The sequence below is a fragment of the Apis laboriosa genome, unplaced genomic scaffold (assembly GCF_014066325.1).
Source record: "Apis laboriosa isolate Shangri-la unplaced genomic scaffold, ASM1406632v1 scaffold71_cov137, whole genome shotgun sequence".
NCBI lineage: Eukaryota > Metazoa > Arthropoda > Insecta > Hymenoptera > Apidae > Apis > Apis laboriosa.
The window spans coordinates 95,549-161,979 of NW_025224229.1; the positions used below are offsets into that span (position 1 = coordinate 95,549).

Below are 66,431 nucleotides of genomic sequence, written 5' to 3' on the forward strand. Positions count from 1 at the left end.
CAATAAATTAATAAATTATTTACAACATTAAAGTATGAGTATGATATTAATTTATTTGATAAATGTGAATAAACAATTTAAAATAACTTCAAAATTTTAAGATATTTTGAGATTAAATTTTATTTTTTTTAATTTTTCTTATAAAATTCCTATTATTTAAATTTTTTTGTCAAATTTTTACGAAGAAATTAATTCCAATATTATTTTGAAATGTACATTTTGATTTCATCATATATATCTTACTAAAATTTCAAATGAACAAAATATACATATTTTTTATCTTTCATTATAATCATTTTAATCATTCTTTTGTTTTATATATTCATATAAAAAAATTTTATTTTTAGACGTTTTAATTTTTTGTTAAAAATTTGAAAATATTTTCTGACATAAATAATAAACATTAATAAACTAATTTACACACTTCTAATAGTTAAAATATAACAAACTTACTTGTCTGTAGGTAAATATAAAGGATATATAAAAAATTTCAAATACTATATATTATATTTTATAAATTCCATATAATTGCATATTGCATTTCTTGATTTGAAAAATTTTGCTACGATTTTTTTATTTGACTTTTGGCAAACTATCAAAAAATTAATTCGCGGATATGATCATTTGCAAAAGCTTTCGAAAGTTAAGACTGATTTGTATACATCATGAATTGTCAATCACACATGATCCAACAAGAATGCGTGAACGATACAAGGGAAACATATGCTCGACGCTTTCGAATGATCCTCGTCGTTTGGCATAGTGCCAACGTAGGAGCGAAACTCTTCCGAATACGACCTAAATCTGTCGCTTTCCGTTTGCACGTTTCTTCCTCTTATCAATGTCAATACGGATTTTCTTTGAATAAGTTTTATGACCTTATTAAGTATGATTAGAGTTTAAATTCTATTTTTATGTTCTCTCCTCTTTTTTTCTTTTGAATTTTCTTATTACGTAAAATAAATGTTACTTGTTTTTCTGTTTTAAATTTTTAATATTAAATTTGTTTTTCATAATTGAATTGTAATTATAAAACTATTTTTATTAAAATAAAGCATACATAAAGTATTTATTTTTATACATAATTCAGAATAAATAAGTTGATTGATTGTTTTATTATTATTAGTCTTATTGTCTTATTATAAAATTGTAATTTATATGTTTATATAATTTATCATATATAATAATATAATATATTATTATGTAATATTATAATGTAATATATAATTTGTCATATAATTTTCATTTTTCATATATTCATATATATTTATATATAATTTTGTCACTTCTTATTACTAATATTAGTTAATTGTTATGTAAAAAGATTTACAATCAGAAATGATTTTCATGTGTTTATTAATAAATTGTTATCAATAACTAATATTGCAACTATACTATTAATCATTTATCTAGAATAAATATTTGTTTTGATAATAAAAATAAAAAACATGATTTATTCTAACATCGTTTAGATTTTATTATAATTTCGAAAATTAAATATCGTATTTATATCAAATATTCGAAAATTAAATAAAATTTGTTTGATCATTTTATTATGTTATAAAAATAACTTATATTGATTATATGTCGATTACAAAATGTCGAAAATAAAAATATTAAATATATATTCTGTATTTGTTATTTTCTCTCATTTGTTAAAAAACTAAATATTCAAACTTAATCTAACTTAATTTAATCTATTCATTGATTAAAATGAACAAAAATATTAAATATTCTTTATTTATTATTTTCTATCTTTTAAAAACCGGAATATGTTTGATATGCGCAATAATTAACTCTCATTATCAAGGTATTCCTGAAATTATTTTTCCCATACAAGATAGTTAAAACCGTTAGAACTTGTTTCTTTTTAGAGTAAGATTTTAAGATTTTCACTTTATCTCTTCTCACTAAGTTCTCAACAAACAGAATCTTTCTGTTTGAAAGTTAATTTTTTACTACAGTTATCTTATAAAGAGATTACACACAAACAAGATTATGTATTGAGATAAGTTAGAATAAAATTTATAATAAAATTTCTCTCTTCTAAAAATCGAAATATTAAAAAACACTCTATTAACAATTATTAAGGAATCATATTGAGAAATGGTATTAAAAAAACTCTGTTAACAATTATTAAAATTTCTATTAATCAGAAAACTAAATTCACTATTGTATCATGATTTCATTCAATCTATATATTTTCATTTTCATTTAATTCTACAATCAATTATTAATAATCAATAATCTTTTGTTATACTTTTCCATATGTTAAGCTTGTTAATGTACATATTGGAAAATTTTATCTTTTGATCTAATATTTTCATCATAATTATTTAATTTTATGATATTAAAAGTCAACAAAAAATTAAATATTATTTACTATTTTAAACTTTTTCTGATTAACTAATAGTGTAACTATATTATTTAAAGGCAATAACAATAATTTTATATCGTCTATATTATTTTTAGTTCCTGTTAAAATAGGATTTTTAACACATTGCTTCAAAGAAAAATTCTTAATAAACTTCGATATTATTTCAATTTGAAATAATCAGAAGAAAATTGCAATGTCATTATCGATTGGTTAGTCTCGATTAGCGTCGATATTTATTCTGGCACAAGTATCTCTCACATGAGCGCACTAACACTTTGCTGAATGCATATTATACAGATTACATGCAACCACGTATTACATCTTTTCACTGTAGGCCGACTCTCGTAATACCCACAGCACACTTACCTACATTATCCCTGCTATACTGAATATCTCTTATATATCTTTACTATTACTGTGTGTGAACCACCTACTCTTCAATGAAGAAAAGATCTATCTCACGACCGAGCACATATTGTTTTTTGATAACCAAAATTAGATGACAATGTAATTTTAATGACTCAATTATCTATATCTTGTTAGTAAGAGTATCGTTATAAATGTTATAATAATTTTTTTTTTTTAACAAATATATCTTAGGTATAAGTGATTTAATAATAATTCTGCATTATGTATAAATGATGAATTTTAAGATTAAAATAAAAGTTTTGTTTGTTAATTTTTTATATTTTCTTATATAAAAAGCATATTTATATCGAATTTAATATTTAAACTTTATTTCTATATAATATCGAAAATAAATAAATAAAAAGTATTTATAATAAAATATTTATAATATATATGTAATATATAATTATATTTATAATAAAATATTTCAAATAAAGAATATATTAATGTATTTTTAATTAAATGATTTATTATTTTTTATTTTATAGTCTAAATTATTTGTTATTTGTTTTTATTTTTGATAAAAATAATTGTATTTATAAATGTTTTTCTTATTATTGTTTCTTATTATTACAATTATTACTACAAATTTATTGTTCAATATTTATTTTGAATGTAATATTTCAGGAATAATTTTCAATTAAAAAATAAATATTGTTTCTTTAGTTTATCATATTTCTAAATATTCATATCTCAAATTTCTTTAATTGACTAAATAAACTGTATCTAATATCAATTACATACATTGCTATATATATGTACAATTGAAATAATATCAAAGTTTATTAAGAATTTTTCTTTGAAGCAATGTGCTAAAAATCCTGTTTTAACAGGAACTAAAAATAATATAGACGATATAAAATTATTGTTATTGCCTATCAAACAACAATTAATATAATATAAAATTTCAATTATTTTCAAAATATTATTCGAAAAAAACTAATAAATAAATTTCATTCTCGATTCGAATTCGATTAAATAACAAATTTATTATCAAATTATTTATTTTAATTTTTAAAAATCATTTAAAATTCATTTAAAAATTATTTTAATCATTTAAAAATCATATTATCTTATCTCTTCTTTTCTAAAATATTTACAAAGACAACGAATGACAAAAAATTGCACATTTTGTTACTTTCGCTTGAGCAACCATTTCTTGTCTGGAGCTAAAAATATAAAGCACACTGACTTTGATGTTAGTAGGTTTAAAAGTGATATGAAGAGACTATGTCTTTTTTTTTTTTTTCGTTTCCGTTTGTTCACTTTCTTATGCAGTTCCGGTTCTCGCGATAAATATGGTGATCCACGAATACTCTCGTTCTTTCTCACACGTTCGCATATTTCACGATAAACGTAAAATAGTACGTGGAACTCCACAGGAACACCATTGACTTTGTAACTCGTGAGAAACTCATAGTTGCCCGTTCAAATCTTCTATATACTTGATTTTATATCATGCTTGCTCCCCTTTCTCTTCTAACCTTTTGTTTTGATAATTTATTCAAATATTAATTTATACAGTGATGAAGAAGAAGACTAATAAATAATTAGTTTTTACAAAGTTTGAACTATTGTTATGTCTATATAATCAAGATATAAAAAAATATTTATATCCTATGTTACAAGAAAATTTTATATCTGTGTAAAACATAATGAATTATACATGGAGCAATTTTTTTCACTGATAAATCCTTTTGAGAGAATGAACTTAACCTCCAAAAGTTTCAATATTTTTTTAATTTTGGAAACAATCTTATCTAAGGATATTTTTTTACAATAAAATGATAAAACATTAAATATTTATAATTTAAAATTCTGAATTCTGAAAGAAGTAGTACTGAAATGCTGATTTCATTTTCTTACTTAAAATGATGTTCTATTTAAAAAAAATTGTTACATATGTAACATTCATTATATTTTAAACACAAAATTTTATTAAAAGTAAAAAAATTTTTTAAAAATAAAGAATTAAAAAGAGTTTTAAATTTTTGTAATATAGAATGCGAATAGTTTTTTGTGACTAAATGTATTTGCATATAATTACAAAAATAATTTTCATTCATTTTTAGCATCTTTTAAAGTATCTTGTTAAATCGAAAATACATAATTGGTTAAATATGAAATGTGGAAATAAAATTTATATAATTAGTATAGAAATATAGAAGTATTTTAATTTAAGAGAAATTATGTAGTAGCTCTGGCATAATTCGAAACGGTACTGAAAGTTCCTCAGGAAATGACCTACTTCAATTTACCCTATGTGTTTATTTTCCATAGTTATTGGCTACTGTGAGAAGTATACAAAGTTTTCTTAGAATATAAATTCATGAATTTTCTCTGTTAGAAATTTGATATTTATTAATTATTATTGAATTTATGATACATTATTTCTCGTGATATACGTGATATCAAATCGTTTCAATAAATCTATAATTATTTATAAATCTATGTTTGAAAATTTTATTCTTTATTTTACACTTTTTCTTTATTTTACACTTTATTTTACACTTTATGTTATATTTTATATAAGTTATACACTTTCGTTTTAAAGATGATGTGGAATATCTAAATACGAAGTAAATTTAAAATTTAATCTAATCGTCAATATATATGCTTTTATAGGTCTCGTTAACACTATTGCTATTCATCTTTATATGTGATACATCGTCATGTTTGAAGACTGATCGAAGCGAATCGTTCTTTAATGGTCCAAATATTAGTCGGCGCAGTCGAAGGATCGGATTAAATGAATATTTAGTTCCACCTCCGATATCAAAATCTCATTCTCTGAGAACAGGAAGAGTGACAAATTCTTTGCCGACGGAATCACCAGGATATCTCTCACAATTGATGAACTGGTTAAATCCCTTTAATTACGGTTCTTCCACTTCTGCACCACTAAAAGCACCATCACACATTGAAGTATCTTATCCTCCACCCCCTCAATCTTATGCCCCATCGACATTTAATTTGCATTCTGCTCTGCAACTTGGTCCACCTCCACCTCCACCACCTTATCCTCCATTTGAACCTCAAACTGGTTCGCTTCTTCATCCTTCAATTGGATCTCAAACTGGTCCATCTCTACATTTCCCTATTACTTCATCCGCTCCTGCTCAATATCCTGGTCTCTTGCACACAGCTTCTTCCGTCTCCCATCTTGGTCCACCACGTAGCCCTCCCCCTGGTCCAAGTTTACAATTTTACAATGTCCCTTTAGACAATTTTCTCGATGTGCAACGTGCTCAGAAAAACCATCGTGCAATTCATGTATCAACGAACAAAGGGAAACAATGCAATCCTTGTAATAAAGTTCCTTGGATTCCAATGCAAAGTGGAGGCCATTCTGACAATTATCCTCCTCTTCCTTCTCCCCCTGCCCAACTTTCGAACAGTTATCTCCCTCTTAGCAATCAAGCAAATCACGACGTCCAATTCGCTGCTTCGCATGAGATCAGAATACCAGAAATTTCTCAGACACCCGTTGATCAAAATCCATTCAACGATCCATTACCAAATCCACAATTATATTCTGCATCAGTGTCTCCACTGTACGAAATAAAACCTTTCGATAGACCGTCTCAAAATCCATCAGAGATAGAAAATTTCGAATCACCGCCTGTTTCTGTAATACCGTTGAGTGGCCAAGAATACAAAAACCCCGAAATTAACGACGAACGCTATAATATTCATAACAACAATGATGTAAGATCCATTGGAACGGAAGTTAATGAAGGAATACTTCAAAACCAAAATGAAATAAACAAAGGGCTTACAGATCATAAAGAATCATACGACAGTTCTATTCTCAATACTCAATCTTCTATATCAGGACCATTTTTTGATCAAGGATATAGCAATAATCCTTCGATCTTGAACCAAGAAAATGGCGGAGTTATAAATCAGCCTGTATCACACGTTCAGAATACTGTTAATAGTTTTGGTTCGAATCTTAAAAATCACGAATTCCCCAATCAAAATGATTATCAAGAATCGTTTAAATCGAACCCAATCCCGAATATCGATTTGAATTATTTACCGCCAGATTTAAATCCATCGGCAAGCTTCGGTACTTCAACTTTTCACCAAAGTGTGGAAAATTTGAATTATTCTGATTTATCTCCTAGCGGAAGTGTCGTGAAAAATTCTCATGTAACGACTCAGACACCTGAAACGAGTTTTGCCTCGAAAGAGGAATCGATACATTATGAAGAATCGCCACTGTTGGATCTGACGAAAAATGGCGAAAGTCGAACAGATGCACAATGGCCGACTTCCACTAATGGATACAACGATATCGATGATGCTTCCGATAATACGATGAAGACAACTACGGATTATAGTTTAGAAACCAACAATATATACTTCGAGGATTCATCGAGCTTTGTCAAACCGACTGATTCTTATACTTCGTCGGATATTCAAAGTGTTAACAATATTTTTGGAACTTCGACAACCACTAATGAGGTTTTTTTAAATCATAATAATAATAAAAATCAGGATGTCGAAATGTCAACAATTACTACACAATATACGAATCAACAAGATGTTTCATATATTCCGCCATCCGAACAACCGGGATATTTGTGGCCAAATTTGTCCATGAATACGTCGAACGATTCTTCGAGAAATCAAGCGTTTTTGAATCATCTTGCTAAATCAAACAATTCTGTTCTAGAAACTAAGAATTTTTGGAAGCAAGATAGTTTAGATTTAAGAAATGTCAAAGATACGTTTCAGAAGCAACAAAATATGAAGCGAAATAAACAAGTAGGTAAAATAAAAGAATTCATATATGATAGTATATTACGATAGAATTTTTATAGAAAAATTATAGTTAATTTAAAATATAATAATTATTAAAATAAAATAATTGTAAATTTGTTGCGTAAATTTCTTTTTCAACGAGATTTAATTTTAATAATAATTGAAACATTGATATAATTAATATAATAAATTAAATTTTATAACATGTAAAAGATCGATATATTATTATTTATAATAATAATTATTAGATATTTTAGTTTATTTATAAAATTGAATTATTCGAAATATATATTAATAAAATGATGAAGCAATATAGTATATACGATCTCCTTAAATTTAATTAAAAATTTTATCTTATAAAGAGAAGATTAAAACGATATGAAATTTTACTTAATAACACTTATAATTTTTTTTTTCTCTATCTTCAATATTATCTGATTGATATATTACACAAAATACACACAAAATGTGAATTTATAAATGTAATATTTCTATAATTATAATGTCACAAATATTTCATATGTCTGAATTATATAAATTTATTAAAATAATAATATTTTAGGTACAAGTCATCATACCGTATACGTCAGAATATACGCCAATTCCGTTTCAACAATCTTACGGAGATTGGAGTGTTAAAACTAATTTCAATCGAACACAGTCAAGAAAGATTCCTCCTCGAAGTGAATTGAACGATGATAATTACCTGCAACAAGAATATAGAAATGAAATTCGGGTTGTTAATCAATTTCAATCGCAATTCAATTTCAACAATTCGAACAAATTGAACGTCCAATCACTAAGACCCGAGAATTCACGAAGCACTACAGCAAAAGCAAACAATTCCATTGACGTACGCAGATTACAGAAAAATATCGATAACTGGACGATACAAGTAAGCTTATAATATTATAATTATAAAAAAAAATACACATATATCTTATTATTATATATATAATTATAAAGTTATATAATATAATAAGGAGAAAAATTATTTAAAATTAATTAATAATAATAATAAATTTCTTATGAATAAAATTGTATAATTTTAAAAACAATAAAATGAAAAACAAATGCAAAATTATAATTTTAATAAATAGAAATCGTATATGCTTTTGATAAATCATTAAAATGATGACGATATTTGGATGCTAGAAAGTTTTAAACTACTTTATAAATAGATCACGATTTTACCCAGATTTTATTTGATTTTAGTTAATTTTTCTATACTTGTTACATAATTTTCATATTTCTTTTTTTTTAAGAAAAATTTTATTTATTTTATTATCTTTTTTGAAAATTAGAAATCATTTAACATGATGATTTTTTTTATTAAATTTTTTTCTAATTTTAAATTGTTCAAATTAATTAATATACAGCTCTATGATACAACTCTAATTCTTAACAATTCTTTTTTAATTTTCCAAAAAATATAAAAAATATAAAAAATATTGAATATAATAGTAAAAAAATATTAATATGATTAATATTAATATGATTAATATTTTTTTTCAATGGATGATTCTCTATATCGCAGAACAAAATTATTGTAATAAAGAGAATAAAAAATAACTAATAAAACATTTTTCTTTAGGAATATTCAAAACCTACAACATTTAGCACGATTTTACCTAGTTCCTTGCACCCTTATCTTTCACCGTCAAAGAAAATTCCAACTGAATACTTGACAACGACGGAACCAGGCGACCACGGGAACCAGTTGAAAGATCACAATGAAAGTGTGAAAACGTATTCTTTGGCTGGCTTTAGTTTCAATGAAGTAGAACACGAAGGATCCGCAAGTAATCATATTGAAGAAATGCAGCCGGTAATTTATTATGTGCTACCTTTATAAACTCTAATTTTCACCTTTCATTATATTTATTTCCAAATTGTTATTTTTCATCTTGTAAATTGTGAATTAATGATTTACAGTGTATTTATAATAATGATGCTTTACTATTATTAATATTTTTGATATTATTTTTCTACAGTAATCTCTAAATCATTATTACCATATAAAATGCAAAAAATACATCTGAAATTTTTTTATATTATAAATATTCATAAAAAAATATATTTCTGATATTAATATATTTTTTGAACTATATATTTAATTTATTTGTCTTATTAAAAAAAAAAGATATATATATATTATAGTATTTACTAATCTGTTTATGAATTATCTTTAAATTGAATTTTTTAATCAGGATATTTTTGTTTAAAAAATTTTTAAAATTTTTAAATTAAATTAAATTAAATTTGTCGTTAAGTGAAAGAAGAAATACTAAAGCAAGAATTCGAAATAGAACTTTATGATAAAAAGATTCACGCTTTAAGAAAACTGAATAATAAATAGATTTTTCTATTTTTAAGATTCATTTTAATTTAAATAATCCATATCTTAAATATTTAGCTATTTTTGAAGAAAAATCTACTTATCTAATGAATATTTTTTGAATATTTTTTGAAATATAATTTTCTTATTAATATGATATAAAATTATACGTATTTATCGTCAACATATAATTTTTTTTACATATTTAATATTTCTATAGATATTGTAACATAAAATTAAAAATATTAAAATCCACCAAAAAACAAAACTTATTCAAAAATTCATTTTCAACATTTTAATTTTTATAACAATTTAAAATTTTTTAAAAAAATTTTTGCTACTTTTATTAATTTATCTTTTTTTAAATATGCTTTAATAATATTTGTATAATTATAATATTTGTATAATATAGTAATTATTCGTATAATTTTTCAATCAATTTTTCTCATAAATATCTTAATTGTTGATTTTCAGTCCGTGAAAATTGCACACATAAATAATCTAAAAAGCAGTAGCGTGCATAGCGTAAATAAATCCGCAATAGAAGAAAAATCGACATGGGAATCGCATTCTGTGTCGATATCGCCTGTAAATAAAGAACGAGTTTACGTGGTAACGCCATTACCAACACCGGAAGTACCTTCGAAAAACGGTTTAACAAAACAACAAAAGAAAGAGGAACAAAAAAATTTGCAACGATCAAGTGAACCGATTGTCAATGATACAAGCAACAATAAAAATAATTTAAACGAATTCGAGGCTATCGAAAAAGCTTATCAAGTACTTCCACAAGCTGTAAATAATCTTGCTGTAGCATCCACGGGAAAGGAGAACATCCCTTTGTGGGGAATCATGGAACACGAAGAATTTGCTTCGTTGAATCCGGACGAAAATGATGAGGAAACTGACGATATTGCGGATGGACCAGTACTTTATTCTGGACATTCAAAGGTGATCATCAAACATTGAAAATGTTAAATTAAATGATATTCTTGCGTTTTTTTTTTTTTTGGTATCTTTTCAATAATTTTAAAAACAGAAAATTATTCGAATAAAGACATTGTTGATTGCTAATTATTAAATTTATATGAATTTATATGAATTTAATGACATTATTTATAGGTATCACGAGCTAAACGATGACGCAAATATTATGAAAAAAAATATGAAGGCTGAAGGACACAATTTTTAATTGTAAATATTTGACTGTATCACCCTTTCAATTTTAAGAACTTTTTTATTATTTGATCTTCGTGTATCAAAATATAAATGAGACAAGTGTGTTTCCAATAGACGATTTCAATCTTATTACGGCCAGCGAATACTAATAGCACTAAGTCAATATAAGTCAATAGGTTAGTTATTTGTAAAATAAATAAATATATAATCAGTCACAGAAATATTCGTATATTTATATTACAAGAAAATCATATTATTTGAAAATTTTAATTTTAAAGTTTAATTTTATTGAAGTTTATGTAGAGCTTAATGAGTTATACATGGAATAATTTTCTTATCGACAGAAAATTTCTTTGAGGGAGTGAAATCAATCTCCAAAAGTTATATCACTTTTTCAATTTTGAAAACAATTTCATCTGCAAATATTTTTCATAACAAAATAAAAAAATATTAAAAACTAAACATTTTATAATTTAATATTTTGTCTAATTTAAACTCGTATTACAAAACTATATTAAAATTTTGACTATTAATTTCATTTCGTTAAAGTGATATTTCGCTAAAAAAAATTACTACATATGTAATTTATTAGATTCTAATAAAGTTTTATTAAAAACTTAGGAAAAAATTAAAAAGAAAAATTAAAAAGATTAAATTTTTGTAATTTTTGTAAGAATATAAATATTTCTGTGATTGTATATTTTTGTAAAAATGTTCGTTTTATTGAGATTTGTTTTCTATTTTTATTTTTATCTTTTATACTAAGAATTATTATAAAAATATTTTTCCATTCATATAAAAATTAATTTAATTGTGCATTTTGTAAATACATAAAATTAAATATATTGTAAAATTAATAATAGAATTAAACTAATTTTAAGGATCTGTACACAGGTAAGCGTACACATAAGTTTCTTAATTACAATTGTATTTCTTAATTATATAGTAGAAATTTCAATTTGTTATACTATTAAATATTATTAAATAAATTAAGATAAATTAAGATAATTAATAATATAAATTATTAATGTAACATTATTAATAGTTTTTTCTAATTATGAATTTATTATTATAAATATTACTTTACTAAATGAAAAAGTGAAACGCATGATAATGAATAACATAAATCTGAAATGTATAAAACAATAAATTCTTCAACGAACTACAGTTATATTATGAAAACATTTATCACTTTTTGAAATTGATTTTTTAATGCTATTAAATTTAAATTTTGTTTAAACGAATTAAAAGTTTATGTTTAGACATTTCGTGAACTTTTTTTTATGAATACACATACAATATATATAGTTATATTATTAATAATATACATATTTTCTTTTGTGTTCACCACTTTCGATTTTGCATAATTGGAAAGCATCCAAAGGAAGTACTTATTTGTATTCAGATGCTATAGTAATGCACATTTATACGTATTCCACATACATGTTTGACAATGTTTTAAACTTTCCCAATTATATGGTGAAAGGAAATCGTATTCCGATTCATGTTGTTTCATCAATTGAAAAAAGCGATCATTTTACCATAATTCCGTGACTAAAATTTAAAATCCCATGAAATAGCGTAGAGAAATATTTAAAGAACGTTTATATTTTTAACATTTAAATTGTATTACAAAAGTATATATTAATAACTGAATTAATATAAGATTAAAAAATATTAGAAAGTTTCAACTGAAAAAAAAGATAATATTTTTATATATATAGAATTTAGAGATAAGTTTAAAAGAACAATTTGTTATCTCGAATTAAAAACTTTTACGATATATAAATTGCAATATTTTCATTTATTTTCATTTTAATTTATTTAGAATTTATAATTTATTATTTATTTACACATAGAGAGTTATATGTTTTATTTGAAATAATTAATGACCAATAAAAATTAAATTCAAAGGTAATCAATGAAAAATTAATTTCTTTGTATATATGATTATCTAAATAGTTAATAATAATTTGAGAAATCATAAACAATTTATCTATTGTATTACAACATTGCAGAAACTTAAATTTTTGTATATAATTCTAATTTTATGACTAGAGATTTGTTATATTTTAAAAAAATACTGTAAGTATTTTATAAGATAGATATATAGTGAATATATAAATTGAATCTTATGACTATATAATGACTATAATTGAATTTTAAATAGATACAAATAGAAATTATTTGTGAATAATTCTTATTTTTTCTAAGCTTCCTTTTATAATATTTAATATTATTTAATTTAAATTATATTTAAAATCTGAATTTAATCAAAACAAATTTTTTGAATTACAGCAAAGCATTTAAAAATTATTTTCATTGATTTTATAAATTTTTGTTTAATAATTTATAATTTATTAATTTAAAATTTATATATAATAATTTATAATAATATAATTCTTATTCTTTCAGCAGATAATATATCTCACTTGAAATAACTTTGAGTGAAAAAAGATTAGATTTGAAATAAATTAAAAAAAAGAAGTATTATTTTACAATTATTTTTAATTTACTCATTTATATTTTAATCATTTTAGATATATATTTTAATATATTAATAAATTTAAAATATAGAAAAAATTTTAAATTGATAATATAATAAAAGTAAGAATCAAAAAATTAAGAAATATGTTTAAAAATATATTCTAAAAAAAAAACTTCAAAGCTTTAGCAATATTAAAAATTAATCAACTATTACTATCTTTTAGTGAAAATATATAAATCATATATTAAATCAGGAAAATTATAGAGATAAATATTTTTCACTATTAGAAAATCATATCTATAATTTTGATTTTTTCTAGCAACTTAATGTGTATACAAATATATATACAAAAAACAATAAAAAATAAAAAATCTTTTTTATATTTTGATATAAAAAAAAGTATATCTTTATCTTATATCTATTTTTCAAATATTTACATTATATAGACCTATATAATCGATTTTTTCAAATTAATCTCTTATGTTATTTCTTTAACAACAAACGAGAACTTTTACCGGAAGATTCTGAGAAAAAATGATCTATTGTTGTCATATAAGATCATGATTGTTGTGGAAACTCTTCACGTCATTGTTTCTGTGGCGAACGAACACGCTCATGACCTTAATTAAATTCGAAATGATATAGCAGTTGCTGTTTTTTATAGAAAGTATCTCAGTATTTTCATTTCATAAATATATATGTGTGAAGAAAATATACGTTAAAATCTTTATCAAAATAAAACAATCTTTCATAGAATAAGTATTTATAATCATTATTCTATATTCAATATTCTATAATCAATATTCTAATTATTCATATTATAATACAGATAATTCACATTTTATAAATTTTATGATACCAATTTCTATTAAGATTTTTAGAAATAAAAATTAGAAATTTTTTAAATTATTCAATTAATGATTTATTCATAAAAAATAAACAAACTATAGCATAATATTCGAAAATATGAAATAATTAATTAGCAATAAAGATTAAATATTTTAAAAACATTTAATAATCAATTAATTACTATTATATATATATAATAATTTTCATAATAATAATAATATGTAATTTCTTTCTAAAATTGTATTAAATTACTGCAAAGTTCATAGCAAAGTTAAAAAAAATTCAAAAATTATTTGTATAAAATTAACATTTTATTAAACAATATATAATAATATATATACATATTCCTTAAAATTTATTGAACAATTTCATAATTTTTTTCCAATAACTTTTTATACTTTCAGATGAATTCATTTAATAGTTTTTTCAAGCATTTAATATTTTCTTTTTTTTTTTCTTAAGAAAAGTTTTAAGTATTTTTAATGAAAAACAAATGATAAATAATGAATACGTCCAGTGAACATATAGAGATGAAATAGACAGTAGAATTCAAATTCTGAAAAAAGTTCAATTCTTTATTAGTTTCATCTATATTGAAAAACGATACGTTCCTTTTTTTTTAATAACTATATTCCATGTCCAATTACAAATATAATTAAAATAAAGAATTTATAATAAATAATTATTATATTTTTAACTAAATACATAAGTTTGATATCATTTGTAAAAAATCCGTATAAACTTTTTCATAATAAAAAAAAATGAAAAAGAAAAAAAGATTTTCGATACAAAAGAGTATGCATTTATTCTTTGTTTCTTTTTCTTTTTCATTTCTTTTATAATTTTAAATTTGGTTTTTTTGTTATTTTATAAGTATGTATAATAAATAAATTTTTTTATAAAGTGGAATCATCCAAATGATTAATATCATTGTTATGATACGATGAATATATAACATTAATTAATTGAATATTTTATTATAAAATCAAGAAATTTCCTGTTCTATTCGTTTCTGTGATTTTTTTCTTCGAACAAATATAATTTCTATCGTCCACATTATTACTGTAAATAATGTAACACTATTTATCACAATTAGGGAAGGTGCAAAATTTCCAAAATTATCACGCATTATACCTGTAACAATAACAAAAATACAATTCATTAAATATCAAATATTTTGAAACTTTAATGATATTGCAAAATTTTCATTTTACGTACCAAGTATAGGACCTGCACATAAAAGCAGCATTCCATTTACAATCATTTGAATTCCTGATGCATTCGGTAATTTATGGATTGGTACGTAAGAAGGTATTACTAAACTCATATATATTGAACGTATTCCTTTAGCAGCTCCTAGTCCACAGGCAACGATTAATAATGAAACAAATCCATTAATGAACAATAAAGCTGTATGAAAATTTAAAAAAAAATTCATGTTAAATATAAATATATAATAATATATAATAATATATAATAATAAAAAATATTCGATAATAAAGTAAGTTTGAAGAGACTATTTTTTAAATTATTATGCATTTTATTTTAAATTATTATTTTATTAGGAAAAGTAAATATGTAGAAAAACATAATAATAAAATAATACAAAATAATGATTGATACAATAATTAATATGTGTGATTACAAAATTTAATTAATAAATTTTATGTTTTGATTTTAAATAAATATAATCACAATAGACATTATATAGCATAATAATGGAATAAAATATTTTTTTGAATAATTAAAAAATTGAATAATTGAAAAAATAATAAAAATTTAATCATCTAAATAAATAAATTACTAAATAAAGAATATTTTCAATTTTATTTGTTAAAACATTATTTTTATATATTTCAGTTTAAAAATTATAAGCAAAATATTTATTTTAAATTAAAATGATATTTTACAAAATTTTTTAAAATGATATTTTACAAAGATTTATAATTCTCTTTTAAACAAAGTAATAAATAAAAACATTTTAAAATTAAAATTTAAGATTATAAAAAAAATATTTGCTATTTTTTTTTTTTTTTTAGAAGAAAAATATTAATTTCTTTTTTCTGCATATTATTATTCGTATATTTAGAAAATTTTGTTATAAAAAATAAATAAATTAATAAAATCATTATCAAATATTATTTTAAAATGGTTGATGAAAATATTTCATATATATATCATAAAGAATATATATATATTTCATATATATATCATAAAGAAACATTAAAATGTAAATTATAAAATACATATCTTTTATTTGCTTTATTTATATTCAAATTTCAAAATATTTTTTGAAGAAATGCTTTTCTTTTTATCGAACATAAAATAAATTACATATGATCGAATACTTACATGTTCGACTGATAATTAAGAGACATAAACTTATCATGTACATTATTTTCGGTGGTTGATTAAACCATTCTCCAATAAAAGGAGCAAGAATTCTAAAAATCAAATCCACACCTGCAATCGTACTCATTATATATGCAATCTGCTTAGTTGATATATTCATATCCGTTAGAATGAAAGGTGTTAATTGGGAGAAATTCATTTCAGCAAAAACAGCTATAGACATCCCTAACATCAGATTTACGTAGCCTGGGTCCTTTAATAAATCCAGATCAAAATATTCTGCTATCGTCTTCAATATTCGTGACATAATAGACTTATTCTTTAACCTATAATTGATTAAATTTTATATTCATTTCATTTCATTTTCAAGTTCATTTTCAATTTTTTAGCTCATTGATAAGATATTCATTTATAAGATTTTGAAAATAAAAAATTTCTTATAAAAAGGAAAGTTTCCTTAAAATTTCTTTTAAAAAGTATAAGATGTAACATTCTGTATAAAAGGAAAGAATTTTAATTATTTTTTGAATATTCATAATAGAATTTGAAACAATTTTCCAAAAATAAATCGAATTGTTATGCTATAAAAAAATCGAAATTTTTTACTTATATTTGCCTCAATTATAGTTGCTATTTCGTTTTTCTATAGTCGATTTTTTTCATAATTATAATATAATAATATTTTTATAATTAAAATTAAAATAATTAAAATCACTATAGTGTCGTGTATCTTGACCATAGATTCAAAATTTTGTGTGAGAAAAATAAGTAATAATAATAACGAACTTATGAAATAAATATAATTATAATCAGAATACAAGGTATTATATTATAAGCATAGAAAGAAATTAATGTATATGCATATTTTTTATATATTTATGAAAAAAGGAAAAAATTTATACGTATCATTATCTTGTAAAAAATTCAATTTTTTTTCTATTTTATTTTAATCTATATATGTATATATATATATAGTAAAATATATGTAAATATATATATATAGTACATACTTTTCATCGTTATCATTTTCTGTATTCGATGTTGCGTTTGCATCGTTATTTATTATTAATAATATATCGTTTTCTTCGTTTATTATATTCTTATAATCATCAATTTCATTTTTACTATTATATTTTGTCAAAGGTTTCTCTTCAAAGATTTTAATACTGCTGCCAAGATTGATCGTATCAATACTTTTAACTGGAATAAAATATTTTCAATTATTTACTTCTTTTTATAAATTTTAAGAGATCTATATATACTCACATCGATTATTATATTGAATTCTTGAATGCTCTTTTCCCATTTCGCCATTTTCAATGATTTTATACATATCAATTTCTTTTTCTCCTATAGAAACTATAATAATATTTTTTAAAATTTTTAAAATTAATATATAAAAAATAAGAATTAAAAAAAAAACAATCATTGATCTTGCATTTGTATATGTAAAGTAAAAATAAAAATAATTCTTTGATTAAAAATTATAAATCTAAGATTATAATATCATAAATTAAAAATTTAAAATATAATTTTATCATAAATATATAATTCTTTACGTAAAATAATATTTTTAAAAAATGAATTTATATTACAATATAATAAAATAAAAAAAATTGCTTTTACAATTTTGTTATCATGATATCTATTAAATATTAGATATTATGACTTCTGGATTATTTTCTTACCACTTAATGTTTCTGACATTTGACGAGCATAAGGTATATCGAATCCATAAATACTTCCAATTTCTGCATCGTGATCAATATTCGAAACTTGAGTTATTTTTCTTTTTCGTGATACGTTATTTAAGTCCATGATTGAATTTTTAATATTTACTTCTTCTTGAATAATAGTCTCTTTCTGATCTAAAATTGATTTTATTTTAATTTAATTCTTTTTTTCTTTTCTTTTTAGATTTTTAAATATTTTTTAAAAGTTTTGTTATGATTTTTATATATATCGAGTGTCAAGCTATTTATGGATTACCTCTGTAGAAATGTAGAAATTTCTATATACACAATAAAGTAAATATTGATATATAAAAATTTCAGTTGAAACTTATTTATTAAGTTATAAATAGAAAATTTACATTAGATGAAGGAAAACAAATCAAAACGATGGTATGATAACACATAGCAGTCTCTATTTCCATTTCGTTTTATCCTATATAAATTAAAATTGTTTATAATTTAATAAATAAATTTCAATCAAAATTTTTGTATAACAATTTTTATGTTTTTTTTTTTAAATATTTAAAATCATCCTGAAAATATAAATAGAAAAATGATATATAAATAATTAACAAATATGTTAGATTTAGTTTTGTTTTTAAACAATTTTTACCTAATATTTTATTTTCGTTTTCTTTCATTAATGATTCTTCATTCGGAGATTTCAATTTAGTTGCATCTTTCATATGCCATTTGAGCGGATGAAGTAGTAAAGCCCCTATCAATGAATGGAAAGAAAATGCTCCATATAATAGTATCGTGCTCTAATAACATAAAAATAAAAAATGTATAATGAATGTATATGAAACTTATTAATTATATTAAATATTTTTATTTTTTAAATTATTTTAATATAGTTTTCACATTTAATATTTTTACTCTTCAAATGTATTAAATATAGAAGGATAAATTTAAAAAAATCTATGGGAATTCTAAAGAATTATATATTTAATTTTTTTTCTTTCCATTCCAAAATTGTTATTTTCTTTGATTTATATAATTTATTATTATAGTGATATTATATTATTATAGTTTATTATTATAGATATAATATAATTATATGATATAAATATAATTAGTAATATAAATATAATTATAAAAATTAAATTAATTATAAAAATATATCATACATTTATTAAAATACCTGAAATCCATAATATGAAAGTAAAAAGGAAGTCACTTGAGGTACAACTATAGGTCCCAATCCAATAAGCGTCATTGCTAAAGACATGGCGCGTCCTCTCTTCGTTGTAAAATAGGAATTTAATGCATATGAAAAAGCAGACAACGTCATATATGTACCTAATGCTACATAAAAAAATATTATCTTATTAATAATGAAGATATCTTGTAATAATAAAATATTAGTTATATATAATGTTATATTAGTTTATATTATATTATATAATATAATATTAGTTACTATATGTATTTTATGTATCTATAAAAGTATAAAATATTATTTGAAATTTTTGATAAAATAAAATTTTCTATATCATGAAGATTCTTTTATTATATATATTTTTATATATTCTTCTCATTATTTAAATATTTGAGTAATTTTTTATTATAATATGAATCACACTTACACGTGAATATACCGTAGAATAATATGAAAGAAGTAAAAGAACTGATAAATGCCGTTATAATTACTCCAATACTGAAGAATAAGCTACCAATTATAGCCATTTTCCTATATCCATAGTTTCGTAACAATGGACCGTTCACCAATCCAAGTATCATACCAAAAGAGAAACTTGTATTAATAATAATCGTCCCTTGAGTTGCATTGAACCCAAAACGAGGGAAAAGATCTTTAAATATTAATCCAAATCCTTGTATGATTGATACGGTACATATCTATAAAAACAATTCAATATTATTAATAATTGTTATTTGATAATAGGCAAATCGGAAAGATTGTTATATAATTATTAATTATAAAATGTCAAAAGAACTTTTTTAAAAACAATAATTAATAAAAGACGACATATTTTTAAAATAATTTTCTTTCTTTGAGATGAATTTCGTATCCAATCACATTTCAAAGTTGGGTTTAAGCATTCCAATGTCAAATACAATGTTTCGAAGTCAGAACATATACCAAATATTTTGATGTAGTCAAATTATTTTTATTAATCTTTAAAATTATAATAAATGATAAAAGAAAACGATTTTATATAAAAATAATAAAATGCAAAAAAAAAATTTTTATTATATGAATAAAACCTGTTTTTATTTTTTCTATAAAAAATATTTATATTAGGCAATATGGAATCTGAAATAAAATATTTTTTCAAACTATTATTTTTTTTTCTATACTTTTTCGAAAATTTGAGATGTTATGTAATTTTTTAATTTTTTATGAATTTTGATAATTAATAAGGGGAAAGTAAATAAAAATTGCTTTAGAATATCTATTACATTTATTGGTAATATAAAAAATAAAAATGTTATTACATATCATTCAAATATTTCTTTATCAAAATATATAAAACTAGTATTCAATACTAGTACAACAAGTATATAAAACTTATATACAAAGTATATAAAAGAAAAATAAATTTTCAAAACATAACATAAAAAATACAAAAAAATAATTTTGATATAAATTGATATAAATTTTGTTTTATTCTATGCAAAAAAAAAATAGCAACATATCTACATACACGTTCATTTAAAATATACACGCCTTCATTTTTTAAAATTGTTTAAATGTAATGAATTTATTTAACTCTTTTTTCAGTACAAACATCTTATTTGTTAACAAAATGGTTTACAAAATGTCCCAAATATATATATATAAAGAAATTCCATTTAAATCTTCGAAAAAGCAAGAGTTCATTATCGTGATAATATCATCTTGACCTATGTTACATCGAATTGCTAATTGAATAATCTTTAAATAATTGAATAATTATCTTTCTTTGTTTACAAGTGATATTTGTTAATAGATAAATAAATACACGAAAAAATTATTTAATTGATGATATTCAAGGATCAATATGATTAAAAATCATTATTTATCTGTGGATATGATCAGAAAATAAGAATAAGATCTCAGTTGTTACAAACACAAAAATAATTTTTAAATGGATAAGAATATTGTAAATTGAAATATTAATTTTGTAGATAACTTATTTTTTTCATATATTTACTATTTTCTAAGTTAATTCATTTTTATTTATCATATTTTTTATACATCAATAATGTGAAATAGATAATAATCTCGCCTTGTTCCATTTTCTAATTATTAAAAAATTAATTTTATTAATGTTACCAAATTTATATAAAAAAATCATAATAAAAAAAAATCAATTGAAAATTTCATTTGATTACTATTTTTTATATATTAATTGAAAATTAATATATTAAGATTTCCATATCCATAATTTGAAAAAATTGTATATGTATTAGATTATATATGTATATAAAAATATAATATCATATTTTTCACATTATATTATTCACATTTTTTTTGTTTCATCTTCGGATGTATATCGGATATACATTGTGTCATTATCACACGGTTCATTATTATAATTTTATCATTTTATTATATAAATTGTGCGTTTATTATCCAATATTATTAAGTGATAATATAGAAATAATAATATATAGAATAATAATATAGAAATAAGTGCATATATTATAAATAATCGAATGGTTATTTGGAAATATTATGATTTATCAATCATGATATATGATAAATAATGATGTAAAAGATATATTAATTGAAAATTAATTTTAATTTTGATAAAGTGAAATTCTGACAATTTTCGTTTGAAATTATTCTACTTGAAGAAAGAGCAAAAGAAAATTTTTTTTTTTAATCAATTGAAGTTTTGCTATAATAATTATTATTGATTAATTATTATATATAACAATTATTATAAATCATCGATTATCAACATTAGCTTACAAAATAGATAATGTAAATTTTCTATTTATAATATTTAACATACCCCGTTCAATCCATACGCCAAAACAATCATCCAACCCCATTTTCCATCTGGAGGTTGATTCGTTTCTTCTGTAATCATTATATTTTTCCTTTTCTTTCTTTTTATTATTCAAATATCATAAAAAAATATTATTGCAATAATTCTGTAATTATTCTTAATAAAAATAACAATTAAAAATTTATTAAGTAGTCTATTTTTATATTGCATATGTTTTTCATCTAATATATTTATTATATTTAAATATTATTAATTCCTAATATCGCTGATTTATGTATATATATATATTTGTTTTTATATAAATATATATAACACAGTGTTATAACACTATTGCACTATCATTTTTTTCAACACAATATAAATATATTACTTATAAATCATAAACACTGCACTTATTATACATAGATTATTTGAATAATATAATTATATGATTATATGATTTTGAATAAATAAAAAAAAATTATCATATTAATTGATAAAATCATGCACAATATATTTCACATAACATAATTTCATAATAAAATTAACATAATATCATACCACAAAAAAAATTACAACAAATGACGGTGATATCAGTCTTTCATTGTTAACATGATAGATACAAAAGAGATGTTCATATAAAACGAATGCCTATTACACTTCACATTTGATAAAATTACGTATTATCGATTAATCTAATCTTTATCTTTATATTGCTTTGTCATTATACATTGCAGAATAGATATTGGAATATATAGTCATAATATCGCTTATCTTTATTTATATTTTTTGATATTTCAAATATGATAAAAAAAGAAAAATTTGAAGACAAAATATTTCGTAATCTTTTTTTTTAAAAAAGTAACATATTAATATCGAATTAAAAAAAATATTAAGAGATATATTAAAATAATATTTGATTAAATTAATATTTTATTAATATTTATATAATTATATAATTATATAATTTAAAAAAAAAAGCAATAATACATTTGGAGAGACTTTCGATAACAGTTAAAAACGAATACTCATTAAAACTATTGCGAACAATATATAATAAAAAATAATAAAAAACTAATAATAGAAAATACTATCCATAAATTAGATAACCAAATGAAAACAATCGCTGCAATTAGTAGATATAGAAAAACAAAGAACATTCTACAAATTTTTTTTTTTTTTTACATCTTGTAAAAATTAATTCGAGATTAATTAGAAAGTTTAAAAAATTTAGAAATTTTTGAATAAAAAATAATTTTTATTTTATAATAAACATATTGCATATTTATATTGTTTTGAAAATTTTAATTAATTTTTAAATTTTGAATAATTTTCATTGTACATATAATGACTGTTCAACCTTACTTTTCGAAATATCTGCGAAAATAATTACTATTGCTAATTAAATTTTATTATATATATATGTTAACGATAACATGTGCCCGTGTAACGTACTTATCAATTTTCAATTATTTTTGTATTTTCTATCTATACGTTTTGCATATAGAACTAAAAAAAAAAAAAGACAAAAGACTATTCTTGCTATTTGTAATGCTTATAAAAAAATTTTTATTTGATTTTTTTTTATTATATATTAAATTGTGATTAAATACTGAATTGCTAAAATATTTTACATTATGGAATTTTTATTTCAATGGATATAAACATTTAATTCAATAATTATTAATTATTATTCTGTATTTATATTTATGTTTAATATTTATATTAAAAATATATAATACAATTTAAAGAACTAAAAATTTTAAATCGCAATAAATATTTGCGATTAAAATATATTAATTCTTAATTCTATGAATAAAACGAATGATTTATCTCTTAATGTTTTTTAATTTAATAATGAGATTTTATCAATCTCAATTATAATCAAGCATTGTGTATTTAATTTATTAAACATAAATTTTCTTTCATTTTTTGATTTTCATCTCACAATGCACGTTTTAAAAAACTACGAAATTATAGTTAAATAAATGAAAATATTTGAAAAGTGAAACAGAATTGCGTAACTTGAAAATATATCTCTCTAATTCAATTAAATAGATGATTCTGAAGTCATTGATATAGTAACAATAGTCGTAAGTTGAATAATATTTGCACAGAATCACGATGGAGGAATACGATTCAACAAATTATTAAACTACTTCTAAAATCTTTGATGTATACTATCGTTGAAAAAAGTAATAGTAATATTATACATATGCATATATTATTTTTTTATTTGTTAAAAATTTAAAATTTTATCATTTGTCAAGTATGAAAATTGTGATATTGTATAAGTGATTTTTAATGTAAATAATGCTCAAAATATTATCTATTATAATCAATACGAATGAGTAATCAATTGATAATATTGAAATTATAATTCTTGAAATGTATATGTATATTTATATATGTATATCTATATTTATATATGTATATTTATATGTATATATATATATATATATATCTTCTAATGATACGATTTTTCATAAAATTTTAAAGAACTTGACTTTTCTAATATGAAAATGAAATTGATTAATTTCAAATTAATAAAAAGAATTATAAAATTATCTACGAATTTATTATAAATAATTTATCTAATGAATTCGTAAATATTACTTTACAAAACATCAAAACGTAATATAAAATTTTGTTTATTTATTTTCATTCTTAAAATATTTAAAAGTTTTAACTCGTTAAAATAAATTCAAAATTATCGTAAAAGATTATCTTGAACAGCATAATAAAATAATTGATGACTGAAATACTCAATGAAACATTTTACGATAGTAAAATGACGATAATATTCAGATTGATATCAAATCATTATTTTTTTATCGATATATGATGCAATATTTAGTCATTTGGTAATTCAAAATTTTATTTCGTAATTTTCAATGTAATTTCGAGATATATTTAAATATCTAATCGTAAGGTGTATTAAAAAGATTAAATTTAGAGATATAAAAAAAAACGATTTAATAAACGATTGAATTTGTAACAAATTAATATCCAATTCTATAAATTTGTCTCTAAAAATTGCGATACCAAATATAAAAAAATTAAAATACTCTAATTTAAAAATATAACAAAAAATATTTAATTACATTCATTATAATTATAATTATTATTTAATAATTACATTATATAATTATATTATAATGTAATTATTAAAATAGATATAAATGTAATATTATTAATATATATTTATAAATTTAAAATAAATTATTATATAATAGGTAGCGCTAAAACAAATTGTAATTGTAATTTTTATATTGTTAAAAATTTTTATATTGTTTAAAAAATGTTTAATTAAATATTTAAATAATAAAAATATTTATTATTATTATATTTAATTTTACAATTAATATATCTAAAATTAATCATAACTTACATTTAAATATTGTTGTTATTACTATTATTCAAGTGGAACAATATTATTATTGAAATTCTTTATATTTTCCATTTATTTATTCAACTGCTTTTTCGATTTATGCTTTAATGATTTATTATTTTTAATATATATAATTAAACATTGGCTAAATTTCGAAGAATTTGTATAATTTATGCATAAACCGCTTTTATTTTATTTTCTTGAAAACACAAACTAAAAACATAACTAAAAACACAAAAAAATTATGACGCATTTATACATTAATGCAACATAAAATATGTATAATTTACACATATCGTTCACATTTTCACATTTGTAAAAAATTCAATTTCAATTAAAATTTGAAATACAACGTTAATTTTTAGAAAACACAGCCTGCCTAGAAATAAAGTTAAGTGTGATGATACATAAAATATATGAGTATTACACTTCAAGAATTCTTGTATTTTGATGCGATCACTATAATTAGTATTTATATTATTTTTTTATTTTCAACTATGGCAAACATCATTGGCATTACATGGTAATTAAATATTATTTGTATTATATTTTATATTATTAATATATATTTTATGATTAGATTACCAAGCATAAATTTATCATTTACAAAAATTTACATGTACATTTACATATACATGTGCCAATAATTGCATTATCACAGCGCGTATATATCAGTTTACTTATCAATTTATTATTGAATTTAAAATATTTATTAGTTCTATACCGTGTTATTTATCTATATTATTTATATTACTTTAAAAATTAAAATGCAATGCAATTAAATTCAGACTAGTCTTTTTATATAACATAAGGTTGAAAAATAATTCATAATTTCGCAAAAAGATTAAAACAAAAATGAAAGTAAAATACAATTCATTAGTTAATTAGTTTAAATTGCTATTTGATTCAATATTTCAATAATGAAAAATATTTCAAATGATTTTTAATACAAAATTTCACTATATTTATTATATTATAATGAAGTGAATACATCATTTAATGATATATAACATATAATTTATTTAATAAAATATATAATAAAATATATATGATGAAATGAGTTCAAATTTCGATTTTTTTCATTATAAGAGTTGTATGCAATATATGTATTGCAATGATATGATATATTTATAATTTATAATTTATAATTTTTAATTCATAATTGTCATTATAAAGCATAGTGAATAAAAACAGTAAATATATAAAATATATATAAAATAAACAAAATGAACAATTATGATAAAATAATTACAATCTGCTAATTCAATAATTTTTATTTATATTCTTTTTTATTTATATTCTTTATTTATATTTTTTCGAATTACAATATTTTCTTAAATTTATTTAATAAAATATATCAAGCTATTTATATGACATGATTCATAAATGCTGAACAATTCTTATACTATACAATATACTTATACTAATATAATATTTATATAACGCGATATTTCAATATGAATTTATATGACATTATCTATTTACATTACTTTCATTCATTGTTTGTGAAATGTTTTATCTTAAGTTTTTTATTGAATTATATATATTAAGATAAATCTATTTTCTGATTAAATTTAGTTAAGACAATATTTCTCAACTTTTTTTACATCATGATCAATCTCAATATATCAAATATTTTGATATTCTTTCTAATGTAATAATCAATCAAATTTTAAAATTAAAAATTAAAAATACATATACAGGACAATTCGCTAATGGTTCCCAAACATTTATGAATCGCGATTTTTTATTTATAAAACAATTGTATCGAAAATGAGCTTCAACCCATAAATATTTGAGAATCATTATTCATTAATAATTTAAAGTTATTTTATCGATGCTTGCTTTGAATTCATTAACGAGAGAATCACTTTATATTACAGATGGAATTTTATCACAATAATGCAGAAAAGAATAATTAATAAAAATTCATAATAATAATAAATAATATCTAAATTCTTATAGAAACTTAAAATATCATATTTTAATGCATTAAACATAAAATCCTTAAATAAATATATTTGGAGATATTTTGTCTTATATATCTGAAATATCTGAAATAAAACATAATCTAGAATTTATTGATCATAAGAATAATAATAAATCATATAATTAAAAGAATACTTTTTTAAAAATGCTTACGATTATTGTAATATTACGATTGTGAATGTACGATTACGATTTTGTAATATATATTTTTGAATTAGATAATATATATATTTGAATTAGATAATAATAATTATACAAAAGATTACATTATGTTGCATTATATAATTTATAATAGAAACTTTTTGTTATTTCAAGATAATAATAAATGACCATTTATTAAAAATAAAATAATAAAATTTATTAAAAGTGAAAATAATGATAATATACTATAGATTATTATTGTCAATATATCTTATATTTATGTTAATAATAATTTACTAATACAAATATTAATATAATTATAAATATTATAAATATTAATACAATATAACTTATGATACAAAATATTTATTTAAAAAATGTAACTGTTTTATTATAGTATAATAGATGACATTTTAATAATAATATAAATATATTATAAATTATATAAATATATTATATAATAATAAATATATATATAAATATAATATATAAATATGTTATAAAATATATTATAAACATAAATTATTATTATATTATAATATAATTATTATTATATTATAAATAATTTTCTCGTGAACATTATCAGTTTATGTATTTTGCTTTAAATTTCCTTTTTGTTCTTTATCTTTTTTGTTTTTTGAAACTTGAATTTAAATATATTTAAGACTTTATATTATATATAATATATATAAGTACGAATATATGTAGAGTATTAGTAGCCAAATTCATGATACTATGATTCACAGTCTATTAGTTACGAATTATGAAATAAAAAAAAAAGAAAAAGATTACATTTTCAGGAATACAAAACATTGCTAATAGTGGAAATTCAGAATTGTATTGCGTAACTCAAAAAACGAAGACTTGTGGATTATTTAAAAATTTTTTATATACTTACATTTAATCACAAATTATTATTATAAATAAAATTATTCGAATGCAAAAACTATATTGTGGATCATGAAATAGTTTGTAATTATCTAATCTTTTTTAAAATCAAATAATACAAAAGAATATTTTATAAAATAAATTATAAAAATATTCATATTTAATTATTATTTATATTTAAGAATATATATTTTTTTATTATCTATTTATAAATATATAATATAATAAATATATAATACATATTATATATAATACAGAAATATTGTACTTATTCTATTATTAATTAATTAATTATTTACTTATTTATTTACATAAACTGTATTATCTATTTACATGAACACAGCTCAAAATTAACAAAACATTAAATATAAACACTAAATAATAATTACATATATAATATATTTACATATAAAAAAAATTACATATAATATTATATGTATACATTATAGATATTATTTATCAATGTTTGATTTGCGTTTAAGATCATTTATTAAATTTAATAATACTGTACGTTTTGTTTGTACTAATTTTTTAGCATAATTATAATCACATTCAATTATATTACCAGTTTCCAAAACATTCCTTGCAATTACATCTGCTAAACATAAAACATAAACACCACAATCATAACCATTATCTTGTTGTGGACTATCCATATCAACAAATTTCTTGTTAGATTCATCTTTATCAAGTAAACAACTCATTACATTCTTTGCAAACTTTGAAGCAATACTACTATTATAACCTCTTGATGAATCAAAATGGTAACATGTCTTATCTTGCTTACAAAATACTAATAAACTCCAATGTGATCCCCCTGCTGCATCTTTCCTATCACAATTGTTCAAAGGAAAAAATATATATTTACATTCTGATATATTCAAAGGATCCAAAAATACATTATATTGAGATGGATCTGTCATTTTTAATAATTGTGTTAATTCTGGACTTATAAAATATAATTCTTTCTTTTCAATTTTATTAAATGTATTATCTAAATATTCAAAATAGAATCCTATTATAACATCATTCAACCAATGTGATCCTTGAAGTAATGCAACATCACTAGTCCTCAGTAAGCAATCGTAATAGCTCAAAACAATTTCATTCAATTCTTTTGCCATATTATCAAACACTAAAATTTAAAATAAAAATATAACAAAAAATATTTATTTCATTTAATATTATTCCAATATAAATATATTTACATTAGAATTTATATATTTAAAATTAAGTTAATATAGACATATTCAAATGAAATAAATGTATATTAAGGAGCAAAATATATAGAATTTCAAATTAAATATTTTATTTAATATTTGTATTTGTACTTAGGATAAAAAATAATTAGGATATAAAAAAATTAAAATATGCTATATATAATAATGTTATGTATAATATTTTACCTTTTTAAATATCATAAAAGAATTATATTATTACTTAAATATATGTTTATTTATTATTTAAAACAAATTTATTACTTATATTATTACTTATATTTCTTTTATGAAATTAGTTTTATGTCGCATTAGTATTTTCAGAATTAACAGTCACAAATAAATACTTTATCAAGAACTATTTAATTTTGATGAGGAGTACATGAAATTTATTTATTCTATTGTATTCTATTCAATAAAAATCTTTTAACAATACAATTAACATTTTTTTATTAAGAAATTATCATAAAACATAAAAAAAAATATTATTTTCAATTTATCATTGCGATATTTATAGAAAATCAATGTGATATAAAATGTTTTCATAATTTATATTAAAAATAATATTACTAAAGAAATCTATATTAATCAAAATAATAATGCTAACCTAATTATTTTATAGTTTTTGAGAAAATAGAACATTGATCTGGTCATATTTTAATTCTTCTATGTCCTATATATAAACATTAAATAAAATATTATTTAAAATAAAATTTTTTATGAATTTAATTTTGTTCCAGACTTAAAGTAAATCATTATAATACGATAAATTAAATTTTTTTTTATAATCATTAATAATTATACTGTTACATAAAGTTTAATATTCATTATTATTAATATTTTTAAATCATAAATTTAAAAATAAATCATAACTTTAATTGCTTAAACGTAGATTATAAGATATTTATTTATATGCTAAAAATTATTCACTCTAAAAATTATATTTAAATAAATGTTACCTGTATAAATAACTTATTTATTTTAGATTAATAGCATCTTGCACATGTAAATTATTACACAAAGTTAATCTTTTTTTAGAATATTTTTAATCACTTTTAATGTATAATAAAAACTAAACAATTTTCTTTTTTTTTTATATTAATTATAAATTTGAATTTTCTAATATTTTCTAATATGTCATGTATGTATGATGTATGAATAAAAATAAGATAGAGAAGAAACTTATATAAAATAAATAAAAATTATATGTAGTAATTCTTACAGATGGCGCAAAACAGATATTATATTGAACTTTATTAAAAGTCACGAAATAACATTTAAAAACTATTTCATATTATTTGTTTAAATTTTTGTTAACATTCAGTTGAAAATGAATATTATAAAACTGTATAAATATTTTTTCGTTGCTTTTCTGTTTTATTATGCATTTTTGATGTTGATTATATACATAATTCGATCGAACAACATTCATTCTTAATTAAATACATATTGCCATTTCCTGCCCAACTATATTTTTCTAATATAAAATTGAAAATTTGGACAAAAATTTTTATTTTAGAATTTTTTGAACATATAGCTTATATCTATTATTATAAATTATAGATATATATGTTAAGATTTATAAATTTATAATCAATTGATTAGATAAAGAAAATAATAAAAATAATAAAATTTCGGAAATGTTTTTAGAGCACATAAAATTTATAGAAAAAGTACAAAAAGAATAAATAGTGACAAAAGGATAAAAATAATAAAAAAATTAAAGAAATTTTATATTATTATTTTTAGAATGTTTTAAATAAAACAATTATAAAAAACAAATAATAGAAGAAGGATAAATGAATAAATTATTAACGCCATTTCTTAATTAAAGATATCTTTCTAATTATTTAAGAGATGGCACTACTTCTCAATTCTCATTTTATTTTATCTTTTGAAGAAATATTTTTGATACTCAAAAGATGGCGCTAATAATAAATATTTCATCTATTTCTATCTTTTTCTTATTATTTGTTTTCTTTTTTTATATATGTTTAATTTGAGGCACACTACAGATGAATTTTGGCGTAAATTTCTGAATTTATTCTATCTTTGTTCTTTTCCTGTTATTTGATCTCCTTATCTATTCTTTCTCTTGCACATGACCATAGAAATACGAGATGTCAATTAAATACTTATATTAAATACTTATTATAATATTTGTCATTTCTCTTTCAAAACTATAATATCTTAATCTTTAATGTAAAAAATACAATATTAAGTCATAAATTAATTAATCATAAATTAATACCATGATGAAAATCAATATCTTATAGATTATGTTTTTAAAAATAAATTTATATTGTTTTAAATTTTTGAATTTAATTTTAATATAATTTCCATTATGGGATTATTATTAATTTATGAATTAATATTATATTATAATCGATTCGATCAAAAAAATTTGAAAATTTGATAATTTGAAAAATAAATTGTAAATTTAATATAATTATAATTTAATAAATAATTAATATAATTATAATTTAATAATAATTTAATAATAATTTAATATATTTAATAAATAATAATATAATTATAATTTAATAATTCAATCAATATTTTTGTATATCAATTTTTATATTTATTTTGATCTCTAGAATCGACTTTTCAGAATTATATTATTTTTTTACATATTAGATTAATATTTAAACTTAAACTTTTTAGCTGCAAAATCCGCAATTCAAATTATAATATTGAAATACATCTTTCTAATCTTTATCACTGAGAAAAAAATATATTCTTATGTATCACATTATTCACTTCAAAATTTTGTTCAATAGTATAATAACTTTCGTTCAATAACATATATACATATATATATTAATCTATTATGATACGTATAATAAGATATATATACATACACAAGTAATAATATTTTGGGCTTTTCAGTTAATTAGCATTTTTCAACAATACATTTGCTAGTTGGAAACAAACGAGAAATCATTTATTTATTCGTTCTTGAGTTCATAATCATAGTTTATCGCAATTATATTTATATTTCCATTTAAAAATAATTTTTTAAAAATTTTTCATTGTTCTTTCAAACAATAATTTTTCAAGCATCTTCAGTGATTAGAAATAAAAATTAGTTTTAAGAAAATTTAAAATAATTTAGTTTCGGTAAGTAAGAAAGAATAATTACAAAATATTGATCGACTAAACTTTATATCTGTATAATACTTTCAGTTAACGACATGGATAATATGAATTCAAAGAATATAATCGATTTAGCTGACTTTATGATAGAAGAATTCGATATTGCATGGGTTGCATTATTTAAACAAAATTATAATCAACTCGATTATTATACAATAAAACTATACGTGGAAAATCTAAAAGAGCAACGAAATTTGATCATCTCAGCTAGCGCGTTCAATTCGGAAGATTATCCAGATCTTCAGAAAAAAAGAAAGCGTTTTATGCAAAAATATATTCCTCTTATAGCTGCAGCGGAAATCTATTTAATGAAATATAAAGTGTTCGACACGGAGGAAGCGATTACAAATAATTAAATAAATAAAATTAATATTGGAAATCTACTATGTAACTAAATTTATATATATGAAATATGTATTAATACAAACGAAATTAAAAAGAATAAAAGTATAATATAAATAATAATAATAAATAAAAGTATAAGGGTAAAATATAAGAATGATATAAATTGCTATTTTAAAGTTGATAAAAAAATCAAATCCAATTTAAAATCTTGAAAATAATGACGATTTTTAAAAATTAAATGTATTTCTTCATTTTGTTGTCAAAAATATATTTAGTTCTTTTTTTAAATTTAAATTTATTTTTAAACATATTTAAAAACATATTTAAATTTAACATATTTAAATTTATTTTTTATCATCAAATTTTATTTAAATTTCATTTAATTAAATTGAAATCGTTCAGAATCTTTAATATTTTTTTTTATTTTTTAACAAAATTATAAAACTTATCTTGATCATAATATTCTTTTAATAATAAGTATTTAAACATTTATAAAAACTTAAATTCAATTAAATTCTACTTTCTTTTTATAAATTTTTTTTTATAAATTTTACTTTTTATAAATTTATATTTTCATTTTATTTTAATTCATTTTATAATATTTAAGAATTATAAATATATATTTATTAAATTAGTGACTAATAATGTTGCAATAGAAAATAATATAGATAATGTACATATCTATATATGTATATACTATATATATGTGTACATATGTTCCACTAACTCTGAAATATCTTCCTTATTTCGAACAATACGCAAAAATATTTTCAATAAAAGTTAAGATTTAAGGAAAACATAATATAATAATGATTTCTTGATAAGTGAATGCGTCAAAGAAATACAAAGATTTTTATTGTTTTAAATAAAATGTTTTATTTTTTTTTTACACTTGATTTCGATAGAATAATAAATTCTGAATATAAAAATACTAAGATTATAGGTTTTGTACTAAAACTTATCGTTTCTAAAATATTTGACTTATTCATTGCACATGCTTCAATAATTCATTGCATCATTTTATGGAATTATTATCATATTGCGATACTCAATATTTTTCAATGTTTTTCTATAAGAAAAAAAGTTGAAAACTTAACTGATCAATTGATCTAACACAATATTAATTACTAAAAATTAGCAACTTCATTAGCAAAAAACCAAAATTTCAGAAGATCCATTATCTTATAATCAGATATATTTTTATTAGATATTTCAAACACATTACAAGATAATGATAAACTACGATATAAACAGATATAAATTCATTACAATTTAAATGAGTTTTTTAAAAATAATTTAGATTATGTACAATCCGTTTAATCATTTATTAGTATCTTTGAATAGCAATAATATCCATTATAGGTGGCGCAATCACAAAACCATCAATACCTTGAAGGCAAGGTGGAGGATGATTTGATGGCAATATGAAATGAAGCCTTTGTAACATGCACGCTACAAAGAGAAAAACCGTATTTTTTGCCAAAGTTTCACCCAAACATTTTCTACGACCTAACAAAAAATAGATAGATAACATAATTTAATCATACAATATTTAATAAATTAATTATCTCTTTTAATCTAATATCTAATTTAATATCTGGATAATTTAATAATTTATAAATTTAAGTAAACTATTGAAAATTTAAGAAAAATTTAAAGCTGTTTAAAATTAAATTTATATCAAGTTCCTTTTTATTACCTAGTCCAAATGGCATAAGCCAAGAATCATTAATAAAATCACCCTTTTCATTGATAAATCTTTCTGGTCGAAATATTTCTGGATCTCCCCAATGTTCTTTATCCATGTGAACACTTTTAAGATTAGCTAACAAAGTATAATTTTTTTTTATTTCGAAACCTAAAAAAGTGGAATCCTTTACTGCTCGATGTGGAATAGAAGTTGGCCCAATATTGGCTAATCTTGATACTTCTGCTATAACTGCTTTTAAATATGGTAATCTGTAAAAGATTATAGTAAAAGTAAAAAGAGAAAATTTGTTGTAATTTTTAAATATTTTAAATATTTATTTAAAAACTAATTATTACCATAACCATTTCTTAAAATAATTTTTAACTTCTATCGTTAAATTACATATTTTTTAATATTATTGTAATATTTTCTATCAATATATCAAATATTTTATGTAAAATAAAATTAATACAATGATATTAATTTTTATTTTCAGATTATTAAAATTAAGGAATATTGTATAATTTTAAAATAAGAATATAAATAAATAAATGACATAAATAAATTAATTAACCATCTTTATGGCTGAGAAAAGAATATTGATTTCAAATTTTTTTTCAGTAATATATATATATATATATATATACAGTAGTATATATTATTCTATTATGAAAATAAGATATATACATAATAATATTTTGAATCTTTCAATTGATTAGTATTTGTCAACAATACTTTAGAAGGAAACAGATAAGGAATCGTTTATTCATTCGTTCTTATGTTCCTAGTTCATCTCAACGATATTTCTACTTCCAGTTAGAAATAATTTTTAAAAAGTTTTTCATTATTATATTAAATGATTTTTTAAGAATCTTCATTGATTGAAAATATCTTCAATTAATTTTAAGAAAAAATTTATTGGTAAGTACAAAAAAATTAATACATTAATTTAATAAAACATTATTATAATAAAATTTTATACGATAATTCATATTTAATTAGCAATATTTAATTAGCAACATGGATGCAATAATTGCTAGAAATATAATCGAATTAGCTGGAGCTATGATGGAAGAATTCGAAACAACATGGAACAAAATAAATGAAAAAGAAATTAACCAACTCAATTATCATACAATAAAACTACATTTGTCGCATATAAAAGAACAACGAGATTTACTTATCAATGCTAATACATTCAATTCCTATCATTTTCCAAATCTTCTCGTTATAAGAAAGAATTTCATGCAAAAATATATTCCAATTGTGGCTGCAGCAGACTTATACATGATACGGTATAAAAAATTCGACATAGAGTGAAGGAATGAATAAAAATAAGTAAGTAAATCTTATATCGAAAACGAATTATTGTGTATTAATATAAATTTCAATTTCCAGAATCTTGATAATAATGAAAGTGACAATTCTTTAAAATTAAAAATAGTTAAGTTTCGTTTTTTTTTTTTTTTTATTGAATTTAGAGATTCATTTCTTCTTAAAGATATTTCGAAAATATTAAGTTGCTTAAAAGAATATTTTCATTTTATCAAAATCGTTTCATTCAAAAATTAATCATTTTATTCATTTTTACATATAGATATATTAATTTATAACTTTTTTATATATTTTTACTTCAATTCTTGCGTTAGATTAGTAGCACATTTATTATTATTATTATTATTATTATTATTATTATTATTCGTTATCTTTTTAATTTTGTTATATAGATATATTCTACATATAAAAATAAAAACTAAAATACAAATCTACAAATATAAAATTTTGTCATCATGTAGAATAGAACAATATTGTTTACAACGTATGTACTTTATCTAAGTTAAAATAAAATCCTTCAAAGTTTTTAATACTTTTTATTTTTTAATAAAATATAGATAAACTATTATAATTAATTTCTAGTATATTAATACATTCGTGGGATATCTTTCGATTGTAGAGATTAAAACAAATACAAAAGTTTATTTATTAAGTATAAGCAATTTAAATTCACATTAATGAAGCGAGGCAGCAATAGAATGAGGACAGTAGTGAAACGAAGATAAAACTATCTCATTTTTTTTATAATCTCGCTTTATCTAAATTTCAATTATAATTTAATAAACAAATCTTAACTGATATTTTTGTATATAAACTTTTGTATTTCGACCTTTAAAATCAATTTTCCATCTGTATAACACATAAAATACGTGAAAAAATTATTTATAATATTATTTTAAATTATATTATGTAATTATTATTTTATTTTATGTAAATATTATATTATGTGAAAATAGATTCTTTAATCCAATTATTCATGATTGATTATATATATTACTGTTTTTAAAAAAATATAAATATAATATAATCTTACCGATCTTTGTCGCTAAGAGAAGGATAAATGTCTTTGTCTATTACTCTACTGATTTCATCGTATACCTTAGACTGTACATTTTGATGAACTACGAGAAATGCTATTATAAAACCAATGGTACTGTTAGTAGTATCAACGCCAGCAGAAAATAAATCTTTTATTATGTACAGTAGTTGATTTTCTACAAAGGAAAAAATACTTACATTATCTATAGGAAGATATAAAGAAGAAACAGTTATTCAAAAATGATGAAAATAGATATTTTATTTTATTTTTAAAAATAAAAATAAATATATTAGTCATTTATTTGTTTGTATTTATTCATTTATTCATCTTATCAATGCTGCGCTTTGTTTGATAAAAAAATATGATACTTTTCTATAAGTAATCGTGTTATACAGAATAATAATATATTCTATATTATATATATAATAAGATACTTTTAGAAGGTTAATTTTACATGATAAAATAAACATAAAAAATTGATATACAAAATGTCAATTAAAACTTTATTATTATAAATTATATTATTATTAATATTAAATAATTTAAATTAAATAATTATTAAATAATTTAAATTAAGTATTGAGATGAAGTAAAACGAGAATTCAGTGCATAATAATGTAACAGAGACAGAGCGGTCTCATATCTAACAAAAACAAATTTCATTTTTTGTATATCAATTTTTGTGTTTGTTTTAGAATCGACTCTCCAAAGATATCATATTATTATGAACATATTAATATCCTGCATAAGTTTTTAAATTTTAAAGTCCTAAAGTTTAAAATTATTATATGTCAAACATAATATTCAATAATTTATGTAACTAAAGAAAATCCACTACAAATTTTTTTTTTTTAGTATTCTAGATGCGTCTGAAACTTAAAAATTACATTAAAAACAATTTTCTATAAAAAATTTAAACATTATATAATCAACTTAATAGGAAAAGAGTCTTGTGAAGAAAATTTATTACGAAATATTTAATTTAAGAGAGTTTTATATAATTCGAAAGTTGTTTTGCTTATTTTTAATTGAAAGATCCATTAAGCATTGTCAATTATCAGTCACTAATACGATAATCAAAAACTAAAAAATCAAACTTCACAAATAATAAGTAATCAAAAATAATATATTTTGAAAAGAATAATCTGGATAAAATGATTACCATTAAAAAATGAATGAGATGAATTCTTTTTTTGTATTTCTTGTAAATAAACATCTATGAAATTTGTGCATTCTTCATTTATTTTCTTCCATTTATGCTTTGCTATAACCTCCTGTAAAATTAATTAACAAGAAATAAAGATTTTCCATCATTATCATCTTTTGTTACTTATAAAATATAAATATTTTTCTTATTTAATATGTAATATTTTATTATTTTTAACAATAATAGCATATTGTGTTATAATATAATGTATTTGTTTTGATCTCTAAAATTGATCTTTCAAATATGTTCCGAAAATATACATTAACATTCTATATAAAATCTAACTTATCAAAGATAAATCTATTGCATTCTATCTATAATTTTATATTTCAATTTTATATTAATTATTATTACTATTAAATAATTAAATAATCTATTTAATTAATTTTTTATAATATTTTATCTTAAATATATTTCATAAAGTAAATTTTTTAAACATTGAAAAGTTTAATAATGTAAAATCCAATAAATATCTGAATGTACATAATAGATTAGAATAAAAAAACAATTTTATTTATTAATTTTTATTAGTTTATGATTTTTTTATATTTAAATTCTTAAATCAAATTATTTGAAATTCTAATAATTTTTAGTATGTTTTTTAATGTAAATAAACAATATTTTTATAATATTCAAAAAGAAAGATAAATTGAATTATTCAATAATAAACTCAAGCAGAAAAAGAAAGATATACATTAATAAAAAGTTATTATTTATAATTAAATGTTACAAAACTATTAATATTTATACATTTATAAAAAATTTATATGTATAAAAGTGTAAAGAAAACATATAATATACAAGAATATGTAGAATGTTTAAAATAATATATTTATTATAATAAAATTTAAAGAATAAATCAAATCTTTATTTAAGTTCCATTTCTATAATTCAAAAATATGAATTTGATAAATAATTTACGGTATAATCATTATATACTTATTTTTAAAAGTTACGTACATATATATTATCATATTTGGTATGTTTTCAAAATCGATTTTCTCGAAAACGAAATTTTAAAAATTTATAAACTTGAAAATAAATTTTTTAACTTACCATAAAAAAATTATTTATACGTTTCTGTCGTTCTACAAACGCGGAAAAACCTGTCAAATTTGGGAATAAATGTCTGAGAAAAGGAAATTGATTTATAATTCCACCAGAAACATTCGAACTTTTAACAATATCTTGTACTATGTTTATCGCTTCTTTTAGATTTGAACTTTCCATTCCTACATCAAATCTGAATATTTAAAATATTTAAAAATATATTAAATATTAAAAATATTTAATATATAATGATAATATAAATTAATAATATCATCTTTATTCTTCACGTACTTTGTACCATCTATGAGAAACCACAAATTGCTCAAAACAGCTGCTGAAATGATAGATCGAATATTTTTAATTGTTCCATCTTTTGTTAATTCAATAATAATATTTGTCAATGCAATTGCATCATATTGAAGTATATGTTCCATTGAATTTTTTCCAAAACCAAACTGCTTCAGAGTTTTTAATGCAAATCTATTAAAAAGAATAGATTAATAAGATAGAATAATAGATTAATAGATTAAAAAGAATAAAGCTATTAAATATATTTTTAATATTATAAAATATTTGGAAAAAAAATATTTTTAAATATTTTAATATCCGTGAAATATTTAAATTAATGAGAAATTAATCATTATAGTATTTATAAATGCTGATTTATGATATAAAAATTTTATTTTGATTGTACGTACCTTCTTTGGCTATGCCAAACATCGGTGTCTGTAAATAATATTCCTTGTTGCATACCACCACATCTGTATTTGTACAAAAATCCACTTGGTCTGCCATCGAATTCAGATCGATTTAACATCTCTGTTACTGCAGATTTACCAGAAACTATAATCAATGGTTGATCGAAACCTAATCTGAGGCCAACAACAGATCCATATTTTTCGGCTAATCGACACCAAGTATCAGAATAATATTTTGTTTCATTTATTAATCTTATGATATCAAGTATATTACCAATCAAAGGTAACCCTCGTGGACCTTAAATATAAATATACATCGTTAAAAATTAATATCATTTATATATGAATACATAATTGAAAATTTTCACATAAATAATACCCGGAGGAAAATTTATAGGTCGGCTATAATCGAATAATATTTTAATTAATGGAATCACGAAACACAAGATGACAAACCACATCGTTGGTTCAGTAATTATACAATATGAATATCACTAATTTCTGTAAATATGATTAATATAATTAAAAATTCTAATATAAATTTAAAGAAAATTTGAATTATTATAATTTCATAAATTTAATAAAAAACATTACAGCAAGATTGTTATCTTGAATTTCAATTACATTTTAAAAATTGTTTTAAAAATATTTATATTTACTCCATGAAATAGCTGATTAAAATATGTCTTCATTGTATGATATTTTGATAAAATAGATTCTTAAAAATTCTTAAAATAATGACTGAAAAATTTTAATCTTTAACATTTTATTTTTAATATTTTTTATTTAAATAGTAATAATCATCCTTGTAAATCAGAAAAATTATTATCTATAGAATAATATAGTTATAAAACTTTTGTAACAAAAAGTGATAATTAAAAATTTTTTAAAAAATATTTATATTTATTAAATTATATTTATATTATATTATTATATTATATTACTATTTATTTATACTATTATTAAAAAATATTTTAATTGAAAAATATTAGAATTAATATTTTAAATTATATAATATATAATATATAATTAATATTTATTATATTATAATATATAATAATATATAATTAATATTTTAAAATCTAGGAACGTATAAGTAGAATTATAAATTATTAATATATATTCAGATTTTAATGCATAACTTTCAATTGATACTTAAATAAGACTTAAATAAGACTAAAAAAAACAAAATATATAAAAATATAACGATATAAAAATAAGATATCTCTATCAATATCATGCAATCTTGCTAGTATAATGCAATTTAATAAAAATTGTACAAATTATATATATCATATATTGACACAAGGATTTATTCAAAAATCTAAAAAAATATGTATAATTCACCACTTTCACTGTTTTACACAATTTTTGAACAAGTTTCGTTTAAATTTTACGATAAATAAAATTTTATTATTACACAATATTAGAAACACAATCAATATCAATCAAATAAGAGAAAATAGATGTTTACTTCTCCGAAGCGAAGGTTAATGTAAAAAGCCATATCAGTTAAAAACACGTTATATAGAGAAAATCCCTTTCACTAAAATATTGGCCAACATTGACGCCAACACTGTTTAAATACTGAAGAAACTTGTGTGCAAAATCAAGGCGTGAAATATTAATTATATATGTATAATAATAATAGTTGCACTTGCAATCGATAAATTGTTAAGACAATAATTTGCTTTATATTTTTCATAGATTGTTAAAAAAAAATTGATGTAAAAAATAATAGATGTATAGATGTGCCAAAAGATTTTGATGAGTTTCATTATAAATAAACATTATAAGTAATTATATTACTTTCCCAAAAAAATTTTATAGTTAATCATATAATCGTTATTATCTTCGACCATCTTCTTCTATTATTGTGATTGAATATAATTGAAATTTAAAATATGTAGAAAAGTTATAGAATACATAAAATATATAAAGATAAGAATTATTTGATTTATATTATATCATACTTATAGAACGAATATACATATGTTTTTATAAATAATTAAATTTATACAAATGATAATTCTGTACGTTCAAAAAATTAGAAAATGTTTTTATTTGATAATTTGTGAAAATTTTTATATTGTTCAATATTTTATATTGATAACATGTAAAAAAAATGTAAAAAAATAAATTTAAAAATATAAATATAATATGTTATAAAGCTATAATATTATTAAAAAAATAATTAAATAAGATAATCAGATTAAATAATTTAAATAATCTAAATAACTAATTTAAATAATATGCTAGATAAATTTATTTAATAAATATTGAATGATAAAAAGATATTTAACTATTTAAATTAATTTTTCTTTTATATTTTATTTAATATGACAATTGTAACTTCAATAAAATAATATTATCCTATAAAACTACCACTTATTATCCATTCCATTCATGGTCAAATACATTTAATTTTATTCACCTATACAATTTTATTTCTTATTCATATTTAAGACACATTCGAAAATAAAATGAATATCGATACAGGTCAATATTTGTCAATAATTATTATTGAAAACAGTATAATTCAATTATAATTTCTTTGTACAATCTGAAAATAAAATTTCTTCTCTAATTCATTCCTAGTTCAGTAATTACATTTATACTACTTTAGAAGCTCATACGTTCTCCAAGCCTCTGACCACTTTTATGTACGCATTAATGCTCACGAATTCTCCCACGAAACTAACCCCTCTTACGTAGCCGAACTCTGAAATTGCATTTGATAAAATGAAATAGCGTAGTTGTGAGTATATTAAAATTAGAAGCTGAAAATATTCACTGACCTTTAAGAATGAGGTCCCGTGGTCATCTCAAGGTAGATCATCGACCGTGAGAAGTTCTCTTCTCCAACCTCCCCCACTCTATCCCCTTACCATCACCCCCATTTTCCCCCACTTCCACTCTCAACAGCTAGTATCATACACCGCTGTGACACACTTCTGACTGGAATTTTTTTCAAACGTGTTCCATACTTCAGGGTTCAACGATTCATCCAACAATATGATCTGTTACTTGGTAAGCATTGCTAGTAGGACACTGGTCTCGATAGCACTTGGAACGTGTACAAGGGCTGCTTCGAAGATAATGCCTGTGCTCTTCCTTCCTATTGGCCCACCAATTCTTAGATTATTGCTTATCAAAAAAAATTATACAATGGTATATAATAAAATTCTAATATTACATATACAATATGTTATTTAATGTTATTTAATATTTATTAATGTAATTACATATTATGTAATTACATATTAATGTAATTGTTAATATGTTAATTTATTATTAAATATCAAAATGTAATAATTAAATGGTAAATATTCGTTACAAAATAAACTATTACAGTGGAAAGTTTTAAAAAAATTAAAGTGAAAATTAACGTTTTTTGACAACTTTCACTAGTTGCATTCAGATATAACTGTTAATTTGTATAAATTATATTATCATTTGACTTACGTTTCGCTTTTTTAAATTTACATAAAGAATAATATTTCGATACAATTAAATATTCGATATAATAAATATTATAATTAAGTGAGAAAAATATACATAATAATAATATACGTATATAAAGATATTTTAAAAAAATAAATATTTTTTTGTAAATTGAATATTTATTTCTATACATATAAATAAAGTTGTATAAAAATTTAAGTATTAACGTTATTACGATTACTGAGAATTTAAATTTTATTATATTTCCTTCTCTTTCTTTTTCTTTCTCTGTCTCTATCTAATTAAATATAAAAAATTTAAAGTATATATTAAATTCATTTATTTTAAAATGAAAAAATTGAAAAATTTAAAACAAATGAAATTATTTTTAATGATATTGAATTTTCGAAATAATTTCTGAAATTGTAGTATAATTATTTTTTATTTAAAATTTTTTTATTGAAAAATTAAAAATTAAAAGATATTAATTAAAATTTAACGTTTATTTAAAAAATTTTAATATAACAACTAATTTATATATTTATAATCATATATTTATAAAAATCATTTATTATAATTATTTTTTTGAATTATTGATATTATTCATTTATATCTGATTTATAAAAATGTATCTAATATTTTTTAAACATATAATATTAAATAATATTTTGTATATATTTAATATTTTTTATATGTTTGACATACTATCGATATTATAAAATATTATCGAAAAAATATTATAATTTTATAATATGTAAATCAAATGAATTAGAATATTTTGGAATTATTTATATAGTTTACAATTTTTTTTTACATAATTTATAGAACTATACTAATTTAGAAATTATAATAAAACAGAAAAGATTTAAAATAACAAAGCTAAAAGTGTTTATATAAAATAGTATTCATTTATGAATGAAATGAACTTAAACATTTTCGTTTACATTTTGGTTTCACTGACCTTTTTATATTTGCAGGTCAACTATTAAAAACGCTTTCATTTATTCGAAAATTTCGAATGGAATATCGATTATTTTGTTCCATTTACTTTCTCTCTCACATTCGTACGACACCATTATTTAAGGTAAACTTGTACAACCATTTTTCGTAAGTCGTGTTCTCTTTTCATATTTTGTAAAGTAGGTTTCTCATTTTACGCGAGAGTTCCTCTCGCATATGCGGTCACATGCACGCAAAAAATTTGGAATTCAAGAATCTAAGATGTAAAACCGGATTTTTACGAAAGAAGTACCTCTATTTACAGAAAGGAACTAATGACGTTTTAAAAAAAGTAAAACGCGTATAGAAAAAGAGAACGGTATGATTATTTTTCTCTCAACTTACGAGAACTTAGATGAAGACGAAGAAATGAAAAAAAAAAAAGAAAAAAAAAAGAAATAAAAAAGTAATCGAAAAACAAATTTAATTACACATTCGATAAAATTTATTTATTTATTTAAGTAAAAAAAAAAGTTACTTAACATCTTTCAAACTTGTTTGAAACGAACGTATACGCGTACTTATATACGCACGATAACGGATACAGGAAGTGAAAGAAAGTGCGCGTAGAATGTATTGGAAATGTAGGATAATGATTTAAAATATAAAAAATGTGTATTGTCAAGCGTGACCTATTGAATTTTCGTTACATACTTCCTCTTACTAATTATGCATAGAAAGATAAAATAAAACGGATTTTTCGAAATATGTGTATCAGGAAAATGAAATTTTTCGCAGAACTGGAAACCAGAGAGACAGGTAGAAGTGAGAGATGAGAATGAGAAATTGATGAAATGCCAGGGAGAAAGAAAGAGAGAGAGAGAGACAGGAGCATAGAACGAAGAGAAGAAAAGAGAAGAGAAGAAAAGAGAAGAAAAGAGAGAAAAGAGAAGAGAGGAGAAGAAAAAAGAAGAAAAGAGAAGAGAGGAGAGGAGAGGAGAGGAGAGGAGAGGAGAGGAGAGGAGAGAAGAGAAAAGAAGAGAAGGGGCCAGAATGACACCGTTCGCGTGTTACTCATTGTTTTGTCGAAAGTAGTAGTAGTAGGGCGCAATGGTGTTAACCACGTATTTATTAAACGACGAAGAAGTAGTGGTGGCCGTTCTAGAACGTCAGATGCTAGCGACGAAGGAAGTGGCTTTCATTAGTAGTGGTGGAGGTGGTGGTAGTGAACGCGCGGCACACTTCGCGCTTCTCTTTGTAAATTCTCACAGTATCACGCACCACGGGTTACTCTCGCAGGTGAAACAAACTGTTCGGTTCCGCGTATCATCCGCGGCCAATTATTTTTCCTTTTTCTTTCTTTTTTTTTTTTTTTTTTTCTATGATTCTGCTCTATGCAACCGTGTTCGTTGGAAAATAGAACGTCCAATGTGTTCAACCGCGAAAGACGGCCTCGGCCTTGCTGCTGTTACCAGTGTACTATGCCATTGAAAGGATCCGTCTGAACGAAGAATCAGATTTCTCTTCGCAACCTTTTCCGTTGCTCCACGTGCTTCACATCCTTTGGATATTTTCACAACGTTTCTCGCTTTACATGTTTACATTTCATCGGCTCAATTCAGTTCCTCCACTATTTTCCCGCATAATTCGCAAATCAGGTAATTTATTCTTCTTTCGAGAAAAACTTGTTTATCTTTCTTATTATATTTATTTATTTTATTATTTGATTGTATGAACGCTTGTATGTATTATCTTTGCTTTTTTGTATTAATCTTTTGCTTTTTTATGTTATTAAATAGAAATGTCGTGGTGCAATCATTGATCTTGTTATTCGATTATTAAATCTGTTTGATTTAAATGGCGCGGCTAAGAAACATATTTGTTTAGAGGAGAAAATATAAAGGAGAAATATAAATATGTAGCAAACCTGTTTTAAAGATGTAGCTGAAAATTAGACAATCAAATTGAAACTCGAAAATACAATTCTATATTCTATTTCCTAAGTATTCTATATTATATTTTTTGACAGTTTTTTTATTATGAATTTAATAAGAATATTATAATTAATAGGATATTATTAATAGGATATATTTTTAATGATATAAAAAATTTATTAAAATTAATTATAAATATGTAGAAATAATGAGAAATATCTTATTTATAAAAGAATTATATTTAATAATATTTTGTTATTTCCATGTTTATATTAATAATTATATATTATAATTTTAATAGATTATAATATAAAAGATAATGATGTTATTTTATTAAATATATCTTATATTACTAAAAAAAAAGCTATAAGTTTTTAATATATAATTAAATAATAATTATAATTTTTAATATATAATTTATTTAATTTAGAAGTATAATCAAATTAAAATATAATTAAATTTAATAATTGTCCCAAATATATTTAAATCATTTTCTCGAATACAGCTAACCTTTGCAGATATTTTATAGAAATATTCTCTGATTGATCGATGACTAATTTCATCCGTGGCCAATAATTGTAACCCAATTTTTTTTTTTTTTTGGCGAAACTTTATATTTTTAGATACTCGTCGCGACTCCATTTAATAAATAATTATACTTTTTTGGGCACAGATCGATCCTATAAGAGTATAAGAAATAGCCAACATGCGTTCAATCTATCTATAGGAAACATAAATGCATTGCAATTTTCTTTAGTTCCTACTTGTTCGTTATTATTTACATAGAGAGATATCAAACCTAGATCTGATTTTATGCAACGTATGAGCGTGAAATGATATCATTTTATAGTCATTTTATCTATTGTATACATTATATACATATACTTATACTGAAGATATAAAATAAAAAACTTATGTGCTTAATAGTGTTAAAGTTATAAAATATTTATATAAATAAATTTTTCAATAGTTAAAAAATTTGTAATTTTGAATATTATATATATTAACTTATGTTAATCATAAATATGTTATAATTGAATTGATTTGATACATAAGTGTACATTTAGTCTTTTTTTTTAAATTAAAATTATTCTCTAGTAAAAAAGAATAAAAATCTATTAAAGAATTCTTTACTGTACAATCTTTTAATAATAAAAAAAAAATACTATTAATATTTTATTTTATTTTTGACAATCACAGATGTTAAAAAAATTATGATATCTTTGATAAAATTAAAAATATTTTGTATATTATAAATATAATTTAACGAGATTCTTAAATATTTATAACATAATATACTATCGTATTATTTACATTTATATTGGATATTTTTGTTAAAAAGAATGCAAAATTTCTATGAAATAAAGTACTTTTTTAATTCGCAGAATGTATGGACCGATTTTCTTCGTTTCCATTCTTGGAGTATTTCACGAAATTGTCGCTGCCTCGCAATATATTAACAAAGATCTCACGAATCACTACAATGCTCGTTTTCACGCTTACGAGGAACCGTATAATATCGACTATACATATCATAATTATGAGCGAATGAGCCGTTTTCTTCGAACAACCTCTCTTCGATTTCAAAATCTCACTGCCTTATATTCTATAGGAAAATCAGTGAAAGGTATGTTTTTTAAGAAATTTTTCTTTTGAAAAATTCTAAATAATTTTAATATTTTAATAATTCAAAAATCAAAGACTACCATTTCTACATTGCATTAATTACATTTATTTTACTCTAATCCTTGAATTACGAATCATGGAATATGGTGAGTGAATGGAAAATAATCCGTAACAAAAGATCTAAAGTTATCTAATTTTTGTCATTTATTTAATATTTTATCATCGATGTAATCAATGGGCTTAAAGATTATCTATATCACATCTATATCGAATCGCAACAATAAAATATTAAAAATTTATCTGTCTTTTTTGATGTAGTAACAGATAATCCAAAAGATATATATAAATATGTATATTTTATAGGTCGTGATTTGTGGGTAATGGTTGTTTCTTCCTCGCCTTACGAACATATGATCGGTAAGCCAGATGTGAAATATGTTGCTAATATACATGGAAACGAAGCCGTAGGTCGAGAATTAATGTTACATTTGATTCACGTAAGTATATAATAATACACAATGTCACAACTTCATTAATTCTGAATTTTATAAACGTTCTCAAGAAAAACACAATTATTTACATATAAAACTTTTAAATATACAGTTACGTATCATTTTCTTACATATAGAATTCATTTGTAATATATTTATAATATATATTTATATTTATAATATATACTAATAAGAATTAGATGAATAATCATAAACTTTATGATATCTTATAATTATATAATGTATAACTTTATAATTTTATAATTTTATCTTATCTTATCTATCGTGTATTATTTATATTAGGAGAAAATAAAAAATCAAAATTTATATGTTTACTTTTTAGCGAAATGAAAAAAATTTGCTTCTAATCTTGCAAATTTATTTTTAAAACATGTACAAAAGATAATTTTCATAAAATTAATTTTTAAAATGATATAAAGGTTTTGATGTTCCAACTTTTTGTTTTTCCTTTATAGATATATTTTTAAATATATTTTTTCTTATTTTTATTATATTATCAATTATATATTATCAATTATGTCATTTTCTTCATAAATATATTGATATTATAAAATGAATATGTAAAAAACAAAATAATAATTTTTTTCAATCCATTTCAAACCCATTTCTATCCAAATCCACATTTCTTAATCTAAAATTATCTTTACATAATAAAAAATATTATTTTTTTAAGATAAAAAAAAAATTAAATTATATTACTGAAAAAATTTATAAAATCAAGGAAAATAATTTTTAAATGATTCACAATACGAATTCTTCAAATAAAATTTATTGATAAAATTCAGATTTTAATAGCTTATATATTGCTATAGAAGTAATTTCATTTGTTATTAAAAAATTTGTTAATAAATACTAAAAATTTTTTTTTTATTGCTCTGATATATATATTATATAGATATTGCTATTCAATGTTAATTTTTCAGTAATTTATTTCATTAAATATTTTAAAATAAATTTAAAAAAAGTAGAAATTAAAGCCGTTTTATATATAAAATAAATATGAGCATTTTGATAAAATTCGGTTATATGTATTAGAACTCGCTTTTCCAACCTGTAGGTCACGATCCTCGAGAGGATCGCAATGTGTTTTCTAGGAGGCCTTATTTTTAATTATAATTATTTTCATAGAAAATTATACAGATACAATTATCGTCTTAAATAAGTTGCAAAATTAAAACTATTATGTTTTTAAAAATCTATTTTTAATAAATATTCATTCTTCTTTTTTCATAAGATAAAGATATTAAAAAGATATTTTTGTAAAAAAATGAATTATCAGAATATTTAGGGAAAAAAAGAAAAAACTATTAGTAAACTTATTAAACTGCGAATATTATATGTAAAATCAAATTTTTATTTATATAATAAAATGGAACTTAAATAGAAATTTGCTTCATTCTTTAAACATCATAATACATATTTTGATTATTTTGCACTTTGTCGTATGCATTGTATTAATTTTTGTATATTCAAATATTGCATAAATATATATATATATTTAATATTGCGTTAAATCTAACTATTAAAATAGAATAAAATAAAAGAGATCGTGAAAAAAAATATTGCAGATTAGAATATTTGAATGTAAAATGTAGAAGAAAATTACATTTGGATTCTTAAATATGATTTTTTTCTTTATTATATTTAATACAATTAATATAGTAAATATATCATAAATGTTAAATAACATATATATTACATAAAATATATTTTTATTCGCAAAAATATCAAATAAAAATTTTATTTCTGCTTATTATTATATGTCCATCTAATACAAAATTTGTTAAACTTTTTGCAATATAAAAAATTATAACATTTTAAATTCATAAAACATTTTAAAGTCATTAATAAAACTTATTAGTATTAGTAAAACTCATTAATTTTATATTTTTATAAGATGTTTACATAATATGTTTTTTTTAATATTTAAAAATATTAAAAATATGTTTAAAAAATATGTCAAAAATTTATTCAAATAATAATTTAAACAATGTAGAATCTTCTCATTAATATAATTAAAATTTTTAGATTATTATTAAGATTATTATTATTATTATTATATTAGATATACATATATATATATATATATTTTGTCATAATACATGTAACAAATTTCATTTCTTATTTACAGTTTCTTGTTACGAACTATGGATCGGATCCATACATTACGTGGCTCTTAGACAATACTAGAATTCATATTCTTCCATCAATGAATCCTGATGGTTTTGAAGTGTCAAAAGAAGGATATTGCGAAGGTGGTCAAGGCAGGTAAGATTTTCCAATTTCTTCAATATTATTTGAAATTATTATCAGAAATACTTAAAAAATAAAAGAAATAGAATTTCATCTCTTAATAATAAGAATAACTCATAATAAAAAAATATAAATTTTTTGGGCCTATGTATCAAATATATATTTATATTTTCATTTTATTCGTATCTTTTCCTTTATTAAATAAATTAATAGATACAATTTATAATTTTACGTATATTATCATATATATTACATATATATATATATATCATATATATTATCATTATAATTATTATCATAACTCTAAATATATTGTAACAAATCATCGTCAATAATTATATATCTTACTTTAAAATTTGAACAAATCATAAAATCTTAAGATTACAATTTTTTAATTTTGCATGTGATTTCTCTTTAGATACAATGCACGTGGTTTCGATCTAAATCGAAATTTCCCCGATTACTTCAAACAAAACAACAAAAAAAGTCAACCAGAAACAGAAGCTGTAAAAGAATGGGTTTCTAAAATTCAATTCGTTTTATCAGGAAGTTTACATGGAGGTGCATTGGTTGCTAGTTATCCATTTGATAACACACCTAATTCGCGTAAGTTTGTTTTTATATATATTCCTTTTTCGTGTTAACAAGTTCATTAATTTAATTTCTTTCGTATGCAATGCAAGTACAAGATTTACAGATTACAGTTAAGTATGCAAATTCAATTGAGTAGAATTATCAATATTTTACTTAGTATCATTACTTAATATCATTTCAATCAATTAAATATTATCTTTAATAAACCATATACCGAAGCCAATATTTTGTCCAGTCTTTATGACAATTTTGAAAATGAATTTGGAAATAACATTGCATATGAATTGATTTAGAGTTATTATCGTATTATTCTTAATGTTATTAATATCATCAAAATATCTTTTCAATATTTCCATTATCTTTTATAAAAAAAATTATGAAGATCCAATGAATAAAAATAAGAAAGATGATCCAATTTTTTTATTGGTCAAAAAATCTTTCAAAAAAAAGGCATTTTAATAATATCTGTTAATAACATTAAGACAGCTCTAAAAACCATTCTACAAAATTATTTTCAAAATTTTCAGTGGCCAATATACTTTGGGGAATATATACTTTAATACTCAATAATGAAATACATAATAATAATACATAAATAATAATTTTACCATGCATTTTATTATTAAATCTCGTGTATCATATTTGAATTAAAGGATTTTCAATATTTATCATATTCTGATCTATTTAAATAGATCATTAAAAATGTAAATAATAACACATAATCCATTACACATAATCCACATTGATAATAAGTTAATTTAATTGAATTTCATATAAATAAATTATTTCTGCTATAATATATGTTACGTAGAATTGTATTACATAATTAATATCATTGAAAGCAACCTGATTGTATTATATAACTTTTCATGCTGTCAGGAATATGCCGGTCAGCGCCATTATGTGCAGGTATAATATATACATTTACAAATCAGAAAACTTGTCTTAGCGCTTCTATGATATTCTTGTATAATTCATTCGTGAAAAGAAGGTTTGGCAGTGTTTACATCATTGCTTCAATTATATATCATTATTTATATCGAACTATCATTTATATCGAATCCATGTTTAAAACTATTTAAACTATGTTTTAAACTATTCTTGATACAGATTTTACCGTCACGTATCAAATGTGTAATTTAAACACGTTGCAGATAATATAAACATCACGGGAATTTCCTATTTTATAAATATTAACATTTTCGAAGAAAAAAAATGACGAAATGAAAGAATTCGAAAATTCTAAACAATAGCAAATATGCATATTGAAATAATTTCTACAGTACAACATTTTTTTTTTTACAAATTTGATTTTTTTTTTTTTACATTATTTGAAATATAAATTTCGTAATTATTTTAAAAGTTTTTTTCTTTACAATAATATATTCATACAATAATATAAAATTTACTAGAAATTTTATTCAATTTAAAATTAATGTTAAGGAATAAAAAATAAAATAATTATTATCAGAGTATATATATATATATATATATATATGAAATAATAATTACATATAAAATATGAATAAATGATAATCTTTCTTTTTTCTTTTTTCAGAACAAACGACGAATTAACTTATTTTAATTAATTTATAATAAAATTCAGATTTTATAAAAATTTTAAAAATTCTTAAAAAATAGATGCAAAATTTATACGAATAATTTAGTGTTTCAGAGTTATACTTCGGCACCGAGTATTTCGCCGGATGACGATGTATTTCAACATTTATCGCTAGTATACTCTCGAAATCATGGATCTATGTATCAAGGACTGCCTTGTTCACCATCTCAACCGGGATTCAAAAATGGTATTACTAATGGAGCCCAATGGTATCCACTTACTGGTGGCATGCAAGACTTCAATTATGTGTGGAATGGATGTATGGAAATTACATTGGAACTTTCATGTTGTAAATATCCACCCTCTTCTGATTTGCAATTTTATTGGGAAGAAAATCGCGTGGTAAGTTAAATTAAATTGGAATAATTATTTTAAAAATAATTATTTAAAAAAATAATAAATTATTTCATATTCTTTTTACAAATTATTTGATGCAGATTGTTATATTTAAATCAATGATAATGTTTAATGATAATAATTTTTTATTATTTTATCTACTTATTTATACGAAATGAGATGACTCCATTGTAAAATTAAAAAAAAAAAATATTATATTAAAAAAAAATTAATAAATATCAATAATTTAGGAAGTAACAAATTTTGGAAATGTATTTTCCACGTCTAAAAAATTCAATTTTTCAAATTGAAAGATATATGAATTAATTTTTCATTTTATATAATTAATAATTATAGAATGAGAATAGAATGTATAAAAAAATATACATATTTACAATAATTTCAAAGAAAACAAGTTGTAATGTTTTATAATGCGTTTGTTAATGCTCATTATACATTTTGCATGTTAATAAAAAAAGTATTTTATATTATAAATTTATTTACATTTTTTTAAAATTGAAATAAATATAAAAACAATACATAAGAATCAATTTATTAAAAAAATTTTATTCTATATCTTATTAATTATTCTATTATTCTAACATCCATATTTTTTTTAAGATTAATGTATTTTAAAATTTAATGATGTATTTTAATGTATGAAAACAAATCTTGTTATTAAAATTTAATTTTATCTTTTTTACAATTTTTTTTATATTTTATCACTTGTATTTTATTATATAATTTTTATAAATACTTTATATTGAAAAATAATGAGTTTTTTATATACATATTTTTTTTTTATATATATATTTTAATATACATATTTTATTTTTTTCTAGGCTTTAATTAAATTTTTAGCGGAAGCTCATAGAGGAATCCATGGATTTGTTATCGATGAAAATGGAAATCCCATTGAAAGAGCATCCATTAAGGTAAAATCGCGAGACGTTAGCTTCCTTACTACAAAATATGGTGAATTTTGGAGAATTTTACTGCCCGGAGTATATAAATTAGAGGTAATTTTTTTTAATTTTTGATACTTAATTTTTAATTTTACTTAATTTTTAATAAAAAAAACAATATTTACAATATTATTAATATCTTAAACATTTTTAAATTAACTAAATTTATTAAAATATAAAAATTTGAATTTAGTTAAATAATATCAATATATTATATAATATATTTTATATAGAAAATTAAAATAAAAATAGAATTTTAGGAATAAAATTTTACTATTTTAATATATAATAATTACTTGAAACAGTATAAAATCTAAAATTTTTAGAAAGATTATTGATAAATTTATTTAAATTTTTTACAATTTTAATGATCTTTAATTAATATCAAATAATAATATCAAGAATACTATTTTATAATTTTCTTAATATGTTTTTATTACGCATATATTTTATTGAATTATTAACTTTATTAATGAAATAACATAATTTTTATTAAAAATGTTTTAACTGAATTCAATGAATTAAAAAAATTATATTATTATTATATTTTTGATAAATTATAAAAAATTAAATTAGAATTCAAAAATATAGAAAATATTATATAATACATGTATTCCAGTCAATTCTCGTCACAATTTAATTCCATAATATATATTTAAAATAATTAAAATTAAGATAAATTTTACAACTTTATTAAATAATTTTAAATAATTTAATGTGTGAAAAAAATTCATAAAAAGAAATTATTGCAAAATCTCCAATTGTAAAGAAATTATTCCGCTTAAAACTCTAATGATAAGAATTAAAAAATACACAATATATATGATATATTACGATAAATAATATTTTACATTATTAGTTATTTACATAACTTCTATAATATTATGTTATAGGTATATGCGAATGGATACCTTCCTCGTGATGTAGAATTTAAAGTAATAGAACAACATCCAACATCTTTCAATGTAACATTATATAGAGCAAGTGTGAGTATTTTTATAAAATCATTAATATTAAATCATTACAAAACATTAATTAATATAAAATTAATTAATATAAAATCTATGTAAATATATATATATATATATCATTTTTATTACTAATTTTATTGTTATTTATTATTAATTTCATTAATTGAAAGTTAAATCTATAAAAATTTCGAAAATTGGAAGATACCTTTTCAATAATCAAATTAGTGAATAATCAAATAAGTAAAATAATAAACTAAAAACTTCACAACCTTGTTATTTTAAAACATTAATATAAAATTAATATTTTCATTATACATTAGTGAACTTAATTAAAATTGATATAGATCTTGATATCATTCTATTATTAAAATTAGATTAATTTTTGAAATTCAAAGTCTTTCAACATACTATTTATAAAATATCGATATATTTTTAGTTAATTAAAATTTGTTATTACATATTTCGACATAATAGAGACATCCAGGAGAAGATGAAACTGGTTCCAATTTTTATAATGAAAATAGAGATCATAATCGAGATCACATAATACATTTTCGACCACATCCTGGAACTAATACTGCAGCCGAAACAAACAGCGGGATTTTCTCATCTCTTAGTAATGGATTCAATTCCTTTGTCAATAATTGGTTTGGGTGATTACTTATAATTTAGCAAATAGCTAATTTCTTGATATTATTATTATTTCATAATAATTTCATATTAACCAGAGAAAACGATGAAACGTTGTTGAAAATATTCATCATTACTTGTTATTCTATTTTGCTACAAATGACGATATGAAATAATAATAAATAGTAATAGAAAATAATAATAATGATATCATTAAATATTGAATCGTTTTAATAAATAACAAAGATTTTTAAAAGATACAAAGAATATATAACTTGACATGTAGATATTATAGTTCAATAAATGAACAATTTTATTTTTTAATTTTGTAATTCTATCTAATTTCAATAATTTATTTTTTTATGTCTTTAAATTGATTATTTAACATATTATATTATAAATATATATTATAAATATTATTTAACATATTATTTATTGATAAAAATATTATATTATACATATTTCCATCATTTAATTTCTGAGAAAAATGTTATTGAAAAATTATTAATATAATATATTATTATATATATTATTAATATAATAATTAATTCTTATTATAAATACTTAAAAAATACGTTTTTATAATTTTGTAGGGAAACAAAATTATATCATTATTAATATTTAAATATTTATTTTGTTTTCATTAATTTTTATCTAAATTCATTTTTCCAATTTCTTAATAAATAAGTTTAGATGATCTTTTATTTAAATGAGGATCAAATCTCATAATTCAAATTAATTGAAATATTAATTTAAACAAAAATTAAATAATATGTTTAAAATATATACATTGCTCATTTGCAATAGCAATGATATAAAACAAACATAATGATTTTAAAAAAAATGTATTAGAATCGTTTTTCGAATCGTTAAAAAAAATCACATTATAATCTTGAATTAAAACATTTGATATCTCTTTTTTAGAATTCTATTAATAAAAAATACATGTAAAGTAATAAAATTTCTTCGATATCTTAATGTTCCATATCTTAAAAATAATTAAAAACAAATTTAAAATTATGTTGCAACAAATGAGTAATATGTGTGTACTTAGTTTATTTTTGTTTTTTATTTATATATTTTTGTTTTTTATTATATATTATTTATATATTTGTTGTTTATTTATATATGAAAAATCTATATGTTACATTATTTCAAAAATTCTATATGAAGTATTTCCTAATTCATAAATTTTCTCATTGAATATATTCAATATATAATTCAAATTTATATAAAATTAATTAATTATTAATTATTATTATTAATTATTAAAATTAATTTTTATTATTTTTTATTAAGAATGAATATTAATTAATAAAACAAGAAAATTAAATATTGTCGTTAATTTTGTTTCTAAAACTAAAAAATATATTAATACATATAAAAATTATTTTATTCGCAAATAAAAAATATCATTCAAAAAAAAAATTTTTAATTACAATGTTTGGAATGATACATGTGAATGTAATTTATTATATTTAATTTTTCTCTTCTCACAAAAAGCATGTCGAAACATTGTGCCTTCACATACACTATGTGTATGTGACATATAATATATATACAAATGTAATTTAAATTATCAGTTTCCAAACTAAGAATAATATCAAAAATTGACCTTAAAAATGTATAATATTCATTTCAAAATAAAAAATTATTTATTATTTTAATTATATTCCAATATATTTTTTTGTTTTTTTTTTATATAAAATATGAAATAAAACATATGAGTAAAATAACAATAACTAAAAGAGCTCGGGTAAAAAAGGGACCTGTATATTTTTCTTTGTATATTATATATATATATATATATATATTATATATAATATATATAAACATAAATTATTAATTATATTTTTTAAATAATACATTGAAGAAATGAAAGAATTTTAAGCAACATATTAATATTATACATATATTACATAACATATTATATATTATATTATATAATGATATTTTATTATACAACCGTATTAAAAGTACATATTTACGAACATATTTACTGCAAGAATAAAAATATAATTAAAATAAAAAAGAAATTATTATAATATTAGATAATATTAGATTATAATATTAGAAAAATCTAATTACACATATATATATTTATATTTATATATAATATATAAATTATATTATATATAATATATTATTATTATTAATATATTATTATATATAAATATATATTTATTTATTTATTTATTCTAAAAGACTATTCAAGTTTTTGAGAAAATATTTTTTTAGAATGTAAAAAAATTAGTATTAAAAAAAAATAATAATAAAAAATAAAAATAAAAAGTGTAGATACAAAATAATAGATATATAATAAATAAAAATATATAATAAAAAAGAATCTGTAATTAAATTAATAAAAGCGTACTAAAATTTTTATTAAATTAAGATTAGATTAGATAAAATAATGAAACAATATGTGTTCAATAATGCAGTTAATCAATTAATTAATTGCAATATATAGATTTTCACTGTAACAAAAAATGTAGTTTCCAATAACATAATCAGGTAATAAATTTTTATAAATTAATTTTTTATTAACACATCGAAATATTAAACAAGACAATTTAATATCTATCTAGAATTGTAAAATTTTTACGCTTAATTTATTTTCAAATATATAAAATAATAAATATTAGTAATTATTATGTTTAAGTTTTTTTAAAACTTAAATAATTATTTTTAAACATTATATAAACATTCAATTAAAAAAATATTATTTATTTTAATGAATATATAATAAAATTAGTATATGAACATATTGTATAAAACAATAAAAAAATACTTAAAAATTTATAAAAATAATTCATAAATAATGTAATCCTTAAATAATACATGTTTTAAAACTAATATAATATATAAAAGAAAAATTAAGTCCTTAGATTTATTAAAATAAAAAAAATGTCTAAAAATATAAAAGAGATTATAAAATATTTTATTTATAATTTATATATTTATATTTGATAGAATTTTATATTAAAAAAAAAAGCATTTGATTGATATTATATATACTTATAATATATTATTAATATATCATTATATATTTTATAATATAATTTATATATTAATATTATTTATATATATATAATAATATTATTTATATATATATAATTTAAGTGAATATAGAAAAAATTTGTATTATAAATTAAAGTACATAACTACATAATATAACAAATGCAACAAAAATTTATTTATTATACATATACACTTAAAATTAAAAAATAAAAATGATATATTAAGGGACGAGTAGTAACTATTTTTATTAGTTACATTATATATTATTATATTTATAATAATTTTAATATATAAATGTTGTATATTATTTTATAATTTTGTACTCTTATATATTTTTGTGTTTCTAAAATGCACATAATGAAAATAAAACAAGATAAAATTGCTTTTAATATGGATTTTGATTTATTATATTTTAATATAATTTTTTATTATTGATATGACTATTCTGATTATTAATATTTATAGCAAATCGAAAATAAAATTATTTATTAAATTTCAATATTTAAATTATTAATTAAATCAAAAATATTTTATAAATTTTATTATTTGATAAATCTATTATCATACAAACTAACAAATATAATTCAGAGTAGCTTTAAATATTTTAATTAAAAAAATTAATAAATAATATTATTTAAAATAATTAAATTAAAAGATATTTTAAAAAATGAAATTATCGTATTTATTTTGAGTTAATATATTTCTTTTAAATAATACTAATAATTCTTTAAATATGTTCTCAAAATAAATGATATTAATTTTCAAATTATTTTCGGAGCACTTAATGATTCAAATTAGTTCAAATTTAAATTATAATATAACTTATATATATTTATATCATTTTACGTTATCGAAAATATATTGCAGTTTTTAGCATATTTAACTTTATTTTTATTATTTTATTTAACTATTTTATTTTAATTTAATATTTTAGTTTAGAATTAAAAAGATGTAAATATTTAAAACATTAATATTTAATATTTAATACATATAGCAATTAAAAAATTTGTAGATGCAAAAGATTACGTTAAAATCTATTCGAAAAAATATAAATTGAAGATAATTTTACAAACAATAAATCGTTGAATTTATTTTACACATTATTTAAAATTAAACATTAAAATTATAACAAAATAATTTGTTGCTGTATTTAAATAATACTTATCTTCGCATAAAAATTGTTTTATTTTTAACTCACAAATTATATTTAAAAAAGATAATAAAATAAACTAAAAAAATATTAAAATATACAAATCAACATTATATTATATGTTATATCAAATATAACAAATCATACAAGTTGTAAAAATATAAGAATTCATATATAAACAATTTATATACCATTTTTATATAATTTATCTATTATGAATGTGATCATTTTTATTTATATTTTTATAGCATTATATTAATAAATGTCAAATCAATAAATTAATAAAATAGTCAAATCATTAAAGAAAAAAGTTTATATTATATATATATATATATATATATATATTTGACTTGATATAGTTTATAGAAATTTAAAAAGTAGTTTTTTAAACTAAAATAAAATAAAAATCAAGAATAAAAAATTGCGTTCTCAATTTTGTTATTAGATTTAAAGATTTATTATTATTTTTTTTATTGTTATTAACAATTAAAAGAATGAAAATATCCTTAAATTTAAGCAAATCTTACACGAACGAATATAAGACAACTCAAATAGCGGAGAACACAGAGTTGTTAAAATATTCTTAAAAGACTAAATATCATGATCGTTTATTCTATAATTTCTATTCTATGTCATAAACTGTTATTCGTATTCATATTAAGATTATTGTATTCTTTCAGTTCAATTGTATATTCTTTCATAGGTACATGAAGATTTTATCGCATCGAAAGATATTTTTAAAAAGATTTTTAAGTATTATAATTATTAAAATAAAAAAGTGAAAACATTTATTTTTTTTAATTGTTAGCATATAAAAATATAGAAATATAATTTCTTTATTTTTTATTTTCATTTTATTTTGAAATATTATTAGTATATATGTATAATATTCATAAGATATTAATATATTCATATGACATCTTGTGAGGATTAATTATAATAGTCAAAACAAATACAAAAGTTAGTACATAAAAATATTGGTTTAAGTTTATATATTATGTTATAAACAATTTAAATTTGTTTTAAATGAAGCAAAACGAAGGAGAGTATAATCATCATACGATCATTTCATTCTCTTTATCATGCTTTATCTAACGCAAACTTAAATTGCTTTTAACTTAATAAATAAATCTCAATAAATATTGTATAACAATTTATATAAATTAAATTGTATGAATTGTAATAATTATATTAACAATTATATTATATAAGTTATATAATATGTATAATAATATATCAAAATTTTATATTTGTTTTGGTGTCTAGAAATGATCCATTAAAAATATTTTATGAATATATTAATTCGTTGTATAAATGATAGACATTAATTTAAAAATATTAAGAATTGAGAAAATTATAATAAATAATTATAATGATTGCGTTTCATAAACAGTAAACACTGCCTTTATTGAATTCGAAAAATAAGTTAATAATCTAAATAAATATTACAATTTATTGTTTATGCATACTGTATCTTTTATTTAATGTAATAAATGTTTGTGAGATATTAATATTTTGTTTTTTGTATTTTGATATTAAAACTTTATTAGATTTAATATCGTAATATTAAAAATAATAATTATTTAATATAAAAAATTTAACTTCGTGATGATTATAAATATTTTACTTTTAATATAACAAATTCAATTTATTCTAGTTCTATTCAATATTCAATTTATCCTATGTTTATCATTTATTTCGGAAATGATGAATTATTGATAATGTATTTATATTTATATTTAATAATATATTAATAATATGTTTATATTTTTAAAAATACTTTGATGAAAAAGAAATAGTTTAAGAAAATGTATATAAATGTATATGTATAATAAATTAATATTAAAATTTATTATAAATTAATATTAAAGTTTAGTTTACTATTGCATTATCTAATAGAAATTTTGTTTTATTAATATGGATTAAATAATTCTTATATAATTTTATTTTAAATACGTAGAAATAGAATTGCTTTATCATTCTCGGTTTTTTAAAAAATATAAAATTTTGTGAAAATTTAAATAATTTTTTTTAAAAATAAAATATTGAAGAAATTAAAATATAATTTAATTTAAATAATAAAGAAAAGTTCTTCGAATACTATGTAAATATTGAAAATTATTATATGTTTTTATTTAGCTAAAAATTATTAGCTAAAATTATTAGCTAATTATTGTAATGTTTTTTATTTAAAAATTTGAAAAAAATAAAGATGTTATTTCAGTAAACTAAAATAAAAATGGATAAATAAAAAAAATTTTAAATGAAATCTTAATTGTATAAGATTTTATTATTTATTTTTATATTACTTACATCCCTAATTTTGATAAATTTAAATACGAGAAATTACGATAATATATGAAAATTTACAAATTTTTTTACAACTAAAATTATGCACATATATTTTTATTTTATACAACTTATTTTTATAAGATTTAAAATTTATTATATAAATATATTTATAATTTTTTTTTCATATATATCTAAATTTAAACTATCATTTAAATTATTTTTTTAATATTGTTCTATTTCGTATCATATAATCAAAATATCAATTTAATATGATTATCTTAGATTTCTAACATTGTATTTATACAATATTAGTTATTTAATATTTTATAATAAACAATTATTACAAAAAAAATATTTCAATTTTTATATTGAGAATATAAAAAGTATTTATTTATTTTTTGTAGTTTTGGAATACAAAATATATAGTATGTAAAGATGCATCTATATAGTATCTTATTGTAGAGAAACAAACATACAAAAGCATTATAAAATGTTTCAAAATACTTGTAACAAAAAATATTTGATATCTGAATATCAATAATAATCTGTTTTATTTTTTCCTAAGAACAATTTTTACAATTTATTACTAGAAAATAACTTACATTATTTTTTAAAACATATATATTATATTATACCTACAATAATAGTGTACATATATTTCATTTAGTTTTAACAAAAATTGTGACACATAAATAAATATACTTTATGTATATTATTATAAAAACATTTCTTTTTTGGTTCTTTGAATGAAATTATCATGTTAATATTTTAATAATTAATCGAAAATAAATGAATTAGCCAATAATTTATTTGTATTATTAAAATTATATATAAAACTTTACTAAGTTTATAATCATCACTTTCAAAAAAGCACTGTGAAACTGTATCTACATTTTAGTTCATTGTAATTTAATTAATCAAAAAAATATTTAAAAATTTTAATAGACTATTAATTTCCTATCAGATATTTGAAAAACATGTTAATTATATTAACACATATCCAATTTATTGTTAGCAGTTGGTGCATTCAATCCACCAATATCACCAGATTCAAGTTGTTTAAGCAGACGGAAAAGAGCCGCAGCTTCCCTAATGCGACTAAATTCTATACAAAAAGCTTGCACTTCAATGAAGAGTTCCTTGACATTTATAATTTTGTTCCTAATTAAGGATTGCAAAAAAACACAAACTAAACGTACTAAACGGTTTTGCATATAACGATCTTTTATAGTTTCACAAGTAGAAATACAGTTACTGATATATAAATGAACAAATTCTGTAGGTAAATCAACAGTAGTAGTCAATCTATTAACAACTTCCATTGAATGAAGTGACATCTCCATATTTACCAAAACACTAAAATATTCTGTTATCTGACTTGATTGCATAAGTTTTAATAAAACTTCAATTGCAATTAAAGGGTTATTCTCCACCAAATCTGGTAATTTTCCTGGAGTAAGGCCAATGTGATATACTAATTTTGGATCTCTATCCAATTCATTAACAAGATGTTGTTGTTGTTGTAATGTCAATACACTTTTAAAAGCTTTACCCATCAATCTACGAGCTTCTGCACCAGCACAATTCGAAACACACATATTAGTGTCATATTCAATTGTAAACTGAGATGGTTCTGTGACATTAAACCATGGTAATTCGTCAACTGAACGATAAAGAGGAGGTGCTAATCTTAAAAATTCAGGTTGATAACTTTGACTGCATAATGGTGGATCATTAAAAATTAAAATTTCTGTCATATTTTTTGTTGCATTTTTATCAATTTCTGTTATTTTGGAATGGTCCATATCAGGTAAAATTACAGGATGTCCACATTTAGCAATAGAAGGTAATTCTGAATGATGTTCTGCTAATTGTACTTGTAAATTACTTAAATCAACAGGTGGTACAGAAACAAAATATAATTCATCCACAATTTGTCTTGGAGTTTTCTTTAAAATATCTTTTTGGTTATATCCCAATAAATTTATCAAAAGATTTTTCTCACATTGTGACAAAATTGGTATATGTCCTGAAAAATTAGTCTTTGGTACTCCATTATTTGTATCTTCTTGTGATTTTAAAACCTGAACAAAAACAGGTGCAAAAGGTGTTGAGGCCAGTGTTTCTCCTCTATAAAGATCGAATAATAATGCTACTGCTATTATACGTTGAACATTTTTTGGCAACAAATCTATATGTTGTAAAAGGAGAACCAATGTCATTCCTACTTTGAATCGAACTTCTTTTGGAAATACTTGATGTAATTGATTACAAAGATTTTCCAAACTTGTATCCAAATTTTCTTCCTCTAGGATATCCAATAATTTCGTTAAATCTTTCGGAGTAAGAGTCATGATGCTAAGTAACAAATAAAATTAGGTTATAGCACCTCGTTTATGTTTCTTTTTCACGATTATATTCATGAATATCGTAATACAAATATGATAATTCGTCTTTAAAATTAATAATTACATATGACATATTAACTTGCAGCGTTTTAATATAGATAAATTTAATTTTGTTACATTTTATAGTTGTTACTTTACAGGTTATGACTAGAATGCGAATAGACTCAATTATCGTACAACCTACAAACTCAACTGAAGATAGTGAACCATTTCATTGCAATATGGAATCGATTACTATAAAGTTTCAGAAAAAAGAGTTGAAACACAATGTAAAAATATGAAAGTACTTTAGCGCTATCTATTTTAGTATTTCTGCTATATATTTCGCGCTAATTTTAAAATTTCTTTATATTCACTATTAACACTTATTTTATAGAGACATTTATTACAAATTACAGATTAAAAAATTATCTCAATTTTTATAATTTTTAAAATTATAAAATTCTATTCAATATATATTTCAAAATGCTTTATATTTTTATTTGTTACTTTTATATATTATAAATTTTATTTTTACACATTAGTTTTAATTTTATATTGAAAATTTTTATACTACAAATAAATTAATTAATTTACAAATATAAACAAACATATTAATAAATAATATAAAAATTATTATTTATTCAAAAAATACTATAAGAACTATTTTTTAAAAAAAATATTAATGTAATTCAATTGCTAAATATTTTTTATTAATTGTTAATTTTTATTATTATATATATCTTTAATTATAATTTACATAATATATATAAATATGTACATATAATTTATTACTAAAATTATTTTTTTAAGTATTCTATAAAATATAAAATGTCTAAAATTTTGCATATAAATATTTTTTTATTATATATATTATTGACTTTCTTTATTGATCTAATAATTTAAGCAAATATTATATCTGTTTTTAAAAACAATTATAAATTATTATAAGCAATATTTATGATTTTTAAATATATACATAGATATGTTATATATCTATATTTGTATATTGTAGATATGTTATATTGTAGATATAATTATTTTTTTAATTATATTTTATATATTTATTTATATATATGTATAAATCTCAAATATATATATATATTTTTTTTCCATTTGATAAAATATTTAATATTTCAAATTAGAAATTTACAAAAAAGGATAACATAAATAAT

The 66,431-nt window shown here is 19.8% G+C and overlaps 6 protein-coding genes across 8 annotated transcripts; 2 read left to right on the top strand and 4 right to left on the bottom strand.

Moving 5' to 3' along the window:
* The first annotated feature begins 683 nt into the window (after window positions 1–683).
* Window positions 684–11,373, top strand: LOC122719260 (putative uncharacterized protein DDB_G0282133). Its single transcript, XM_043944927.1, has 6 exons — window positions 684–770; window positions 5,411–7,558; window positions 8,118–8,450; window positions 9,150–9,383; window positions 10,368–10,844; window positions 11,016–11,373. Exons 1-6 carry the CDS (start codon window positions 684–686, stop codon window positions 11,034–11,036), a joined length of 3,300 nt encoding a protein of 1,099 aa, XP_043800862.1. The 3' UTR covers window positions 11,037–11,373.
* Window positions 11,374–15,224: 3,851 nt separating this feature from the next.
* LOC122719245 lies at window positions 15,225–22,654 on the bottom strand. Its single transcript, XM_043944905.1, has 10 exons — window positions 22,460–22,654; window positions 20,084–20,354; window positions 19,639–19,802; window positions 19,108–19,258; window positions 18,450–18,629; window positions 18,028–18,120; window positions 17,772–17,961; window positions 16,762–17,087; window positions 15,628–15,819; window positions 15,225–15,543 (listed from the first exon to the last, which is right to left on the bottom strand). Exons 1-10 carry the CDS (start codon window positions 22,535–22,537, stop codon window positions 15,395–15,397), a joined length of 1,794 nt encoding a protein of 597 aa, XP_043800840.1. The 5' UTR covers window positions 22,538–22,654; the 3' UTR covers window positions 15,225–15,394.
* Window positions 22,655–29,245: 6,591 nt separating this feature from the next.
* On the bottom strand, window positions 29,246–31,080 carry LOC122719254 (sentrin-specific protease 8-like). The gene is made up of 2 exons (XM_043944917.1): window positions 31,021–31,080; window positions 29,246–29,979 (listed from the first exon to the last, which is right to left on the bottom strand). Exon 2 carries the CDS (start codon window positions 29,966–29,968, stop codon window positions 29,297–29,299), a length of 672 nt encoding a protein of 223 aa, XP_043800852.1. The 5' UTR covers window positions 29,969–29,979; window positions 31,021–31,080; the 3' UTR covers window positions 29,246–29,296.
* Window positions 31,081–34,889: 3,809 nt separating this feature from the next.
* Window positions 34,890–41,042, bottom strand: LOC122719253 (methyl farnesoate epoxidase-like). Its single transcript, XM_043944916.1, has 8 exons — window positions 40,961–41,042; window positions 40,582–40,879; window positions 40,175–40,363; window positions 39,890–40,076; window positions 38,789–38,900; window positions 37,621–37,801; window positions 35,262–35,521; window positions 34,890–35,071 (listed from the first exon to the last, which is right to left on the bottom strand). The coding sequence occupies exons 1-8, from the start codon at window positions 41,040–41,042 to the stop codon at window positions 34,890–34,892; spliced, it is 1,491 nt and encodes a 496-aa protein (XP_043800851.1).
* A 5,138-nt stretch (window positions 41,043–46,180) lies between these two features.
* LOC122719234 (carboxypeptidase M) lies at window positions 46,181–56,730 on the top strand. Of its 3 annotated transcripts, XM_043944886.1 has the most exons (10): window positions 46,237–46,263; window positions 46,385–46,622; window positions 48,284–48,525; window positions 48,888–49,021; window positions 51,168–51,304; window positions 51,708–51,895; window positions 53,551–53,846; window positions 54,683–54,859; window positions 55,699–55,791; window positions 56,251–56,730. In XM_043944886.1, the coding sequence occupies exons 3-10, from the start codon at window positions 48,285–48,287 to the stop codon at window positions 56,431–56,433; spliced, it is 1,449 nt and encodes a 482-aa protein (XP_043800821.1). In that variant the 5' UTR covers window positions 46,237–46,263; window positions 46,385–46,622; window position 48,284; the 3' UTR covers window positions 56,434–56,730. The 3 variants fall into 3 exon arrangements, with proteins under 3 accessions (XP_043800820.1, XP_043800822.1, XP_043800821.1); XM_043944885.1 differs by having other exon boundaries at window positions 46,181–46,622; XM_043944887.1 differs by lacking the exon at window positions 46,385–46,622 and having other exon boundaries at window positions 46,200–46,263.
* A 6,875-nt stretch (window positions 56,731–63,605) lies between these two features.
* Window positions 63,606–65,451, bottom strand: LOC122719251 (CCR4-NOT transcription complex subunit 11). Its single transcript, XM_043944914.1, has 2 exons — window positions 65,342–65,451; window positions 63,606–65,227 (listed from the first exon to the last, which is right to left on the bottom strand). The coding sequence occupies exon 2, from the start codon at window positions 65,221–65,223 to the stop codon at window positions 63,859–63,861; it is 1,365 nt and encodes a 454-aa protein (XP_043800849.1). The 5' UTR covers window positions 65,224–65,227; window positions 65,342–65,451; the 3' UTR covers window positions 63,606–63,858.
* Window positions 65,452–66,431: the final 980 nt, after the last annotated feature.

Coding starts and splice junctions, on each gene's coding strand:
- LOC122719251 (XM_043944914.1), bottom strand. CDS start 65,223: ATGACTCTTACTCCGAAAGATTTAACGAAATTATTGGATATCCTAGAG.
- LOC122719245 (XM_043944905.1), bottom strand. CDS start 22,537: ATGATTACAGAAGAAACGAATCAACCTCCAGATGGAAAATGGGGTTGG. Junction 17,088..17,771: donor GAAAATGATAACGATGAAAA/GTATGTACTATA, acceptor AATCAATTATAG/GTTAAAGAATAAGTCTATTA. Junction 15,544..15,627: donor ATGTGCAGGTCCTATACTTG/GTACGTAAAATG, acceptor TTATTGTTACAG/GTATAATGCGTGATAATTTT.
- LOC122719260 (XM_043944927.1), top strand. CDS start 684: ATGATCCAACAAGAATGCGTGAACGATACAAGGGAAACATATGCTCGA. Junction 9,384..10,367: donor ATATTGAAGAAATGCAGCCG/GTAATTTATTAT, acceptor GTTGATTTTCAG/TCCGTGAAAATTGCACACAT. Junction 10,845..11,015: donor TTTATTCTGGACATTCAAAG/GTGATCATCAAA, acceptor CATTATTTATAG/GTATCACGAGCTAAACGATG.
- LOC122719234 (XM_043944885.1), top strand. CDS start 48,285: ATGTATGGACCGATTTTCTTCGTTTCCATTCTTGGAGTATTTCACGAA. Junction 48,526..48,887: donor TATAGGAAAATCAGTGAAAG/GTATGTTTTTTA, acceptor TATATTTTATAG/GTCGTGATTTGTGGGTAATG. Junction 53,847..54,682: donor ATTGGGAAGAAAATCGCGTG/GTAAGTTAAATT, acceptor ATTTTTTTCTAG/GCTTTAATTAAATTTTTAGC.
- LOC122719254 (XM_043944917.1), bottom strand. CDS start 29,968: ATGGCAAAAGAATTGAATGAAATTGTTTTGAGCTATTACGATTGCTTA.
- LOC122719253 (XM_043944916.1), bottom strand. CDS start 41,042: ATGTGGTTTGTCATCTTGTGTTTCGTGATTCCATTAATTAAAATATTA. Junction 40,364..40,581: donor GTTTGGCATAGCCAAAGAAG/GTACGTACAATC, acceptor TCTTTTTAATAG/ATTTGCATTAAAAACTCTGA. Junction 38,901..39,889: donor GTATAAATAATTTTTTTATG/GTAAGTTAAAAA, acceptor TTAATTTTACAG/GAGGTTATAGCAAAGCATAA.